This window comes from Nicotiana tomentosiformis, chromosome 4 (assembly GCF_000390325.3).
Source record: "Nicotiana tomentosiformis chromosome 4, ASM39032v3, whole genome shotgun sequence".
Classification (NCBI taxonomy): domain Eukaryota; kingdom Viridiplantae; phylum Streptophyta; class Magnoliopsida; order Solanales; family Solanaceae; genus Nicotiana; species Nicotiana tomentosiformis.
In genome coordinates, this window is record NC_090815.1 from 50,642,825 (window position 1) to 50,714,913 (window position 72,089).

At 39.5% G+C, this 72,089-nt stretch overlaps 2 protein-coding genes and 1 non-coding gene across 5 annotated transcripts; 2 read left to right on the plus strand and 1 right to left on the minus strand.

Moving 5' to 3' along the window:
• Positions 1-5,849: 5,849 nt before the first annotated feature.
• Positions 5,850-8,078, plus strand: LOC117281090 (pentatricopeptide repeat-containing protein At1g74600, chloroplastic). The gene has a single exon (XM_070199776.1). The coding sequence runs from the start codon at positions 5,939-5,941 to the stop codon at positions 7,934-7,936; it is 1,998 nt and encodes a 665-aa protein (XP_070055877.1). The 5' UTR covers positions 5,850-5,938; the 3' UTR covers positions 7,937-8,078.
• A 111-nt stretch (positions 8,079-8,189) lies between these two features.
• Positions 8,190-11,964, plus strand: LOC104114725 (probable polygalacturonase At1g80170). 3 transcript variants are annotated; one of them, XM_018777173.3, is made up of 10 exons: positions 8,190-8,304; positions 8,649-8,809; positions 9,117-9,245; positions 9,470-9,640; positions 9,750-9,770; positions 9,856-10,063; positions 10,476-10,557; positions 10,730-10,838; positions 11,143-11,259; positions 11,384-11,964. In XM_018777173.3, exons 1-10 carry the CDS (start codon positions 8,289-8,291, stop codon positions 11,684-11,686), a joined length of 1,317 nt encoding a protein of 438 aa, XP_018632689.1. In that variant the 5' UTR covers positions 8,190-8,288; the 3' UTR covers positions 11,687-11,964. The 3 variants fall into 3 exon arrangements, with proteins under 3 accessions (XP_018632689.1, XP_018632688.1, XP_070055878.1); XM_018777172.2 differs by lacking the exon at positions 8,190-8,304 and having other exon boundaries at positions 8,378-8,809; XM_070199777.1 differs by lacking the exons at positions 8,190-8,304; positions 9,750-9,770 and having other exon boundaries at positions 8,378-8,809.
• Positions 11,965-58,499: 46,535 nt separating this feature from the next.
• Positions 58,500-58,606, minus strand: LOC117277922 (small nucleolar RNA R71). The gene has a single exon (XR_004508246.1). It is a non-coding gene; the product is annotated as a small nucleolar RNA R71 (small nucleolar RNA).
• Positions 58,607-72,089: the final 13,483 nt, after the last annotated feature.

The window sequence follows — 72,089 nt, forward strand, 5'->3', positions numbered from 1 at the left end:
CGGGGTCCAAGAGAATTTGCTCTTTTTCTTCAGTGACGAGAAAAATCTGTGGCTTTTATCCGATGACCTGGAAATAAATTGTCCCAATGCGGCTATCCGCCCAGTCAGCCTTTGCACTGCCTTGACGTTGTCAACCATGGTGATATATTTTATGGCCTTTATCTTATCCGGGTTGATCTCTATTCCCCAATTAGAAACAAATGAAACCGAGGAACTTGCCCGAGCTAACTTCGAAGGCACACTTCTCCGGGTTCAGCTTCATGTTGTATTCTCTCAGTATGTCGAAGGTTTCTTGCAAATGTTTCAAATAGTCCTCTGCTCGCAGGGACTTAACTAACATATCGCCAATATAAACCTCCATTAATTTCCCTATATTGTTCCTCAATTATTCGGTTAACTAGGCGTTGATACGTGCCACTGAATTTTTTTTAATTCAAATAGCATCACGTCATAACAATAGGTTCCGAACTTAGTTATGAAAGAAGTTTTCTCTTGGTCACCCGAGTCCATCTGTATTTGGTTGTACCCGGAATAGGCATCGAGAAAGCTCAGCATCTTGTGCCCTGCCATCACATCGATCATTCAGTCGATGTTAGGCAAAGGAAATGATTCCTTTGGGCATGCCTTATTCAAATCCTTATAATCTATACACATTCTAAGTTTGTTTCCCCTTTTAGGTATGACGACTACGTTATCTAGCCAATCCGAGTATTTAACTTCCCGAATTGAACCAATTTTTAAGAGTTTAGATACCTTGTCTTTGATGAATGCGTGCTTGACTTCGGACTGTGGCCTCCTCTTCTGTTTGATCGGGTAGAAGTTCGGATCTAAGGTCACTTTGTTAGTTGTTATCTCATGTGGGATTCCTGTCATGTCTAAGTGGGACCAGGCAAAGCAATCGGCATTAGCTTTAAAAAAGTCAATGAGTTTTTTTCTGAGCATGGCGGTTAGCCCCATGCCCAGGTATACCTTTCTATCCGGTAGATGCTCGAACAATATTATTTGTTCCAGTTCCTCGATCGTTGTAGCATCAGCGTCATCGAGTACTACAAAGGATCTCGGGACCCCAAACTCATCTTCTTCATCATTTTGACGCTCCTCCCATTTTACCAGCTCGGTCGAGTCCGAGACCTGTGATTGCTATTTGGTGCCTTTCTATTCGATCAGTCCCTTGTTTTTTGATGTTATGACTGCGGGTGCTAGGTCACTTCTTCGATGGATAACATCTCCTTTGCGGCTGGTTGCTCCCCGTATACCGTTTTGATCCCATCTAGAGTTGGAAATTTCAACGCTAGGTGCAAGGTCGATGGTACCGCCCTCATGTTATGAACCCATAGTCTTTCGAACAAGGCGTTGTACCTCATATCCCCCTCGATACACATAGAAATTTATTTGTTGAGTGGTTCCGGCTGTGTTGACCGGTAGGGTGATTTCACACTTTATTGTCTCGCATGCCATGTTGAACCCGCTCAGTAGTCGAACTACTGGTACGATCTGATCTAACAACCCCAGTTGTTCCACGACTCTCCATCGGATGATGTTGGACGAGCTGCCTGGATCAATTAACATATGCTTAACTCTATATTTATTAATGAGTATAGATATTACTAGTGCATCGTTGTGGGGTTGAATAACGCCCTTTGCGTCCTCGTCACTAAACGAGATGGATCCTTCGGGAACATAATCTCGAGTACATTTTTCTCTTGTGATGGAAACTTTGGTGCGTTTTATCATTGGTCATTGCAGAACGTCTACTCCTTCGATAATATCATGTTAATCACATGTTGAGGTTCTTCCCGCTGGATTTGGTTGTTGGCATCCCTGTTCTTGAAATGGTTTTTGGCACGTTCACTTAGGAATTCCCAAAGGTTCCCATTGTTGAATAAACGAGCCACTTCATCCCTTAACTGCCGACAATCCTCGGTTTTGTGTCCGTGAGTATCGTAATATTTGTATATCAAATTGTGATCCCTTTGTGCCGGATTAGACTGAAGTGGCCTACGACACTTGGTCTCCTTGATGTGACTGATGGCTGACTCTATACTCGCTGCATCCACGTTGAAGTTATATTCTGATATCTCGGGGCATCCCTTACTCGGAGTGGTCTGTCGAAACCGTTTCTACTCACCAACCCTCAGTTTCTTGGAGCCTGCTATCATTCCTGGTCAGATAGCGATTGGGTCTGTTTCCTCTTCTATATGAGTTGTATGGCTGGTATCGGTCTCGGCGTAGCCTCGACTCCTGATCCACTATCTTTTAGATTTGTCGTTTGCTCTATTGGGATAAACCGACTCTGATGGAGCCCCTAGTTGGTCGTCCTTGACTCTGACTTTGACTGATACCTGTTGTGGACATCGGCCGAAGTAACCGCTGGGTACTCTACCAAATTTTATTTTTAATTATTGAGACGCAACCGTACTTTAGGGGTTGAGCCCCTAAATAAATGCTTGAACGGACCAATCGTCTGCAATCGGGGGTAGGTCCATTCGTTCCATTGGATTCTCGACACGAATTTCCTAAGCATCTCGTTGTCCCTTTGCTTGACTTTGAACATATCTGATTTCCTTGTCTCAACTTTAATAGCGCCGGCATGGGCTTTAACAAAAGCATTTGCAAGCATAGCAAATGAATCAATATAATTTGAAGGTAAGTTGTGATACCATATTATTGCTCCCTTGGATAAGGTTTCCCCGAATTTCTTCAGCAATACCGACTCGATCTCGTCATCCTCGAGGTCATTGCCTTTTATTGCGTCTGTGTAGGAGGTCACGTGCTTGTTTGGATATGTGGTCCCGTTATATTTGGGAATATCGGGCATTCGGAACCTTTTCAAAATTGTCTTTGGTGTCGTGCTCGGGGGGAAACGCTTCTGAATTAACTTTTTGGCATTTGGTCCCTTCAATATCGAAGGTGATCCCGGGATCTAATCGACCATCGACTTGTAAGTTTCTACTTTCTTGTCGTTTGCCTCTATATTCTTTTTTCTGGGTTTTCCACCCGTTTTGTCAGTGCTTCGAGCATTTTCATCACCTCGAAAGTTTCTCCGGGTCCGGACCCGTCGGGTTCGGTGAGAATCCGTTCTTCCCTCCGAGCATCTTCTCCAACCCATTCGGGTTCGGCCGCGTCGTGTGCATGATTTTGACTCTGCAGTTGTGCTATTGTAACTTGCCGAGCTTGCAACATCTCAAAAATCAAACGTAAGCTAACTCCATCACCTCCCCCTTCGGGTGCCTCGCGAGTCGATGGCCCGGGTGCCCCCTGAATGCTATTAACGGGATCAGTTAGTAGGTTGATGTTGATAGCAACCTGTGAATTGGTATCGACTAGGTCAGCGATCAAAACGCCATTAGGGCCGACATGGGGTACGCCGTTGCTCAGCACCACGTTGTTATTTTCACCGTGGTGGTTTGATTCGGCGTCAACACTTAAGTGAGCAGATTGAAAATTTAACATATTGAATAATTCTTAAATTAAACTTCAAAGAACAAGCGTAAAATAGAGTGTGTTAAAAAGATTCGTATTAAATCACCACTATTATCCTTAGTCCCACGGTGGACGCCAAACTGTTTACCCTTAAAATGGATAACAATTAAATTTGTACACGGTTTAAAGATTATATGGTTTAATTTAACACGAAGATTAAGGAACAGTAAATAACATAATTAAAAATAAATAAAATGATCAAACCAAGTGTGGTGAAGTAATTAAGCATGGCGTTAGACTCGAATGTTAAAGATCGGTTTCTATCGAGCCCTCAAAATGGAGCTCGGTTGCTACTAAATGGATGTACAGCTGAAGAACACTTGAACAATTGCTATAAGACAAAAGCAAACTTTATTGCTTTGATATGCGTGCCAACAATGACCTAAAAACTGAAAAGGTTCTCCCATTTATATAGTAGGGGAGTTTTAACCCTAATACAAGTCTAAATAAGGTAAAAATCCTTTCGTTCCTTTTCTCTCATGAAAACACAATCTACAGCCAATATCGAGCGTGATCCGCACCGTAATATCTGACTGATGGCAGATATTTCGGCTCTCTGTTTGTCTTCTTTAACTGTTTCTTCCTTTACCCTCGGTTTTTCGTATTGCTCGAGCGGGAATCTCTTCGGGTTTGTCCATGCTCGATTCCCGACATATCGTCTGGTTGCTCCTGATTCCGATCTGCGGGCACCCTCGGTCTTACTCGTGCTAGTAACGAGTAACGTTGTTACTCGCTTTTCAACAGGAAATCGAGGATAACTTTATCCCCGATTTTATCCGTACACAATATGTCCAAGCTAAATTTGAAAAAAGGAAAAAAAAAAAAGAAGAAGAAGAAGAAGTGTCACAGTCCAATAACATGCATTTTGGAAAAAGGAAAATTTAAAATAAAAAGAAGTAATTAATTTTCTTTAGTTTTTAATTTTTTTCTCATGGGACATCTGCATATTTTTGTTTGCAAGCGTGGTTTGCAAATGCTGTCTTATTTTACACATACACCTACCGGCCAATTCAAGGGCAGCCTATTATGATTATTAACCTCTAATTAACTATTATTCGATAAAGCTTTACTTCTCACTTCCTCAATGTTAATTCACGTGCATGAGTTCTCATGGTGATTATTCCAAAATTAAGAAGAGGTTTTTGTTCTGGACTTTATCTGGTTTATTCTTAGGTGCTTTTTTTTTAATTTATTTATTAAAAGTGAATAGCTGGTTAGTGTAATCAAGATCAAATCAGAAGTGGCCAGTAAGGACCAAAAAATTCGTGGAATAGAAATGATTTCTGTTTCTGCAATCAGAAATGTGTAAGTTTTAGTTCTCAATTTATCTAATTATAGTAAGCGAATAAATTCAATTTCATCCTTTATGTTCAATAAAATTGAATTCATTTCTACTCCGGCTTTTATAATTTGTGAAATTTTATAAGAATTTAATTGAAAGAAAATGTTGCGGTGTTTAAAAACGAATATTATTGGTAACCCACATGATAAAATCATTTTCTTAAAAAAACTCAAATTCGTAATTCTAATTTTCCACTTTACTCCATAAAATAGAACTTATTTAAGATATACAGAAGAAGACAAAATACGAAAACATTAGCAAATAGAAAATAATAGTACTGATCTTAATGTATTTGTTTACTTTATTTTTGTCTTTATTTAAAATTAGCCTATATTAAAATGTTATTTTGAAAGAGGAAAACTTGGCCATTTTATTGTTATATTTCTATTTTTAGATGGTATTAAATAAGTTAAAAGAGCCGAGTATATAGTTTCGCACATTATAAAAGTTATTCGATAATATTTTTCATAGAAAATCCAAGTCCAGTAAAATTAGGAAAAAAGTTGATTTCTTTTATTTGCGTCTGTTTGAAAGGACAGATAAAATTAAAAGGTATAAAAAGAAACAATAGTTGTTTCCTTTTACTTATTAGTGATTTGTTAGGATGTCTTCATACTAATGCTGAACACTTCTTCTTTTTGATGGTTTCATAAGGTAGCAACTTCAACTGTTATTTTTCTTTATTAGAGTTCTAATATTGTACATTAATTATGTGTATATTTATTAAACACGATTTTAAATTATTGATATAATAGAACAAGTATTGTAACTTATAACAATTTTATTTTGTCCTTGAATATCGAATATTTTTGGAAAAATTTAATTCTTCAATAATTGACAACAAATTCATCAAATAAAAAATAAAAATGAATTTATTTTGCACATAAAGTTGAAAAAAAAGAGAAAAGATTAAAGAAAAAATATACGTAATTTTTATATTGACTAAAAATACCGCCTAAAATGAAACATAAAAAGTAAATTTCTACATTGTTCTTGGGCCCGTGCTCAGCTCCCCACCACTAAATCTCTTTTTTATGGTCAATACAAAGCAATAACATTAGTACCTATTGTTATCTAGTTTTTTCCCGTCTTTACCCCTAGTATTCATAACCAATGCAGAGCAAACGTGTTATAGCGTCGTTTGCTATACGCAGATACGTAACTACTCTTTCTCACAAGTGCCAACAGAAAAGCCAACAACCCACTTTGCCCCTGGACTTTTGCTCCGTGAGCAACTATGATGTTTACTCACTGAACAGAACATTACGCGACCTTGTCAAGTATGGGTCTTTAACCTCTGCACTCCACCTGTTTGAAGAAATGCCTAAACGTGATGTGGTTACATGGAATATTATGATTTCTGGATATAGTCATTATGGGTTTCCAAGAAAATCAGTGTACTTGTATAATAAAATGGTTTCTCAAGGTATCAAGGAGAACTCGTCCACTTTGTCCTTTATATTGAGCATATGTGCTAACGCAGGTTTATACAAAGAAGGGGTTGAGATTCTCAGTAGAGTAGTTGTATTGGGATTTAGTATGAGCTTATATATTGCCAGTGCACTTGTTAATATGTATATACAAATGGGTCTTACAGATGTTGCTTTCAAAGTGTTTTATGACTTACCAAAACGAAACTTACCTGTGTGGAACTTGGTTTTACGTGGAATTTGTGAAGCGGGTCAGTCCAGTGAGTTCTTAAAATTGTATAGTGATATGAAGTTGGAAAATGTGGAGCCTAATGGGCTTACATTTTGTTATTTGATTAATGGTTGTTGTAAAGAGAGACTTCTTGACAAAGGCAGGGAGATACATTCCCATGTGATTAAGACGGGGTGGTTAGAATCAAATATCTTTTTAGCTAATGCATTGGTAGATTTTTACTCTGCTTGTGGCATTTTGGTTGATACCAATAAAGCATTTGAATGTATTCCGCCTCAGGATGTTATTTCATGGAATTCAGTGGTTTCTATTTATGCTGCCAAAGATTTGTTGCATGAAGCTGTTCAAGTCCTAGAAGAGATGAGATCGTGGGACAAACATCCATCTGCTATGTCTTTCGTGGCATTGTTGAATTTATCAAGTCGCAAAAAGGAACTGCTCTTTGGAAAACAAGTGCACAATTTTGTTATGAAATTGGGCTTTGATTATGGAAATGTCCTCATTCAGTCGGCTTTGATTGATATGTATGGGAAAAATGATGACATTGAAAATTCAGTTTCTGTATTCCAGAGCTCCCCTGAATTAAGTCTCGAATGTTGTAATTCAATGATGACATCTTTGCTGCATCTTGGTGTCCCCCAAGATGTGTTTGAGCTGTTCAGTTGGATGGTTTGTGAAAATATTACGTTTGATGAAGTGAGTCTGTCCTCAACAATAAAGGCATTATCATTCTATTCCTCTCCTAGCTTGGATAGCTGTGATTTGTTGCATTGCTGTGCAATAAAATCAGGTTTTGATTTTGATATTATGGTATTATGTTCTCTGATTGATGCATATTCAAGATCTGGACAGATTAGGTACTCTCAGAAGATTTTTGAAGCATTTCCTTCACCTAATATCATCGGTTTCACTTCAATAATTAATGCATATGCTCGGAAAGGAATGGGAAGTGAATGCCTTGGATTGTTTGAAGAAATTATCCAAAAGGGTCTAAAACCAGATGAAGTAACATTCTTATGTATACTGTTGGGCTGCAACCATTCAGGTCTAGTTGAAGAGGGGAAAAAGATTTTTGATTCAATGAGACTTCATGGGGTCTTTCCAGACAGGCGGCACTATTCATGTATGGTGGATCTTCTGGGCCGTGCAGGTCTAGTCATTGAGGCAGAAGAGTTGCTAAACCATGCATCATCGACAGGAGATTCTGTGATGTGGAGCTCACTTTTGCGAAGTTGCAGGATTCATCAAAATGAGCATGTTGGAAGAAGAGCAGCTAAAAAGTTAATGGATCTTGAGCCAGAGGATCCTTCTGTTTGGTTACAGGCCTCAATTTTTTATTCTGAAATTGGGGAGTTCGAGACTGCAATATATATTCGAGAGGTTGCAGTTGCGAGGAAGATGAGCAGAGATATTGGCTATAGTTTAATTCGGGTCCATGAGTGCCGTTAAATACACTTGAATAAAAAGTGTGTAAAAAGGACATATGGATGGCTAATTGGCAGTTTGATCTGCAGTACACTCTGGATAAGTTTTTTCTTAAAAAAATGTATATCTACCAGAATGGACACTTCCTCTGCCTCTATACTTTTGAAGCAAGGAGGCCGTGCTGCGTGTTAACCAACTCCACTACCAAATACAAGTTGAAGAATTTTATGTCTTATTTGGTCTCTCCAAGTACTAGACAACCTTTGTCTAGTTCTTCTTTTCCATTTCCAGATTTTCACATTTGATGACGAGATAAATCTACTGCATAGATAATTTGACTGCCTAAAGAGGCACTTTTGAAGGTTGGTGCTGCAACATGTATTGCTGTATGGGTGAGAAAGAATCTAGAGGAGCACTTTTACTGATGAATAATATATTGAACCATGGCTGAGGAGTAAAGCGAAGACCTCTAAAATGATATTCTTACACTTGAAGTGTGGGCATGTAGAAAATGCAACACCTTTATCTACTTTCAAGCCAAGCGATATAACCCCCCACTAAATCCTCTATTTTCAGCACTAATACATACATATAAATTAATACTCTATGATCTCCCTTGATTTATGTGAATCTAGAAATACAGAAGAAATACCAGAAGAAATCATGGCTAAGATACTCTTCTTGTTTTTTGTTTTGCTAACGGTGACTCATGGAATTGCATTAATCAATTTGTCAGATGAAGTCATCCTGTCAGAGCTTGAGGATTTGGATGCAGAAGAAGGTGATGAAGCAGAGTTTTTTGACCTCCCCAAATGGGAAACTCATCGTGGAAACAAGATTCTTGTAAATGTGGATAGCTTTGGAGCAGTTGGTGACGGGGCTTCAGATGACACCAAGGTAACACGTTTTAATGTTTTATAAACTGAAACGTTCACCACAACTATATGCAGATCGACTTCTATGCGTTTTGTTATTAAAATTTAGTCAATTAATGGATTAGAATGTGTTAGGAAAGTTGAAATATGATCATACTGTATTTACTTCGTTCATAATCAAGGTTGTCTTTCATACTGATTGTTTTCAGGTTTCTAGTCTTTACTGTTTAATTCTCCTCTTCTAGGGGGATGGGCAACTTGCATATTAATGCTGCATCCATGCAACTTGCAAGTTACCTTCTTCCACTTTGTCATATGTACTATCTCAGGCTTTTGTTGATGCGTGGAAACAAGCTTGTTCAACTCCAAAATCAGTCCTCTTGGTCCCTGCAGGACGCTTTTATCTAGTAAATCCAACAAGGTTCCGAGGGCCTTGTGCAGGCAGATTGAGAGTCCAGGTTACACTAATTGCATCTATTTCATGCGTTGTTTCAATTTATATCCTCCATTTTGCTAACATTACCCTAAGAAGAAACTTATGCATATAATACTTGGTTGAAATCAGTACTTAGTCGACTTAATCATAAAAAAAGAAATCATTACTTTTTCGTGTATAGAATCTATTAAGCAAGCTCAACGCGCCTTACGATGGTCATAAATTTGAAACGTGATTAAAAAACAGATTGAAGGAACTATAATAGCACCGGACGAGCCTAAAAACTGGGACCCAAAGAATCCACGAATTTGGCTTGGCTTCTTTAACTTGACTGGAGCTCTGTTCCAAGGAGGAGGAGTTATTGATGGATCAGGCAGCAAATGGTGGGCAGCTTCATGCAAGAAGAACAAGACTAATGTAACTGACACACATGCACTACTTATATGTTCTTTTGCGTTTTGACAGATACAGATGATAATCTTATTCTCTTTTGTTTTTTGTTTTTTGGGTTTTATCTCGATAACAGCCTTGCAAAGCAGCACCAACTGTAAGGAAGTGGAGAACCACGGGGATCTTACGTCTAACTCTTATCAGCATTGTGAAATCAACTTACACAGAAATTCTAATTGCAGGCATTAACTATATATGCGAGCTCAGGTATAAAGGTGAAGGGCCTAACAATCCAAAATGGCCAACAGATGAACTTTGCCATTTCTCGATCAGACTCTATACGAATAACTGGTGTTAAGGTTTCTGCTCCTGAAGACAGTCCTAATACTGATGGAATCCATATAACTGAATCAACAAATGTTGTACTCCAGAATTCCAGAATTGGAACAGGTCTCGACATCTCTCATATTATCTACATTCAGAACTCCTTATTCGACTGATGTTGACCTCATGAACGAAGTTTGCATTATTTTATGTTCTCATCTATGGGATAAGACACAGAGTAAAGAGCAGTCTCTCTTTTGAAAATAACATTTTGGTGCAATTGAATTGCTTCTTAAATGTGTCTTTCAAGCAAGGCACTTCATATCTACCTTAAATCTCGCCTTGAACTCTGTGCATCTGTCTCACTTTACTGTATGAAAAAGCTAACTTGCAAACATGTATTAGCCTTCCTCTCATGCTCTGTGTTTTCTCAAACTAACTCGCACGTGCACTGTTTTAATGAACATGCCTTTTTTGATATCATGAATATACTTTATGATCAAAGAATAAATACTGGTTACTTTACTATCTTATTCAGGTGATGATTGTGTCTCAATTGTCAATGCTAGTTCCAATATCAAAATGAAGGGAATTTACTGTGGACCTGGCCACGGAATCAGGTAGCACATTTTGCTAGTTATCGATGCCCTTATTTTAAAATTACCTTTAGAAGTTCTGCAGAAGGGAGCTAGGAGTTGGTAAATAAACTCGAGTTGTCTGAAAGAATAAGCGTAAATATCATTCTCACCTTGTCTTCTAAACTGATTCTGTTGCATGAATGATGACTGCCAGCATTGGGAGCCTTGGTAAGGACAACTCTGTTGGTATAGTAACTCAGGTTGTACTTGATAATGCATTTCTCAGAGGTACCACAAATGGTCTGCGGATCAAGACATGGCAGGTATCTCTTTTTTAGTGTTGTGTAGCACTTGAATTCATCCCTATAGAAGGCATTACACACATGATCGTTTGAAAATTAAGATTTTTAAGCTGACTTTACAACAGCTTTCCTTTTAATTAGCAAAAAACTATAGGCTCAGTGACCTTGTCATGCAAAAGATTGATTTATTTATACAAAATCCTGAGCCCCAACGAGGAAAGAGCTTGCCCAGTTCACATTGGCAATTATATTTTGTCTGCTAATATAGAAATAGTTTTTCTTTTCATCTTAGAATCAGAATGATAAAAATTTCTTGTTCTCTTAGGGTGGAGCAGGTTATGTCCGTGCAGTGCGCTTCCAAAATGTGAGGATGCAAGATGTTTCCAATCCTATCATCATTGACCAATTCTATTGCGACTCACCAAAGTCGTGCCAGAATCAGGTATTCTTCTCAATTGTCATGTTTTCAACTGATAATCTGTTAGTTTTCAAAGGAAAAAACTAATTTCTCTCCAATAGTTGGGAAAGTCAATGTAACAAAATGTCATTTGTTCTTGACATCATAGACATCTGCAGTTGAGATAAGTGAGATAGTTTACCGGAATGTTAGTGGTACTTCAAAGAGCCAAAAGGCAATCAAATTTGCATGTAGTGACAACGTGCCCTGCAGCCACATTGTTCTGAATAACATTAACTTAGAGACCAGAGATGGTACTGCTGAGGTCTACTGCAACTCTGCCACAGGGATTGGTTATGGTTATATTCATCCATCGGCGGAGTGCCTGAACTCATCTGACAAGAAAATTGAGAAAATGGAGGCCATGCTTGACGAATCAAAGGAAGAATACCTGATTCATACTGAGCTATGAATTGACTTCCACATGCCATTGCTCCAACATGATGATTATTGAAGCAGATAATCTTATTATACATCCTGTAGTTTAGTGCTTACTTACTGATTTGAGTAATCTCAGATTCTGAGATTCCTAACTAGGTAAGGTAACAGCTAAATGCTATTTTACAGGGATTCATTTAAAGATATTTATAAAAATGTTATATTGTATCCTTGAGTTTTCTCCCGTGATACATTCAATGTAATACACAGATTTTATGTTCAGTGTGCAAATATAATGAGAAGGTTCAAGAAGGCCAGTTTCTCATTTCTTTTTCTTCAGAACTCCAACTCCACTCTAGTTAGACGCGAAGGGACCCACCATCCCACCACATTCATTGTGACCACATATCACAAAGCATTTTCTTCTTCTCTAAACCTTTCATGTACTCCTTTTCTCAGAATTAATGAACAACTACGAATATTTTCATTTTCTTTATTCATTTGGATTTTTCTCCAATTTCGTTTCTGAAAATTGATCATGCCTTCCACCCATGGTTCATGAGTATCATACATTCTGTTAGCAATTACAATTTACTCGAAACACTGGCTGGATACTATTTCATCTAAAAGTTAAATTTGCATGAAGTTTCCTAAAATATTTCTATAAAAGATGGAGTAATTGTTGTGACTTGTAAAAGAGTAGAATAAATGATCATTATTTTATGTGGTACAAAACTTGTTTTAAAAGACAAACCAGCCATTCGTTCACCTAATGAGCATCAAAATGGCTACTTTTTTGGTGGATTTATTCTTTCGGTAAGCTAAGAAGTATCTTTAAGAAGACTCCCATACTCCAAATTAGTCCGAACAAGAAAAAAGACAGTAAAAAATAAAACGGAACGTTGGTTATGATTATCATTCATGTTGCAAAGAGCCATAGGCGGTCTTACACAAGTTGCTATGATAAAGTGACAGCCTTCATATTGCAGCAATCACATATTTGGTTTCTGGTACAATGTCCCTGTGGCCTTGTGGGCCAACACACAGACTGATGCGCTTTATTTTTTCTTGTGACTGAGTTGTGTTGCTCTAGTGAGTTGCTTTAGTGGTGACAAGAGTGAGTTGCTCTAGTGGTGAGCACCCTCCACTTCCAACCAAGAGGTTGTGAGTTCGAGTCACCCCAAGAGCAAGGTGGGGAGTTCTTGGAGGGAGGGAGTCGGGGGTCTATCGGAAACAGCCTCTCTACCTCAGGGTAGGGGTAAGGTCTGCGTACACACTACCCTCCCCAGACCCCACTAGTGGGATTATACTGGTTTGTTGTTGTTGTTGTTGTTGAGTTGTGTTGCTCCAAAACGCACGCATAAGTATACCCGGTCGACAAGTAATAAAATAATAAGCAGAGTATCGTTTTCACAAGGACTTTCGAATTAACTATCAATTAAATAAAAGTAAAACAATTATTCTATTCGAGCGATTTTCTAAAGTATGATTTTTAACTATAACTAATCTACAGTTGTAAACTAAGAGACTAAAGAAAATAAGGCGGAAGCTTGGAGACGAATTCAATGAGAGAAAATATTTCAGAGCTATGAGTTAGCTAACAATCCCGTTGAGTTTTCTACTTAAATTGTCCAATTAATTTATCTAGTTTATTGATTGAGATGGTTAATATTACCCATAGCATTCAATCGAAGTACTACTCCCCTATTCAAACTAACATAACGACTATATTTCTATGATGTTAGAATTAACAAGAACACATTAATAACTCTTGTATAGTAATCAAGCAATGCGATTAGGTATAGTTCTATCCTAACGGCAAAATTCGTTCCCGTGGTTCAGGTTCAAGATCTTGCTCTACTCAATCCTATGTGCAATCTAGAATTCTCACATTCGAATTCAATCATAGACCCGTAGATAGTATTCAATTAGTAATTAAGCAATCAAATAATTAATCACAAGATTGAATAAATAAACCAATACAATAAAGTAATAAGAACAATTCAAGCTTCAAACTACAATGCTCATGTAGCACCCCACAACTATAGAACTAATAAACTATGAGATTAAAGGAAGAGAAGAGAAGATAAATTAGTTAGAAGCCTCATTCAAGTGTGGTTTGCATTCCTTTTACGTGAATTCTCCTTCAAAATATATTAGATATCATCCAAATTAGGTTTAGAAGGCCTTTTGTACGAGTTGAGACCGTGTAAGACTGAAATAATCTTGCCCCGAACAAAATAGGAAAATCCCGCAATGCAGGGTCCAGGCCAGTGTCACAGCCCAACATTTCACCTTAAGGATCGTGATGGCACCTAGTCTCTGAGACTAGGTAAGCCTATCACACAATGACATCAGACAAAATATCACAACTTAATATTTAATAAAATTGAGAAAAAGGCCCAAAACATAGCCAATATGGTGGTACAATAATTACAATCCCAAAACCCGGTAATACTGAGTCATAAGCTCTATATAGAGTATACACGAAATCTCAACAATCCATCACTAATAAACAGTAGAAAAGAAATAGAATGGGGACTCCGAGATCTGCGAGTGGCACAACAGGTATACCTTGAAGTTTCCAAACAACTCGACTCTATTCTCTATCGACCAACACGATCTGAGGTGCCTGGATCTGCATAAAGAATGTGCATAAGCGTAGTATGAGTATACCATAGTCGGTACCCAGTAAGTATCAAGACTAACTTCAATGGAGTAGTGACGAGGTTCAAGTCAAGACACTCACTAGTCAACAAACCTGTAATATCAATGACTCGTAACATGAAGAATAACAAAAGTCAATAATTGTAATCTTGTCAGAACAAGTGATAATGATTTAATACAAGTAAAGGCTCAATTTCAACTACGAATCATCAAGTAGAATCGCACACATATGGCACCTCGTGCCTACATTATCACTCACCCTTGCACGGAAAAGACCTCGTGCCTCGACATAAGTCACACCCCCGCATGACAAAGACTTCGTGTCATAACATTACTTTCACATCTTTTTATTTCATTAGCACTAATGGCCATAATTATATGGTCATTCTTGGCACGTTGGCCATATTCAGTATTTCATGCTCACCTTATCAATTTCAAATATCATTATCATCATCAACAACAAATACAACTCAAATCAAGGTGTGTAGTACACATGTGAGCAATTTAGAGTCCAAGGCACATAGAGATATTTCACAAAATTAGGCATAATAGCCTTCATTTGAACTTGACTTAAAGTCGAAACATTATTAATGCATAGCCCGTATTTTAACACATCCTCAATTGGTAACATAACATGAATAAATCATTTAGAATGCTTGTTGAATATATATCTTTCAACCCAATCTTACTCGGAATGGCCAGTCTCATAATGAATTACTCGGGACTTACAAAATTTACATGAATATCGTGGGATTCAATTCTAAGAGAAGAGTTTAGCCAACATACCTCACTTGAGCTTCCTTACACTCTAAATGTTCCGAAATTCTTAGCAACTTCAATCTCTAGGATGAAGACCTAGTGAGCTTCCCTTCTTAATCTTCCAAAACTTGAGTAAGAATTAAAGAAAAATTATTGAAGAACACCTTCTCACTCTAGGGCACTCTCTCTCACTCTAGAATATCAGATTATGTCTCAAAAATGGCCCAAAGAGTGTATTTAACGAAATAGGGTCGGGTTTTAAAAATCCAAAAATGGAGCTCCGGAACAAGTTATGTGATCGCATAACCGATCACCATGAAATATTATTTTCTTTGCAAATGTTTACTGGGCTTTACACTTAAGTACTTCAAAATTTTTCGGGGTGTTATACTTACGCTACTAACAACTCAACCGAATATGAGATAACAACTTCACGTAAGTGAATCCATCTTGACAACCGAAACATCAAGTAATTACATAGGCATAGATTGGCATGTTAAAAATCACACAACAAATCATGTATAAATGCATGACAGACACAAATAAATCATAAGCACAAACAAAAATACCCCTTTCTCATCACCACAAAACATTATCAATAAACGCCCTCAGGCCATCACATGTCATCCCCACATATCCACCCTTATCTCACCGCGTGCGCAACAATAAAGTAAATGCCCGCCTTGTCTCACCACACATGTATTAACATCATCCCACCTTATCTTGCCACATGTGCAAACCCGATATAACCCGCCTTATCTTACCACGTGTGCAATATTAACAATAATAATAGCACAACAGATACCTCGTGCAAACACCCGAACAATCTGCCCAACAAGTCCACATATGCCACAATCATAACAACATAACATGCCAACAATCGTAACCACGACATAAATTCACAATCTGCCAATGCAGTGCACAAGGACAATTCAACAAGAAAATGCGAATGAGTGTTCAACATATAAGCATGAAAGCTAACTCAAAACAGTAAGAATCTTACAAATTCCCAACTTGGCCAATTTAGGAAATATGATACTAAAACATGATCTCTAGCATGGAACATAGGCTCAAGTAATTATCCAAAAAGAAAAGCACGTAGTACAAGAACCTCTCAATCAAAACAAGGCAATAAAAATAACCTCAGGTCAAATCCGGTCATAAGGCACACATACGCTTGTGTACACACTCGTCACCTCATGTACACATTGTTTACACATAACACAAATAAGAAATTATGCCAAATCCCAAGAGAAAATTTTCCCACACAAAGTTAGGCAAGATACTTACATCAATTAGGCAATTTAATACTCTAAAATGCTTTTCCCTTAAAATTCACTTCCGCTCGGCTCAAATCTATCCAAAAACTGACTTAATAATATCAAACAATGCAAGAGAAACCAATTTGGATTAATAAAGTTAAGATCTTTACATATTTTACAAAAAATCAACAAAAGGCAATACCGTGCCCGCCCGGTCAACTCAAGTCGAATGGTAGATCTCGACTACCCAAAATTCCACAAGTCCATATATGTGTTTGATTTTTAAATTCGAGTCCAACTCGACTCTTAAATCCTAACAAAGTAAAAAATCCCCAAAATTTCTCTTCAAATATCATGATTTAGATGTTAAAATTCATAAACAATCATGTTATATAATCAAAATTGAGTCAAAATCACTTACCCAATAGCTTTGTATAGAAATTCCGTCCTAAAATTGCCTCCCACCGATTCTAGAGTTTCAAAATATCATAAAATGAGACTAAGTCCGGAAATCCTACTATTTGTTAAGCTGCGAATGTCGCAAATGCGACCTGGGGTTCGCAAATGCGACCCCTCGCAAATGCGAGAAAGGCATCGGAAAAGCGACCCCTAAGCAGCCCTGAGAATGTTGCAAATACGACATAGAATTCGCATTTGCGAAGTCAGTCCCTATTGCAAAAGCGGTTAATTAGTCGCAAAAGCGACTTGCCCCCAGCCCCTCTTTGCATTTGCGAGGCTGGATTTGCAAATGCGAAGCCTTCCACCCCATTGTCCCCTTTGTAAATGTGATATGCTTTTCGCAATTGCGGTATTCGCAAATGCGAACTCGTGCTCGCATTTGCGATAACTGCAACACCAGCATACCAGCACATATGCTTTTCGCAATTGTCCCCTTTGTAAATGTGATATGCTTTTCGCAATTGCGGTATTCGCAAATGCGAACTCGTGCTCGCATTTGCGATAACTGCAGCACCAACATACCAGCACATATGAATCAAGTCCAAGCCATTCCGAAACACATCCGAAACTCACCCGATCCCCCCGGAGCTCCACACCGAACATCCACACAAATATAAAAATACCATATGAACTCGCTCGCAAGCTCAAAACACCAAGATAACATCCAAAACCACAAATCGGGCACCAAAACAGATGGAAAATACAATGAAACTCAAGAACCTCTAAAATCACAATCAAGCGTTCGATTCCTACCAAACTAACTAAGAATTACACCAAACTTTACACAGAAGTTCCAAATGGCAAAAACAGACCTATTCCAAGTCTTGAAACTAAAATTTGAACCCGATATCCATAAAGTCAACCTATGGTAAAACTTAGGAAATTTCTAAACTTTTAAATGGAATTTCTTTTCCAACTAAACTTCGAGCCTCTCGAACACCGAGACCAACCATACATGCAAGTAGTGATACATCATATGAAGTTACTCAATACCTCAAACCACCGAACATGATCCTCAAGCTCAGAATGACCGGTCGGGTCGTTATATTCTCCCCCTCTTAAATAAAGTTCATCCTCGAACATGCCAAGAGTAGCTCCAAAGCCATCAAATCACTGAATAAACTCGCCATACACATACCCACTGTGATCCCACATCACCCTAATCCACATAAGCTCGTCAACACCATCTCGGCTGAAGATTATTCCTTCAACCTCAACCGATACGCCTTAGGACTAACTCTCAACATCTAGGCCTTCTCATAAGACACAATTCTTACTTATACACACTGTATAGACCCCAACTAGCTGCAACAGATCACAATAAATGCACAAGGTATAGCCACACAATGCATCACTCATATGCCTATAGCAACATCTCCGACCACAATAGCTACCCATTACCAAACTCGGTACCGATAAATAACCTCATACAAACTAGAACCTTGTTCCAGACCTTCACAACATGACTAATTATGTAAGAAATATGTGAAAACTCATATCACTCACCCAACCAACAAGTCGCAGAGTTCTCTCGCCCGACTAGAACCAACGCCAAGCTCTTAGCTCATCAATGACATTCTTATCCCGACATACGTCATCTAAGTTCGATCGTACTAATTCCAGGTCCAATGATCTCATCTCATCCAATACAAGCTATACGACCGACAAGCCTCACCAAACACCACCTAGTCATATACGATGCAATCCGTACCCATCAAGTACAACTCCAATATAACTGAAGATAGAAAGAGAGACACATGAGAGAACTATCCAATAAGCCCAACAAGTACAATTACCTATCGGTACCATACTATGAATCCACTCCACAAGGGAGAAGCAAAACACACGAAATGACTACAAAAATCTCATCCTAAATAATCCCATCGCGGCACATAGCCCGGTCCAAATATACCAATCTACATAGAAGCACAAGGATCCCATCCTCAACTTAAAAATCACAAGTAGGATAAATATCCCATCAACTGAAAACCTTTCACTAACTCAATACTGTAGAACAAAATCATAACACGTAACAGACTTCCCATGATGCGCTCTACCCCAAAATAAGGACCGGTAGATCCTCCAGGTCCACGAAGCTTCTTAGCCTCCCTATCCTCCCTCTCTAGACTGCGGATACGATCCAACATCTTAGCGATCTCCACGACCTGATGAAATTGAGTGTCAGTCTCCAACTCTCGTGTCATCCTGAATCTGAGACCATAACATAGTCCCTCAATAAATTTGTAGATTCTCTCTCTAATACTGGAAACCAAAGTAGGTGCACGACGAGATAACTCAATAAACCTCATAGCATACTAGGACACAGTCATAGTCCCCTAGCACAACTAATCAAACTCGGTGCGCAATGCATCCTTGAGGGTTTGTGGCACAAACTCCCTCAAAAATAGATTAGTAAACTGAGCCTAAGTAAGTGGTGTTGTATGAGCTAGACTACTATCCTCATAAGTCTGCCACCATCTATATGCCTATCACGTCATTTAGAAAGTAGTAAGGTCGACCCCGCTCAACTTCACAATGCCTATAGTGCACAGAATTTAGTGACACTGATCTAGAAAACACTGTGCATCCTCAGAAGATGCGCCACTGAAAGTAGGAGAAAAATACTTCTTAAACCTCTCTGACCTCTTCTGTTCCTCCCCTAAGATACCGGCCTGACCTCAGGTTGAACCAAAATCTCAAGCTGCACCAGTATAATACCCGAAGCCTGATCAACATGAGCCCGCTGCTCTAAAGTATGTGTAGCGGGAGTCTGTACCCCTTCCCAGCCTGATAAGTAGCTGGTGCAACTGGAATTTGTCCCGCCCGAGCCAAGGTACCAAATATGCTCAGAAAATGTGCCAAAGTTTCCTAAGGTCCAGGGGTAGCAACAGGCACCTCGGGTGCCTTATCCCCAACTGGAGCTACTGGCGGCTCCTCAACAACTACTCTGATAGGTGCCTAGCTGCGACACGTGCCCCTCCTTGGCCTCTACCTCAGCCCCGGCCCCTGGCAACACTGGCCTTGGGGGCAACATCATCAATAATTGCAGCTCGTGTTCTCACCATCTGTGAGAGAATAGAAAGATAAAGGCTCAAACTCTGAAATAAATAAATCCACATGATAAGAAATGAAAGAAGTGGAATTTCCTAATAGTTCCGTAGCCTCTCGAAGATAAGTTCAGAAGTCTCCGTACTGATCCGCAATACTAAACTTGCTTATGACTCGTAGAACCTATGAACCTAGAGCTTTGATACCAACATGTCACGACCCAAAATCCCACCTTAAGGATCATGATGGCACCTAGTCTCTAAGACCAAGTATGCCTATCACATAATGAAATCAGACAGAATATAACAACTTAATATTTAATAAAATTGAGAAAAATCCCCAAAACATAGCTAGTATGGTTGTACAAAAATTACATTCCCAAAACCCAATAATACTGAGTCATAGTCTCTACATAGAGTATACATGAAGTCTCAACACTAAATCTCTATTTGGAAGACATAAACAGTAGAAAAGAAATAGAATGGGGACTCCAAGTTCTGCAAGCGGAACAACATGTAAACCTTGAAGTCTCCAACAACTAAACTCTACTCTCTATCGACCAGCGCGATCTGAGGTGTTTGTACTTGCACAAGGAATGTGCAGAAGTATAGTATGAGTATACCACAGTCGATACCCAATAAGTATCAAGACTAACCTCGGTGGAGTAGTGACGAGGTTTAAGTCAAGACACTCACTAGTCAACAAACCTATGCAAAATATCAAAGACTGGCAACAAGAAGAATAACAGATGGCAATAATTGTAATCTCATCAGAACAAGTGATATTAATTTAATAATGCAGTTTCAACAACGAGTCATCAAATATAGTCGCACACATATGGCACCTCGTGCCTACCACTACAAAAAATTAGGTATTCTGTGGCGACTTTCAGTAGCGACAACTTCAGTTGCCACTATTGGTATGGTTGCCTCTAAATCTCAAGCTATTGTAGCGACAAGAGTTGCCACTAAAACTATAAAGGATTTAGTTGCGACTGCACTCGCTACTAATTGTAGTCATACAAAGGCGACTTTCCTAAAATTTGTTTTGTGGAAAGGTATATTTATTAACTATTTGTAGCAACTATAGTCGACACAAATGTTTCTTTTTGTGGCGACCACAAGGAGTCGTCACCAAAAACATTTAGTAACGGTTGTACTTGCAGCAACCCTAAGGTCGCTACTATATGTCTTTAGCTGCGACTTTGTGGAATTGTGTAGCGACTTTTGTCGCCACTAATAGTCTGATTTCTTGTAGTGTACATTATCAATCACCCTCACACGCCAAAGAACTCATGCCACAACATATGTCACACCCCCACACGACAAAGACGTCATGCCAAAATATGAGCCACACTTGCACAACAAAGACCTCGTGCCACATAATAATCCGATTCCATATCAATTTCCAAATAACACGTGTAAGAGAACTTTTCAAGAATCAAATAAAGTAATGCACGATAACAACTTTCTTTTTATTTCGATCCCTTAAGCTACCCATAACCCAACCGAATATGAGATAACAACTCCACGTAAGTGAATCCATCTTGACAACCGAAACATTAACTAATAACATAAGAATAGATTGACATGTTAGAAATCACACAAAAAATCATGTATAAATGCATGATACACACAAAGAAGTCAAAGAACAAACAAGAATACCCATGTCTCATCATCACATAACATCATCAATAAATGCCCCATGCCCTCACATATCATCCCCACATAGCCACCCTGATCTCACCGCGTGCGCAATAATAAAGTAAATGCCTGCCTTTTCTCACCACATGCATATTAATAATCAACCCACCTTGTCTCGCCACATGTGCAAACCCGATATAACCCGCTCTTGTCTTGCCACATGTGCAATATCAACAATAACAATAGCACGATAGAACATCGTGCAAACGCCCGGACAATCTGCCCAACAAGTCCACATGTGCCACAATCATAACAACATAACATGCCAACAATTGTCACTACGACATAAATTCACAATCTGGCAACACAGTGCACAAGGACAATTCAATAAGGAAATGCATATGTATGTTCAATATATAAGCATGAAAGCTAACTCAAAACAATAACAATCTTACAAATGCCCAACTTGGCCAATTTAGGAAATATGATCCTAAAACTTGATCTTTAGCATGGAACATAGACTTAAGTAATTATCCAAAGTGAAAAGTAGGTAGTACAGGAACCTCCTAATCAAAACAAGGCAATAAAAATAACCTCGGGTCAAATCCGATCATAAAACACACATACATCCATGTACACACTCGTCACCTCGTGTACACGTTGTTTACACATAACACAAATAAGAAATTAAGCCAAATCCCAAGGGAAAATCCCTCCCCCCCACAAAGTTAGGTAGATACTTGACTCAATTAGGCAAATTCAATACTCTAAAAATTCTTTTTCCTTAAAATTCATCTCCGCTCAACTCAAATCTAGCCAAAAATCACTTAATAATATAAAACAATGCAAGAGAAACAAATTTTGATTAATAAAGTTAAGATCTTTACACATTTTCCAAAAAATCAACAAAAGTCAACTCAGGACTCGCCCGGTCGAAACCCAAGTCGAAGGGTAGATCTCAACTACCCATAATCTCACCAGTCCATATATGTGTATGGTTTTCAAACCCGAGTCCAAATCGACTCTTAAATCCCAAATTTTCATTTTTCAAAAAATAGTAAAAAATCCCAAAAATATCTCTTCAAATCTCATGATTTAGATGTGAAAATTCATAAACAATCATGTTAAATAAACAAAATTGAGTCAAAATCACTTACCCAATAGCTTTGTATGGAAATCCCCTCCTAAAATCGCCTTCCACCAAGTCTAGGGCTCCAAAATGTAATAAAATGAGACTAAGTCTTGAAATCCCACTATTTGTTCAGATGCGGATGTAGCAAATGCGACCTAGGGTTCGCAAAAACGACCCCTCGCAAATGCGAGAAAGGCATCACAAGAGCGACCCCTAAGCATCCCTGAGAATGTCATAAATACGACACAGACTTCATATTTGCGAAGTTAGTCCCTATTGCAAAAGCGGCCAATTAGTCGCAAAAGCGACCTGCCCCCAGCCCCGCCCTCTTTGCATTTGCGAGGTTGGCTTCGCAAATGCGAAGCCTGCCACCCCATTGTCCCCTACTCAAATACAATATGCATTTCGCAAATGCGGTTTTCGCAAATTCGAACTGGTGCTCGCATTTGCGATAACTGCAGCACTAGCACACCAACAGAAATGAATCAAGTCCAAACCATTTCAAAACACATACGAAACTCACCCGAGCCCCCGTGGCTCCATACCAAACATTCACACAAATCTAAAAATATCATACGAACTCACTCGCAAGCTCAAAATACCAAGATAACATCCGGAACTACAAATCGGACACCAAAACACATGAAAAATAAATGAAACTCAAGAACTTCTAAAATCACAACGAAGCGTCCGATTCCTACCAACCTAACTCGGAATTACACCAAACTTTACACACAAGTTCCAAATGGAAAAACTGACCTATTCCAAGTCCGAGAACTAAACTTCAAACCCGATAGCCCTAAAGTCAACCTAAGGTTAATCTTAGGAAATTTCTAAACTTCCAAATATACTCTGATCCTCTCGAACACCAAAGCCAACCATACACGCAAATTGTGATACATCATATGAATCTATTGAAGACCTCAAACTATAGAACGAGATACTAAAGCTCAGAACGACCGGTCGGATCATTACAATCGGCGTCTGGCACTGGATCTAGTGATTCTGTGCTCATGCCTTCAATTTTTGTCCAAGTAACCCTTAATCTTTTCAATGCTTCATAATTGTTTGTTGTAGCAAGCTCAAGTCAAGGTAATATCTAACTTTTTTTTATCTACATGCAGGTTTGTAATCTTCCAACCAAACTTTAGTGTTGTTCACGTTTTAGTTGTCAATCTTTAGTACTATAGTGGACATGACACACCTCGTTTTATACAAAATTCAAATCAAACATATACAATACAAAATAAAATAAAAAATGGTAAAAAAACAAAGTAAATAATATCAAAATATATAAAAAAAACCCAACATCACCACCCCACGCTTAAACCTTTGATCGTCCTCTATCAATCTAAACTTTACTACTTCAACCACACAACTCAAGATACCACATCATAAGGGAGCGTATAACTATTAAGCACACTATACCTATGACTATGGTTGATACCAACAATTAAGCATGGGCGTACACCTTTCACACACACTTCCCAAATTTTATATGTCAAAAGATAAACAAATTCAAGGCTTCAAACAACCTGCCCATAACCACTTCACCTCATAGAATGACTCATTGCCACTAAGCACTTTTAGTTAGCACACACCCTAATAAGAAAAGTTTAATAAATCCACCTATCCACCATGCGATAATATGCCCTCACCTTAAAATAAGAGAAGATATAGTCCACACACTAAAATCAAGAGATCAAATGTAATTTAAGGACTCACACACAAGAACAAGAATTCTCTCACTCTCACAAAGACATTCATGTACATCCCAAGGTTATACCATAGGCTTCCCCTTAGTGTAGGACTCAACTAATCTAAGCCCACTAAATCTAGGATTAATTAGGATTTATGGGTTATAATGTAGGTTAAGGGACGAGTAGGATATTGTAACGATCTGACCGGTTGTTTTGAGCTCTAGCGCATTGTTTGGTGGTTTGAGGCCTTGAGCAGCTTCACTTCATGTATTACGACTTGTACGTGTGGTCGTAATTGGATTTTGGGAAGTTCGTAGTTGATTCGGAAGGAAAATTCTAATTTCGGAACTTTAAGTTGCAAGAATGGACTAAGATTTGACTATTGAGTAAACGACCTCAGAATTGGGATTTGAAGGTCCCAATAGGTTTGTATGATGATTTCAGACTTGGGCGTATGTTCGGGTTGAGTATCGGGTGGCCTGAAAACATTTCGGAGCTTATTATTGAAGGTTGAAATTTTGAAGGTTTAAGAATTTCTTAAGTTTGGTTTGAAGTAGGCTTTGGTGTTATTGATGTCCGTTTGGGGTTTCGAGCCTTGAAATAGATTCGTATCATGATTTGTGACTTGTTCGTAACATTTGGATGAGGTCCCGAGGGCCTCGGGTTTGAAACAAATTGGGATTCGGATTTGAGGAGATGTTGTTGCTGCTGAATACTGGTGTAATCGCACCTACGGAAGGAGTGGCCGCATGTGCGGTCACACAGATGCGTAGGGGGTCGTCACAGGTGCGATTTTCATGCATAAGATCTAGGGGCAAAGGTGCGAGGGAAATTCTGCACCTGCGAAGTCGCAGATGCAGAGAAGGGGTCGCAGAAGCGGTGCTGGGTGAGAGGCTGTGGTTGCGCAAGTGTGGGCTGTTGGTCGCAGGAGCGAGAAGGGGCCTTGGACTAAAGGAGTGTAGAAGCGCAATGGTGGCTCGCACCTGCGTGTGCGCAGAAGCGAACCTTCTGCGGCAGGTGCGATGGAGCAGCTGGGCAGTGCAATTCGCAGAAGCGAGTTTTGTCTCACAAAAGAGAGATCACAAGTGTGATAAATTCATCTGCAGGTGCGAAAGTCGCTGGGCAGTGGGATATTTTTAATCCGAGACTTAGGCCATTTCTCTCACATTTTTATTTGGTTGGGCGATTTGTGGAGCTATTGGAGGGGAGAATTTCATCACCTATTGGGAGGTAAGTTATTCCTACCTATTGTAAGTTAAATACATGGATTCTATATGGATATAAACATGGAATTTTGTAGAAATTCGGGATTTTGGTGAAAAACCTAGAATTTGGTATTTTTGGACTTTTACCACGAAATTGGGCATGGAATTAAGAATAAATTATATAATTGAGTTCGTGGTGTTATGGGTAATGTTAATCTTCAAGAAATTTCGGAGTCCAGGCACCTGGGCCCGAGGGTTTGACTTTGTTGACTTTTCGAGCGGAGTGAGAATCATTATAAATTATTAAATTGTAAGCATTGGAGTATATTTTGATTGATTTACATGTTGTTTGACTAGTTTCGGGACGTTTGGCTTTGAGTTGAGGTGTTAGAGAGGCGTTGGAGCCGGTTATGGAAATTCGGAGCGAGGTAAGTCTCCTGTCTAACTTTGTGAGGGGGAAACTACCCCCTAGGTGATGTAATTGTTATGTGCTATTAGTTGTGGGTACCACGTACGCATGAGGTGATGAGAGTCCGTACGTATCTAAAGCATGTTTATGTCCTGGTAGACTTAGCACTTTACCATGCAATATTTAAAATATTTGAATTCATTCTGCTGTCTTAATTAATTGAAATTATAATTGAACTTGATTTAGAAATATATACACATATATTAGGCCGAGCCTTATTACATTGGGTTGTTGGCTAGTTATTTGAGAAACGGTAAAGGTTATACTCACCTTGTGTTCATATACTGTATCGTAAGCTCGTGTCTCGTAATTTGATAACTCCTTTCCTTTCTTTTGGAGTGGGCCGAATGCGTCAGCAGGATTATATACCACACTCTCATGGGAGCGGGCTGTTCTCCTCGGTAGTATAATAGATGCATCTATGGTTCGTGCTGCTCGACCCTCGGCAGTGTACACGTTATGATGGGATCGAGCTGATCACCTCGGCAGTATCATATTCTTTCTTAGATCTGGTCATACGACCTCGGCATAATCATGCGTTATATCGCTAGCAGTCTGAATATTCACGAGGTTCTTCCTTCCACTGATGACTTGCATCTTATATGGTACTCCCTTATCTGTTTGATATTGGCACTTGATATTTCTGAGCTATTGAGATAGAATACGAGATTGAGAAATTGATATCGTTAAAAGAAATTTTGGAAAATTGTGTTAGTTACAGTTTTACCTCACTACTACTATTGTGCTTCTTATCTGCTTATGAGTTATCTTATTGATTTATTGGACCACTAGTAAGTGTCGATGTCGACCCCTCGTCACTACTTCTCCGGGGTTAGGCTAGATACTTACTGGGTACGCGTTGATTTACATACTCATGCTGCACTTCTGCACTAAATGTGCAGGATCTGACAGGTTCATTTGATAATCATCTTGGCGCGTAGGCGCAGCTATTTAAGAGACTTCATTCGAGCTATATTCCAGGCTACACATCGCATTCCATAAAGTCTTCATCGTACTATTTATTTTATTTTGTCTTATTTACATTCTAGATAAATATTGTATAATTATTTTATTCCTTAGTAAAATGCTCATGCACTTGTGACACCGGATTTTGGGAGTGCCTACTGGGTGTTCATTATTGTACTTCGCGTAATTATTATCATTTCACCTTGTAATTTATACATTATACGAAAATTAGAAAATGAAATCACGGGTTTTCTACGAGTACTAGATTTTACACTACTTATTCAATGGGATTCATGATTTAGAAAGTAATAAAATGAGTAACTAAGTTGATTAATCACCGTTGGCTTGCCTGACAGCGGCGTTAGGCGCCATCACGGCTTACAGTAGATTTTGGGTCGTGACAGTTTGATATCAGAGCCAGGTTCACTTGGGTCTCTCGAGTAATAAGCAAGTCTAGTAGAGTTTTGTGGATAGTACGGAGACGTCTGTACTTATCTTCGAGAGGCTATAGGGTTGTTAGGAGCACTCCCCTTCTTGATTCCTCTTCGTGCAGTTTGATTCCATTGGAGCCTATGCCTTCATTTCCCTCCTACTCAATGTTATGTGACGTGGAGTGCTTGTTATCAATTGGGCATCGAAGGGTTGTAGTGTACTGCACACGTGGCGCATGATGTTTCTCCTTGCGTATTCAGGTAGGCTATTACCGTCATCTTGCGGAAGGGTGTTCTGTCGTTCAGCCCAGTATCTGTGTTTCCTATGGTTTCGAGGCTATGCACAGATTATTATGATGTTCATGCATAGTTATCGCACAGTGTTGGTGTAATGGTAGGGTGCTTGTTTATGTGTCGAGGCAGTGAATGACTCGAAAAGAGGATTTCTCTATTCATGGTTTAGAGGTTCGACATTTAATTCCAGCGGAGGAAAGGCAATCGGACTATGGGTGTTCAAGCCTTGTTTGATGGAGTAACGAGACTTGATATTTTTGAGTGTGATGGAATTCTCAATTGTGATGTGGTGTCGTCGTCCTTGTTGAGCGCGTTAAGGCTCGCCGGTGTTAGGGTCTTCTTAATTTGCCTTCGGGGTAGGGTGTTGTGAAATGGTGCCTGAGGAGCGGTTGTTAGAAATGGCGGTGTGTAGCGGTTTCAGAATCGAATCGGTGTTTCTAATGTTGATGGCTCGAGAAAGACGCTCTTCTAGGAGGCTTAGAGTTTGTAGCAATTTATTAGTTCAGGTGCTACAGAGAAGGATTTTGATTTGGGGCAACATTTGGGTAGTGAAGGATGAGGAAGGGCATGGAGGGAGGTGTTTCGCGGTGGTTGAATTACTAGTAGGTCAAGTATGAAGAGTAGAGGTCGAGAAGTTGCTTAAAGGAGGTGGTTTAACCGAAGTGGGATTGGAAGAGTAATATATGGATTCTGTGGTAGGAAAGCCACTTGCCTTGAGGAAAGTTTAGAGCGATTTGGGAATCATGGTGGATAATGACTAAGCCTATGTATTTCATTTGGGATGGTGGCTGCTGGACGGAGGAAGCTTGATTATGGCAGATGGGAGTTTGCTGGAAATGAAGAGGTGTGAAACGTGACTTCGAGTTTGAAATGTATTGTCGAACTTTCAGTTGATGTCTATGGGGAATGAAAAGACTTTTACAGTCGGTGGACGAGCATGGGCTCATAAGGGTTTACTGATTTCGTAGTAGTGGTACCCATTGAAGCGTCGTTGGGAGATGTCGGAATGGAATCCCACGGGCGGATAATCTCATGTGGGCAGGTTAGCGGTTGCGTGATTTTGGTGAAGTTTATATGAAGAGTTCTACTTACTACTCGGCATGAGGTCAAATATGCGATTCTGGCTGATAATTCAGAATGTTCATGAAAAGTTTAACAAGAGACTTCGAGAAATTTGGCGGGTTAACGGTGCGAGATCACGGTGATTGAGAAGGAGGAATCCTTGTGGGTTCTAAATTATGTGATGGTAGCTTAAAGCTAAGTGGGGGATCCCACTGTCTACGATTGTGTCGCGTGGTTATCTGCTTGTGTGGTTTCTAGTTATCGATGCATTGATGGATCAATTACGACTAAGAAAAAGAAAACATCAGGGGTAATTTGAGCAAAGAACTTGTCAATGTGTGCTATATTTTGCCTTATCGGTTCATGTTCAGGTTTGGGAAGACTCAGAGTTTATGCTTCTTGTGGATATGATGTACAAGGAAAAGAATTCAGCCGATTGCTTCTTTGAGAGGGTGTTCTTATTCTAACAGAACGTTGGAGTTTGGTTATATTTGGGACCAGGACAGAGGGGTGACTCTCAATAGTGGTTCTAATGGGTTCAAGTATGTAAGCACGGTGTCTAAGGATTTTGGGTCCGTTGCGTGGTTAAAGATCGAGTTCTTGCAGTGGGTATTGAGACAATGTGATCTCGTGATTTGGGTCATTCAGGATGAGTATTGATCGAGTTTCCTTATGTTTTTGAATGGAGCTATTATTATTTCTAAGGCAGGTCAAGAGTAAATTGGAGGAAGTTGGGTCGGTTGGTAACAGTTTGAATCAACGTGATTGAGGTAATGATCAGTTCCTTCGGCGTGTTAATGTTGTACAGGTGATTTGTGGTAGTACGTGCAGGCTTGACATCCGCCGTAATTTGATTGATTTGGAGGTATTTGATTATAATGGCTTGTTATGTGTAGATGGATCCCGGAAGAGTTATGGTGATTTAGACCACAACTTGAGGTTTGTATTTTCTGCGGTTATGGGAATTCGGTTGCGTGTTGCCATCGTTCCTCTGAATGTGTTGAGTGAAAGGGTTCTAAAGGATGAAGTGGTTATTCTATTGGTGATTCAGGAGTTATGATGAAATTTTTGTACTGTCGCGTAGTGGCATGATAGGTGCAGTGAGCGGCATGGAAACTGGAAGTTTAGGATCAAGGTTGCGGTTTGGTGTTGATGAGAATGTCACGAGCTCAGAGGAGCGGGGGAGGATTTCAGATGTTCAGAGTAAGCTGGTATTTTCTTTAGTGTCACCTGAGAATGGTGTCCTGTGTAAGAGGCTTTGTGTACTAATTTGCGGATTCTTGATTTGCCTTAAAGAATTAGTACGGTTAATGGTATGGAGGTGCAGGCTTTGCTACCTAGTGCGGAAGGTTGTGGGAGCGTATCCCATGGGGGGGGGGGGTTGTATAAGTATGACCTGTTAGTCACTTGATGGTTAAGGATTGAAACCAAGTATAGAGATTTTTGGTACTATCATTAATGCGCTCTATTCCTTGGGTTGTGAACTGTGGGAGTTTGTTCGGGATTGGGATGACTGCTCGTGTATGTCATGAACAGGGCCATTATGGATCCTTGAGAGGTTGTGGGCCCAGTATGGGATGATCGAAATCGGCTTGGGGTTCGTTGATGGGTCTAATGTGAATGTGTGCTCTACATCAGGTCGGATGCGTTCATTCATCATAGCATTTCTTATGGAGGAGTCTTCGAGGGTTGGATGTTATTCCCGTCGTCAGTTATTCCATGTAATACTCTATTGTGCCATGTGGGTTGTGAGACATCTTGATTATTTGCACGTGTTTTGGTCCTGTATAGCTTGTGGTGTTATATACACAGGATGGATCTTGAGATGCAGGTCATTTATCGCACCTTAGTTGTGCTTGAGATTTGTAGCGTATGGCATATCCGTCTCCCCAGGGTTGTATTTTTGCACTTGGCGTGCTTGTAGTCGATATTCGGGCATTTCGTAGGTATAAGCATTATGGCTTGATGGTTAATTCCTTATTTATTGTTATGTGTGGATCGGGTGGTACCCCGCCATAGGTATGTTGCTTGGATCGGGTTGCACGCCGCAACGATGTCATATTTGGATCAGGTTGCACGCCGTAACGGTATCATGTGTGGATCAGTTTGCACGCCGCAACAACGAGGTGTTGAGTACGATTCCCTATTCAAGTTGTATCTTGTTGGCACATTGATGGCGTCATATAAGATTTGAGACAGTGTTGAGGTCGCTTATTGCCCGAGCAGCCTGTACTGGGTGAGACGAGATTATTGGACCTGAGATCAGTGCGATCTGAGTTAAGTAGGGTATATTAAAGAGAAAATATTATGATTCAGTTCGGAATGAGGTAGTGGTGCTTGTCAGGTGAAGAGACCCTATGATTTATTTTTTTGGCAGGTGGTTATGAGTTTCTACACATCTCTTTCGTCGTGGCGCTATTGCGGGAGTTGGAACAGGGCTTACATGTGTTATGATGCGTATTGCAGACATCAAATTTGTGAAATTGCAGCTATTGTGGTCGGAGGATGTTATTACGGGCATGTGAATCATGTGGTGGATGGTGTGAATTCATCAAAGGTGTATGATCATGTTTTGACATAGTGTGTGGTGATTGATACAGTGTTCGTATATTTGAATCAGGACTTGTTGAAGGATTCAGAGGTTAGAATTTAGTTTTAAGGCTTATTGACTAAATAAAAAGGGAGGATCTTCAGTCTGGCTCGAGCTAATGTTCTCAACTGGGTTGTGGTGGCACGGTTAGGTGCACAAGGTGTTGTACAGTGATTTTGGGGTAGCCCCGGAGCAGTTCTTAGCACGTTCGAGGACAAACATATGTTTAAGTGGGGGAGAATGTAACGACCCGACCAATAATTTTGAGCTCTAGCACATCGTTCGGCGGTTTGAGGCCTTGAGTAGCTTTACTTCATGTATTATGACTTTAACGTGTGGTCAAAATTGGATTTTGGGAAGTTCGGAGTTGATTCGGAAAAAAATATTCTAATTTCGGAACTTTAAGTTGGAAGAATGGACTAAGGTTTGACTTTTGAGTAAACGACCTCGGAATCACAATTTGAAGGTCCCAATAGGTTTGTATGATGATTTCAGACTTGGGCGTATGTTTGGGTTTTATTATCGGGTGGTCCGGAAGCATTTCAGAGCTTATTATTGAAGGTTTGCATTTTGAAGGTTAAAGAATTCCCTAAGTTTGGTTTGAAGTAGGCTTTGGTGTTATCGTTGTCCGTTTGGGGTTCTGAGCCTTGAAATAGGTTCGTATCGTGATTTGTGACTTGTGCGTAAGGTTTGGCGTAATTACTGAATGTTTAAGTGTAATTGGATTTTGGGAAGTTCGGAGTTGATTCGGAAAAAAATATTCTAATTTCGGAACTTTAAGTTGGAAGAATGGACTAAGGTTTGACTTTTGAGTAAACGACCTCGGAATCAAAATTTGAAGGTCCCAATAGGTTTGTATGATGATTTCAGACTTGGGCGTATGTTTGGGTTTTATTATCGGGTGGTCCGGAAGCATTTCAGAGCTTATTATTGAAGGTTTGCATTTTGAAGGTTAAAGAATTCCCTAAGTTTGGTTTGAAGTAGGCTTTGGTGTTATCGTTGTCCGTTTGGGGTTCTGAGCCTTGAAATAGGTTCGTATCGTGATTTGTGACTTGTGCGTAAGGTTTGGCGTAATTACTGAATGTTTAAGTGTAATTACTGAAATATTGATTATATTTCATGATTCCATACTCGTTTATATCATGAATCCGTGAATTTATGGAATAAAAATCAGATTTTTCTAAATTCTTCCAAAAACAAAAAATTTAGATTTGAAGGTCCATTTGACATCGGAATTGGATAATTTTTGTATGGTTGAACTCGTAGCGGAACGAGCGTTTGGATTTCGCGAGTTTTTCCGGGATTTGAGATGTGGGTCCCACTGTCGAATATTTTAATGAATTTCAGATTTTTATCCGAAAAATTTGTAAATTCATATGGAATTAATTCATATGATTAGTATTGAATATATCGAATTGTTTGTGAATAGATTTGAAACTTTTGGGGACAAATTTAAAAGAAAAAGTTGTGGTTGAGTAATTGATTGGAATTTGCAAAGCGAGGTAAGTGTCATGGTTAACCTTGACTTGAGGGAATAGAATCCAATGTGAAACCTATTCTAACGGGTAAAAAAGACGAATGATATTTCGATAGGGGCTTCGTTGTCACGACCCAATTTCACTTATAAGGTTTGACTTTTGAGTAAACAACCTCGGAATCACAATTTGAAGGTCCCAATAGGTTTGTATGATGATTTCAGACTTGGGCGTATGTTTGGGTTTTATTATCGGGTGGTCCGGAAGCATTTCAGAGCTTATTATTGAAGGTTTGCATTTTGAAGGTTAAAGAATTCCCTAAGTTTGGTTTGAAGTAGGCTTTGGTGTTATCGTTGTCCGTTTGGGGTTCTGAGCCTTGAAATAGGTTCGTATCGTGATTTGTGACTTGTGCGTAAGGTTTGGCGTAATTACTGAATGTTTAAGTGTAATTCGGATGCGTTCGGCATAGTTTGAAGGTTGGAAAGTTGGAAGAAAGGTTTTTTGCCGTCGATTCGTAATTTTGATGTTGTTTGACGTGATTTGAGGCTTCGACTAAGTCCGTATTGCGTTTTGGGATGTGTTGGTACGTTTGGATGGGGTCCCGGGGGCCTCGGGTTTGAAACAGATTGGGATTCGGATTTGAGGAGATGTTGTTGCTGCGGAAGACTGGTGTAATCACACCTACGGAAGGAGTGGCCGCAGGTGCATATGGGGTCGTCGCAGGTGCGATTTTCGTGAAGAAGATCGGGGGGAACAGGTGCGAGGGAAATTCCACACCTGCGATGTCGCAGATGCAGAGAAGGGGTCGCAGAAGCGGTGCTGGGTGAGAGGCTGTGATTGCGCAGGTGCGAGGGAATTTTTGCACCTGCGAGCTCACAAGGCGGGCTGTTGGTCGCAGGAGCGGGAAGCGGCCTTGAGCTGAAGGAGCGCAGAAGCTCAATGGTGGCTCGCACCTGTGTGCGCGTAGAAGCGAACCTTCTGCCGCAGGTGCGATGGAGCAGCTGGGCACTTCACTTCGCAGAAGCGAGCTTTGTCTCGCAAAAGAGAGATCGCAGGTGTGACAAATTTGTCCGCACGTACGAAAGTTGCTGGGAAGTGGGGTGTTTTTAATCCGAGACTTAGGCCATTTCTCTCACATTTTCATTTGGTTGGGCGATTTTTTGAGCTATTGGAGGGGAGAATTTCATCACCTATTGTGAGGTAATTTATTCCCATCTATTGTAAGTAAAATACATGGATTCTATATGGATTTAAACATGAAAGTTTGTAGAAATTTAGGATTTTTGTGGAAAACCTAGAATTTGGTATTTTTGGACTTTTACCACGAAATTGGACATGGAATTAGGAATAAATTATATAATTGAGTTTGTGGTGTTATAGGTAATGTTAATCTTCAAGAATATTCGGAGTCTGGGCACCTGAACCCGAGGGTTTGACTTTGTTGACTTTTCAAGCGGAGTGAGAATCATTATAAATTGTTAAATTGTAAGCATTGGAGTATATTTTGATTGATTTACACGTTGCTTGACTAGTTTCGGGACGTTTGGCTTTGAGTTGAGGTGTTAGAGAGGCGTTGGAGCCGGTTATGGAACTTCAGAGCGAGGTAAGTTTCCTGTCTTACTTTGTGAGGGGGAACCTACACCCTAGGTGATGTAATTGTTATGTGCTATTAGTTGTGGGTGCCACGTACGCACGAGGTGATGAGAGTCCGTACGTATCTAAAGCATGTTTATGTCCGGCTAGACTTAGGACTTTACCATGTAATATTTGAAATATTTGAACTCATTCTATTAGCTTAATTAATTGAAAATATAATTGGACTTGATTTAGAAATATATACCCATATATTAGGCCGAGCCTTATTACCTTGAGTTGTTGGCAAGTTATTTGAGAAATGGTAAAGGTTATACTCACCTTGTGTTCATATACTGTATCGTAAGCTCGTGTCTCGTAATTCGATAATTTCTTTCCTTTCTTGTAGAGCGGGCCGAACGCCTCAGCAGGATTATATATCACACTCTCATGGGAGCGGGTTGTTTGCCTCGGCAGTATAATAGATGCATCTATGGTTCGTGCCGTTCGACCCTCGGCAGTGTACACATTATGATGGGATCGAGCTGATCGCCTTGGCAGTATCATATTCTTTCTGAGATCTAGCCGTACGACCTCGGCATAATCGTGCGTTATATCGCTAGCAGTTTGAATATTCACGAGGTTTTTCCTTCCACTGATGCCTTGCATCTTATATGGTACTCCCTTGTCCGTTTGATATTGGCACTTGATATTTCTGAGCTGTTGAGATAGAATACGAGATTGAGAAACTGATATCGTTAAAAGAAATTTTGGAAGATTGTGCTAGTTACAGTTTTACCTCACTACTACTGTTGTGCTTCTTATTTGCTTATGAGTTATCATGTTAACTTATTGGACCGCTAGTAAGTGTCGATGTCGACCCCTCGTTACTACTTTTCTAGGGTTAGGCTAGATACTTACTGGGTACGCGTTGATTTACGTACTCATGCTACACTTCTGCACCAAATGTGCAGGATCTGACAGGTTTATTATGATCATCTTGGCGCGTAGGCATAGCTGTTGAGGAGATTTCATGTGAGCTGCATTCCAGGCTACGCATCGCAGTCCATAAAGTCTTCATCTTACTATTTATTTTATCCTGTCATAGTTACAGTTTAGACATATGTTGTATTATTAATGTACTCCTTAGTAAAATGCTCATGTACTTGTGACACCAGATTTTGGGGGTACCTACTGGGTGTTCTACGAGTACTAGATTTTACACTACTTATTCAACGGGATTCATGATTTTGAAAGTTATAAAATGAGTAACTAAGTTGATTAATCAACGTTGGCTTGCCTGACGGCGGCGTTAGGCGCCATCACGACCTATAGTGGATTTTGGGTCGTGACAGATACATTTGGGTAAGAGTGACTAACCTTCCTAAGCACTTTAATACAATAAAATACTCAATTCGAGTGCAACTTATCATAAATCAATATTCATATCCAGAGCAACTCCTATTTCTTTAAGGACTTCAATATTGGTAACTCACAAGTGATGAGTATATATACTCGAAAGATGTTGTTTTCGATTCACCATTTTCTTTTTCTGTTTGTTTTCTCTATTTTTTATTTTTTCTGTTTCGTGTTTTGAACTTTTCTTTTCCCCAAACACACTCCCTATTGTTTACAATTTTTGCTAGTAATTCGTAATTCACAAGTAAACCTTTCTCCTTTTCATGGTTTCACTCAAAAGCTACCCCATTTTCTCCTTACCCTTCTAGAGCTCAATTTTGCAAATTAAGTGCCTTCAGAGGTAAAAAGTTCAACAAATTTAATTAAGAATAAAAGGGGATTAGGCTTGTAATGCTGGTGCCAAAAAAAGGTATATAGGCTCAAAGGGGCTAACTAAGAAAATTTTCAACAATGATAGGCAATTAAGGCTCAATGAGCTAATAAAAGAAATTCCTAAATCATCTTCTTAACTCAACAAGACTTATTTATTTATCTTTGTCACACACACGGGGCAAGTCTAGACTAAATCAGGATAGCACAAAATAAAACTTTAAATCTCACACACACGCTGCACGTGACCCATTCAGGACATCTTTATTCCAACTCTCAAGTCAAAGCAAGTAGCACATAACCAAGAAATATTAAGCAATAAGCATTAGATAAACAAACAAGTCAAGAAGCTGAGAGAAAGGCGCCACATAACAAGTTTTTCAATTTTTCTAAGGCATCAATATGTTCAAAATATGCAAAAAAGTGAGTCACATGCCTCAGCCTAAATATGCTAGCATCAAACACGCCAAAAGTCATCTAAGAGCAATTCTTTCGTCCTATTCTAATCTTAACAAAACCAAAATATTCGGTTCAAACTACATCCTTTGAAAAGGAATCGAGCAAAAATATAATCAAAGAGGATTATTATTTACCTAACCACTAACTAAAAAAAAAAAATCTTTTGGTATTTTTAAATTGGATATTAATCCTTCAAGAAAGTTGTCCAAAAAATCCATCGTCGAGAAAAGTCAAAAGTTTTTTTTATAGAAACCACTACACTACGGAAAAGTACTATAAATAAGCTAAGATATCACAAAAAATCACCCAGACAATCTTCTTACCACATACTTAAAATTATACATTGCCCTCAATGCATACATTAAATAACAAGAAGGTAAAATAAACTCCCTGATAGGCCTAGAGGCCGAAGCATTAGCAGCTCGGGGAATGCTCAGACTTTTCCCAGATATGGTCCTTTGTGTGGGCGACCCACACTTAGTTCCAATCACCTGCTCACTTTTGCACTCTTCCTACTGGCTTTGATTCCATGTTGCTACTCTAAAAAATACAAAAATAACACTACCAAAAATAACACAACAAAAAGAAAAACAAACAAAAAAATAATAATAGAGATGAATTGCATCCCAACAAGCGCCTTATTTATAGTCGTGGTACGACTTACACCAACTTTGTTACTTTTTTCTCCACCTCGAAGATATAAATTGTATCTCCAATTTTTATTCAAGCTTACGGTTATGGTCCCGAGGTAGTGGTAAGAATACAAAAAAAAAGTAAACAATATTGCATCTTGCACTTCTTGGCCTTTAAGTGAGGGAAGTCATTTTGTCTCTTTGGCATGAAACATTTCAGAATATATGCACTTAGTTCGTCATTGCTAGACTCATCCATAGGTTCATATGGATCGATTTCCATGTCCTCATCCCAGCACAATTTTGGAACATGATTATAATGAGATCTAATGCGCTCCAACTCTAAAATCGCTTCACTTTTGACATCTTCACTTTGACACACACTAGAGTCTTCGAAAATCATATTGTCTGCTTCCTTACTACACTCCATTGTAATTTTCTTAACTTCGGTATCTCCAATTACTATATGGTTGAATGATTGACGCTCCACGTTTAGTTCCTCAATCTGGATTATAAGTTCCTTTTCAGCTTCACATAATTCATCACTAATTTGTTGGGCGTTAGACACATCAATCTTTGCACTCAATTGAGCCTCAAAGTTGTGAATTGCTATGCCAAATTTGTTGATATTTTACCCAAGCTCACATCTTCCTTTTATAAAGAACCCCATCCCATTTATAATTTCCTCACATTGAGCCTGATGTATCTCCATTGTTCGAGCTTGTTCTATTAGCCAAGATTGGCTCAAAACCTCCACTTTTTCAAAATTTTCCTCTTGCTGGAACTCACTTTGTTCAGCCTCTTCTTCATCATTGGCCTTCATTATCATGATTGATGCACTAATATGTTTTATAGCCGCTTGAATTTGATTTTATTGCTCGGGTACTTACCTCACCATGTCCATAATAGGCGTATCGCGTTCCATATCCTTCAGTTTGTTTATCGCGACCCAAATTCCATAATAAGTCGTGATGGCGCCCAACGATGTTGTTAGGCAAGCCAACCCGTGAACCTCCACTTAGTTATTCATCTTAATTCTTAAAAATCAGGAATTTCATTAAATAAATGAAATTAAAAGCAACTCCCATAGAAATCATGTGCTTTTCTATACCCAATTTCCATGTATAAATAAATCATAAAGTAAAGTGATAATAATAATATTAAATACATCTATGAACATCGACTAGAAATTTTCAAAACCCAGTGTCACAAGTGCATGAGCATCTAGTAGACAATGCAACACTACTACAACATCTGTCTAGAATATAAAATAGACAGGATAAAATAAATAGATATGATGGAGATTCCGTGTGCTGCAGATCGTAACATGGAATGCAACTCACCATAAAATCCCCTCAGCAGTTGCGCCTATGTGCCAAGATGACCACCTAAATGTACATGTCTCAGTACCTGTACAATTAGTGCAGAAGTACAACATGAGTACGTAAATCAACGCGTACCCAATAAGTATCTAACCTAACCTCGACGAAGTAGTGACGAGGGGTCGAATAAATATCGACACTTACTAGTGGTCCTATAAATCAGATACAATAAAAATGAACAGATACGAGACATGACAGATAAAACAGTGGGAACATATATAAGTACATAGTGCAATCCTAGACTGAAAAGTAAATACGAAGTCCTCAAAACTGGGTACTTTCTCAAATGGAATACGTAATGGTCAACACCAAATCAACGGTCACATCTCAAGTCAGTAAAAAATAAGTATGCTGACTCCTTATCAAGTATTTTGCACGATTCTGCCAAGGCGAGCAGCATGATCCCATAAGGGTAAAGGCATGAATTCCTGCCATGGTGTACGACCCGATCCCATAATAGTTGTGTACATACACTACCGAGGTCGTACGGCCCGATCCATGGATACATCTCATATATACTGCCGAGGCGAATGGCCCGATCCCATAATGATACTGTTGAGGTGATCAGCCTAATCCCATAGGAATAGTGAAGACTTGACGGGTCACTGGCCCCACTCATGAATATACATGTGAGTTGTGAAATTCGAGAAACTTCGGGACAAATACGTACAATACGGGAGAAATTCGTAAAAGGAAATGTAATCTCTACTGCTAATCAAGTAGCTCACCATATAACACAAATCGTAAGTCCGATTCTTTACGCAAGTCTAGTCTCAGGCAAAAACATAAATTAAAGCAATTAAAAGGCAAGAATAACTCTAATATTTCAATTAAGGCATGTCGTGAGTCTAAATCTACCCAGACCATATAAGGAATTCTAGCATACGCACGGACACTCATCACATAATACATGCATAGCCCCCACTACATGATGCACATAGCACATATAACACCTACGGGGTAATTTTTCCCTCAAAAGGTTAAACATGAGACTTACCTCGCTCTGAAATCCGATAACCGGCTCCAACGCCTCTCTAACTTCTCAAACCGATTCCAAGCAATCCGAAACTAATCAAACAACATGCAAATCAATTAAGATATACTCCAATATTCATAATTTAACAATTTATAATAAATCCCAATTCTGCTCGAAAAGTTAACAAGGTCAACCTCCGGGCCCACATGCCCGAATTCAGAAAGTTTTAGAAGATAAATATTATTCATAATACCACGAACTCAAATATATAATTTATTCCTAATTTAATATCCAATTTCATGGTCAAAATCCAAGATTACCATTTCTAGGGTTTTCTTCAAAATTCCCATAATTTTCATAACTTTTCATGATTAAATCCATATTTAAACCATGTATTTAACTCACAATGGGTAGGAATCACTTACCCCATGATAGATGATGAAAATGGCACTCCAAAATCGGCTCCAAATCAGCTCTCATGTAATAATTGAGATAAAATGAACCAAAACCCTATTTTGAAAACTTATATACTGCCCAGGCGAACGCGGCATGCCCCTCGCGTTCGCGAAGCAGAACTAACTCTAGCTCCAAAACACTTCTTTGCGAATGCGATGCTTCACCAGGCTGCCTCATTACGAACGCGTCCACGCCTTCGCAAACGCGAAGGCCAAGTCTCCAGGCCCAGCTTCCTCTTCGCGAACGCGAACCCCTTGTCACAAACGCGATTCACCTCTACCCCACACCTTCGCGAACGCGAAGCCACTATCGAAAATGTGATGAACAAACAATCCTCCAGCTCAAATCCTTCTTCGCGAACACGGTCTTCCCTACCTGTCTGTGAAGAACAAAACCAGAACCAACAACAGTAAATCATCCAAAGTTGATCCGAAACCATCCCGAAACACACTCGAGGTCCTCGGGACCCCATCAAATCATGCCAACCAGTTCGAATACCTTATTAAAACTTATTCAAAGCCTCAAAATGCCACGAATAACATCCAAACCACGAATCGACGATCGAAATACTTCTTTTAACTTTCAAGCATTGAAACTTTGCAGAACGTGTTCGAATGGCACTTAAACATTCAGGAATGAAGCCAAAGTTTATGTACAAGTCACAAATCATAATACGAACCTATTCCAAGGCTTGGAACCCCAAACGAACATTGATAACACCAAAGTCCACTTCATATCAAACTTAGAAAATTCCAAAATATTCAAAATGCCAACTTTTCACAATAAGCGCCGAAATGCTTCCGGTCCACCGCCCAAGTCAAAAAACATCATACGAACCTATTGAAACCTTCAAATCCCGATTCCGGGATCGTTTACTCAATAGTCGAACCTTGGTCAACTCTTCCAACTTTAAGCTTCCGAATTGAGAAGTATTCTTCCAAATCAACTCCGAACTCTTCGAAAATCGAAACCAACCACACGTGCAAGTCATAATACATAGGGTGAAGCTACGCAAAGCCTCAAACTGACGAACAACGTGCTATAGCTCAAAATAACCGGTCGGGTCGTTACATTCTTAAACACTTAAGCATATGTTCGTCCTCTAACGTGCCAAGAATCGTTCCAGTGTTGCCCAAAATCACTGTGCACCTACCCGTGCCACCACAACCCATATGAGCACATTAGCTCAAGCCGGACTGATGATCCTTCTTGCTACTTTAGCCCACAAGCCTTAGAACCAAATTCCAACATTCAAAATTCTCTAGAAGGTCCGATTCTAACATACGTACATCGTATCAATCTCAACACGCTGTACCAAAACTTGATCATGCACCCATGCTGAAATCCACAATGCACCACATAATTCGTATGCCCATAATAACATCCTCTAACCATAACAACTGCAAATTCACAAACTCGATGCCCGTAATATACCTCATAACACATATACGCCCTATTCCAATCCTAGCAATACTACAATGATGAAAGAGATGTGTAAAAACTCATAACCACCTGCAAAATCAATAACTCATAGAGTCTCCCAGCTTGACAAGAACCATTGCCTCATTATGAATTGATTATGACATTTTCCTTACAATATACATTATATAAATCTGATTGCACTGATTTCAGGCCCACCAACCTCATCTCACCCAGTACGAGCTGCTCATGTAATAAGCCACCTCAAACACCGTCTAAAATCTCATACGACGCCATCAGTGCGCCAATAAGTCACAACTCGACTATGACCAATAAGGAAAAATGAACTCTGGTAAAGAACTACCCAGCCCGCATGACATTCAAATCAACCAGACAAACGCTATGAACCCATATCAAGGGTAAGAAAATAAAACTCGCAAAATATGTATAAGGAACCGTACTCAACATTTCACTACTGCAGCGTGCAACCCGATCTAAGTATCATACCCGTGGCGGGGTGCCACCTGATCCACTCATAACAATTAATAAGAAAATACCCATCGAGCCAAGATGCTCATACCCACGGAATGCATGAATATAAACCACAAGCACGCCAAGTGCATAAACAAAACCCTGGGAAGACAGATTGTGCCATGCGTGTCGAGCGTAAAACACACTCTTAAATATGCTCGCTAGTCAAATTTAGCATAATATAATATCGTATCCACATGGATTGGAGTTAAACTGTATTTTTGTAGTTTATAGCTTGATTGCTATCATAGATGATCAACAATTGTGATTGATGTGATTAAAACTAAAATTAACTAAGAGTCTAAACTATTGGCTAATGACAATTGCAACAAGAGTAAGCAAAGAATATATCAATGGGAGAAAATAAGGGTTGATTGGATAGGTGCAAGATACTTGTCTGGGATCTAACTATAGATAATTCACTTCTAATGTTCAAGTGAGTCTCTCGAATTCACTCAATTATTAGTTCAAACGTTCAGCAAAAACTCCTCTCTCGATTAAGTTTTAACCTCCCAAGATGAACCAATTTAAGCATGTGAAGATATGCAAGAATTCGTAGTGGAGTGGTTTGTAAGAGAACCTTTTTCGATTATTCTCCTAACTAGGTCTAAACAAAAATTCAACTAGCCTCTTTCGATTACTAAGAAGAATCAATCAATTCAACCAACAAGATAATGCAAAAACATCACAAGTTACGCCTCTTTTGATTACATAAACATGTGAATATATATGCAATAATTAAAATACCCAAAACTATTCAATACATAAAAACTAGACTTAATATCAACAAACAATTCTCAATACACCAAATCCATTAATCCCTAAAGAGAACTACTCCATAGATATGGAGAAATTCATCACAAATAAAGTTAAGTTAATGGAAAACATAAAACAATCCAAACCCTTGTCTTGAGTAAGGATTGAAGGATGAAATCCTTGTGCTCTTGCTTCTCCCACTTCTCCTTAGCCTCCTTAGGTCTAAAGTATGTTAAAAGTCCTCAAAATACCATTTTCCATGTATATATACCAAGTAGGGTCGGGCCCAAACAAACACACCTTCTCCTTCACGAAATAGGACTCTTCCCGGAAAGGACGTGCGCGGACGCGCACCTGGAGATGTGCTCGCACACTTGGTCGTGCATTTTGCACAGTACACTGCCTCAGATGCGCACACAGTGCGTGCTCGCGCACCTGGGTGACGCCCGGGTCGATTCTTCATCTCTCTCTTTGAATGCACTAGTGTCCGTTGATCCCCGAACTCGATCCCAACTAAGACCTTGGGCTTTTACTCAGACTTCAAAGCTCCAAAATAGCCTGAATTCACCCCATAACATCTACATAGCTCAGAATCACTGCTACAAGGCATAAAATATATAATTAGTGCAAAACACTAGCGATCAAAACTCAACTCAATTAAAGTGCAGTAAATTAGAGTGTGACAAGCAACTAAAATACACAATTATAGCCTACCATCAACACTCCACACTTAAACCATTGCTCGTCCTCGAGCAATCAAACTACACTTTATAAAGACATAACCTTTTTAAACAATTCTCGTAACTCATCATACCAAGAATATTTAAGATAGACTAAGCACAATAGTGTAACATTTTCACCTCTAGGTTTGACTCACAAGTTCCACGCATTATTTATAACTCACTCACTTACTCTAACACATAGGTCAACGACATTACCTTTCCTTCATGAATCACGTGCCCTCACAACAAAAGAGAGTAGTTCCACACACAATCAAATTTATGCACAATTGGGAACTTCAAAGAGAAAGAATTCACTCACTCTCAGAAATATCATTCATATGCCACAAACGATGAACCATAGGCTTGCCCATAGTGTACTACTCTATTAATTTGAGCTCATTCAGTCAAGGATCAAGTAGGACTTTAATTGGTTGTAATGTAGGCTGCGGGACGGGTAGGATACATGTAGATATAAAAGTGACTACACCTCCCTAAGAACTTTAATACATACATCTCATTGTTAAAACCCCACACTTATGTCAAATCAATACTCCACCTTCACATCAATTTACATTAACTCCCAACTTCTTTAAACACAAATACATCAAGAGTTACCACTTATCAATGAATAATTTTCACAACAAAACACTATGTATATTTTTTTCTTTTTCAATTTAAGTGGCTACTACTTTTTCAAAATAGTGCACCTTTCTCCTTATTTCATTAGCTCCACTCAAACCCAATCACCCCACACTTCAACTTTTACAAAGTTCATACAATTTCAAGTGCTTACGAGAGGTAAACGGTTCAAATGGATGATCAATTCAAACAAATGGATAAGTCTTGTAATGTAGGTGCCAAAGAAACATAATTACATGCTCAAAGGGGTTAACTAAGATACATAACAATTAGGTGGGTAAACACATATCATCGTCTTAACAAAGAAATGCCTATATCACTTCCAAGACTGAATAAAACTACTATTTCGCTTTGCAAATACACGGGGCAAGTTCTAGACATCAAATGCAATGCACAGAATACACGAAAACTACACACACATGGCTCATAACTCACTCAAGATTGGATTCTCAAGATACTCTAGTCAAAGCAGTCAAGCAAAGTTAAGATTATACAATTTAAGGTACTTATGCAAGAGTCAAAAACTGAGCCTAAATGTCACAACTAAAGCACTCACTATTCTCAAGGCATGATAGAGTCACGGGATATTGCTTCCAATTCAAATCATAGCACAAGGTTTCTTATTTCTAACAAAAATAAAAACTAACTACACCCGGCTCAAACAAAACCCTTGAAAAAGAACCGCGGCACAAAGAAAAACCAAGGGGGAATTAATACATTACCTAACAAGAGAAAATATTTTTGTCTTTTTCTTTCGACTTTAATCCCTCAAGCAACCCGTCGAATGATATCCATCGTCGGGAAAAATCGAAAATTTTAAAATATTTATGGTTTTTTAAATTTTTTATTTTATTTTATTTTTTCTCTAACTACTACAACTAACAAAGGTAAAACTAAAACTACTATACATACAACATACAAATATCCTCCACCCCACACTTTAAGTTGTGGCATGTCCCCATGACACACAATTAAAAAGCATAAGGTAGAGGAAACTTCCCTGAATCTCTAGTCGGGGTCTGAGTCAAAGTCGGGCTCCATTTTTTATGCCCGAACTAGTGCACACATCCACGCGGATAACTTTTTCTCAGCCTTCTTGGGTACACCCCACACTTATCTTTCTCAATCACTGGGACCTTCTCTTTTGAGCTTTTCACTCTCCACTCTACACTTGCACCTGGCTTCTCCTTTCTCACCCCTATCTCCACATTCAACTCGAAAGTCACCGTCTCCTCACCCACTCTAAGCATGAGCTTTCGATCATGTATGTCTAATATTGCTCTGCCCGTCGCTACGAATGGTCTTCCTAAAATATGGGGGACCTTTTTATTCTCCTCCATCTTCAACACTATGAAATATACCAGAAATACAAACTTATCTACCCGAACTAAGATATCTTCCACTATCCCCTCGGGTATTATAGTTGTTTTGTCTGCCAGCTGCAAAGATATTGGCGCAAACCTTATCTCTCCAAGCTCATTCTCTAATTTCCTATAAATAGATAAAGGCATTAAATTAATTGAGGCACCATAATCACATAAATATTTATCAAAGTTAAGAGTGCCTAACGAGCAAGGTATAGTAAAACTCCCTGGATCTTCACACTTTTGTGGGAGTTTGTTTTGCAAGATTACACTGCAATTCTCTGTGAGCTTGACTACTGATGTCACCTTGATCTTCCTTTTCTTTGTAAGGATCTCCTTCAAGAATTTCGCATAAGCTGGCATTTGTGAGAGCACTTCTGTGAACGACAAGTTTACATTAACCTGTCTCAGCATATCTAGAAATCTCTCAAACTGCTTGTCCAACTTTTCTCTATATAACTTTTGCGGAAAGGGTAGAGCAGGCATATGCTTGCTCTCATTAGATTCCTCCCTTCTTGATGTTTCCTCCTTCTTCTTTTTTCTCAGCTCCTTTATTACCTTTCTTCTTTCTTATCAGCTTCATTTTTTAGCTGCTCCTCAACTTCTTTTTCAGGTACCCCCTCTTTTTGGACTGGAGTGGGATCTTTCAATACTTGCCCTCTTCTCAAGGTCGACGACACTTACTATTTATTTTGGGTTTCTTTCAGTATTAGCTGGTAGAGTACCCGGGATTCTCTCAGACAATACAATTGCAATTTGTCCCACTTGCTTCTCCAAATTTTGCAAACTAGTGTCAAGTTCTTTGATAGTTGAACCATGAGCATCTAATCTCTCATCTGTCTTGACAATGAAGGACTTCATTAGATCTTCAAACCCAGGCTGAGTGGAATGTTGAGGCTGGAACTGCGGCCTCGGCTGATTCACAAAACCAAGAGCTCCTTGTCCTTGAAATCTGGGATTGTTTTGTTGTTATGCATTTGCAGTACCCCCCAGGTAAACTCCATGAAAAACTGGGGTCCTTCTGACCCATTACATTGAAGTTATAATTCCCAACAATGTTAACTTCCTCGATTGAGGCCTGACACTCATGAGTAGGGTGCCCTCTTCCACATATATCACACGCTGCATGGGGCTTACTGTGTATCGAAGCTAAGGTCAGCATCCTTATTTCTTTGGCCATGGCATCAAGCTATACCTACACCGATGTGTTTGCGTCAACTTGGTGAACACCAGTTAATCTTCTTCTTTCACCAATTTCAGAGGGCCACTGATTTGCGTCTTTAGATAACTCATTCAAAATGGTGACTATCTCCTCTGGAGTCTTTTTCATCAACGGGCCTCCAACTGCATTGCTCAATGTTCTACGTGAGGCTGGTGTCAATCCATCCCAAAAATCCCCGAGTTTCATCCAGAGATAAATTCCGCTATGTTGACACTTTCTCACTATCTCCTTAAACCTCTCCCAAGTTTCAAACACAGTTTCTGTCTTGTTTTGGCAGAAGTTATGGATTTCTCTTCTAAACTTGCCCATCTTAGTTGATGAGAAATATTTGTCAAGAAATATTCTGGTCATCTCATCCCATGTTCTAATTGATCCATTATTAGGCAAGCTGCGAAGCTAATGCTTTGCATCGTCTTTGAGAGTGAAGGGGAATACCCTTAAGTAAATTGCATCTTGTGACACACCATTGTATTGAAAGGTGTTCATATTCTCTTCAAAGTCCATTAGATGATTGTTTGGATCTTCGTTCATCTTTCCTCTGAAGACACAACTGTTTTGACGAGTTTGGAGCAACCCTTGCTTCAACTCAAAATTGTTAGCTGCAACTGGATGTGGTCTCACACTTGATAATCCTTGGTTGTAGACTGGTCTAGCATAATCTTCAAGTGGTCTCCCAGCACCGGGAGCTATGTTTCCGAATTGGTCTGTAACCAAAGGTAGATTCTGAGCAATTCTCCGAGCCCTTTCCTCTTCATAGACAAGTTGTGCATTTCGAAGAGCTGTCTCCTCAGCATCTCGTGCAGCTTTTTCTCTTTGCTGGGCTGCCTCTCTTGCAGCCAAATCAACATTTTCATCATCTCCTGCCATAATTTCTTTGGTTGAGGATTGCCCAACCTTCTTATTATTCTCGGGGAGATCTCTTTCCTTCCTTAGCTGTCGCAATTGTTTCTCAATTTCTAGTTTGTATGGTAGCAATTCTCTCCCAGAAGATTGAGTCATGCACAAATCTAACATGTAGCTTGCACACAATCAAGTAACACCAAACATAAAAAGAGAAAAATAAGATAAAAAGAAAACTTCCTGAATTAGCACTACAAACTATTTCAAACACTATTAGTTGCAGATCCCCCGCAACGGCGCCAAAATTGACGAGCACAAGACACACACTTAAATATGCTCGCTAGTCGAATATAGTATAATATAATATCGTATCCACAAGGATTGGAGTTAAACATAATTTTCGTAGTTTATAGCTTGATTGCTATCCAAGATGGTCAATAATTGAGATTGATGTGATTAAAACTAAAATTAACTAAGAGTCTAAACTATTAGCTAATGACAATTTCAACAAGAGTAAGCAAAGAATATATCAATGGAGAAAATAGGGGTTGATTGGATAGGTTCAAGATACTTGTCTGGGATCTAACTCTAGACAATTCACTTCTAATGTTCAAGTGAGCCTCTCGAATTCACTCAATTATTAGTTCAAAATTTCAGCAAAAACTCCTCTCTCGATTAAGTTTTAACCTCCCAAGATGAGCCAATTTAAGCACGTGAAGATATGTAAGAATTCGTAGTGGAGTGGTTTGTAAGAGAACCTCTTTCGATTATTTTCCTAACTAGGGCTAAACAATAATTCAACTAGCCTCTTTCGATTACATAAACATGTGAATATATATGCAACAATTAAAACACCCAAAATGATTCAATACATAAAAACTAGAGTTAATATCCACAAACAATTCTCAATACACCAAATCCATCAATCCCTAAAGAGAACTATTCCATAGATATGGAGAAATTCATCAAAAAAGTTAAGTTAAAGGAAAACATAAAACAATCCAAACCCTTGTCTTGAGTGAGGATTGAAGGATGAAATCGTTGTGCTCTTGCTTCTCCCAATTCTCCTTAGCCTCCGTAGGTCTAAATTATGTCAAAAGTCCTCAAAATACCATGTTTTCATGTATATATACCAAGTAGGGTCGTGCCCAAACAAACACACCTTCTCCTTCACGAAATAGGACTCTTCCCGGACAAGACGTGTGCGGCCGCACACCTGGAGATGTGCTCGCGCACTTGGTCGCGCATTTTGCACAGTACACTGCCTCACATGCGCGCCCAGTGCACACTCACGCACCTGGGTGACGCCCGGGTCGATTCTTCGTCTCTCTCTTTGAATGCACTAGTGTCCGTTGATCCCCAAACTCGATCCCAACTAAGACTTGGGCTTTTACTCAGGCTTCAAAGCTCCAAAATTGCGTGAATTCACCCCATAACATCTATATAGCTCAGAATCACTCCTACAAGGCATAAAATATATAATTAGTGCAAAACACTTGCGATTAAAACTCAACTCAATTAAAGTGCAGTAAATTAGAGTGCAATAAGCAACTAAAACACACAATTATAGCCTACCATCAATGCGCTACCAAATTCCAAGCATAACTAAGGTGCAATAAACAACCTGTATCTCGAGAGCCATCTCACTCATATAACACCACAAGCTACATAGGATCACAACACACATGTGAATAATCAAGCCTTCTCACAACCCACATGGCATAAAAGAGTAGCATCTGGAATAGACAAAGGCAAGAATATCATCCACCATGCTCGAAGACTCATCCATAAGAAATGCTATGCCGAGTAAACATATCTGATCTGGTATAGAATAAACATTCATATTAGGCCTACCCACGCACCTCAAAGTCGATTCCGATCATCCCCAAATAGGTCTATAACCTCCCAAAGATCCACAATAACCCTATATGTGACACATACGATACAATTCTCAAATCATGAACAAACTTCCACAGTCCGCAACTAAGGAATAAAGCGTCTCTCAGACATAAACTCTCCAATTAGCGAAAGTATCAGAATCTTCATACCTGATTTCAATCTCTACCATATAAATGACTGACACGTCACACTAATACGATCATCCCACTAGAGATACTCCCACGACCTTCTGCACTAGTAGCAAAACCTGCACATCCATGGCTACAAACCACACTATTTCTACAATGCAAATCAGGAATCCGCAATTCAATACACAATGCCTCTTCCACATAACACCATTCTCAGGTGACACTAAAATAGTGCCACCATACTCTGGACTTCTGAATTTTCTCCCTTGCTCTTCCAAGCTCGTGACATTCCTATCAAAACTGGACCGCAACCTTGATCCTTAAATTCCAATTTCCACACCGCTCACTGCACCTATTATGCTATTACACGAGAGTGAAAGAATCTCATCATAAATACTAAACCACTAGTTGAATAGCCACTCCATCGTCCAGAAACCCTTTCCCTAAAGTCATTTCAGACGAAGAATCTCAACATACGACCAACTCCCCATAACCGCAAAAGATACATAACTCAAGTCATGGCTAAGATCGTCATAACCCTTCGGGACCCATTTGCACATAACCAAACCATCAAAATTGAATCCCATCAAACCGCCAAGGGAGACTACCAAGACTGCAAGTATCACGAAACACCTGTACTACCCTATCGCACCGAAGGAACCGATCATTTCCTTTACCATACTGATCCAAATCACTGCTAAACTGACTCAACTACTCAGTTTTCTCTTAACTTACCTTCAAAATCAGTACCTCTCTTTTCCAACACACAATGGACCTCAATCAACACTTATCCCGAGTGACCCCAAAACCCAATCCTCAGCCACAAAGCGAACCCGAAAATCCTTAAGCACCACACCTTAAATCCTGAATCCATTAGAACCATTATTGGAAGTCACCCACTCTCATCTAGTCCCGAATATATATAACAAGATAACTAGTGCTCCTTTAGCACACAAATACTTTAAAGAGAAACCGAATGAATCCCTTCTCGTGCACATCACATTCTCAAAGAAATATCAAATCTGAGTCATTCTACAACCTTCACATAAACCGATAAGGCAAAAATATAGCACGCGCCCATCAAATTCCCTGCTCGAATTACCGCATGATGTTCTCTTTCTCCGTCATAACTAATCCACCAACATACCGATAACCAAAAACTGCAAGGAAACATCATCACGCGACCCAATCATCGATGATAGGCTCCCCCACTTGGCTTTAAGCCACAATCAAAAAATCCAAGGACCCACAATGACTTCTCCTCCTAGCTACCATGATCACACACCGTTACTCAGCCAAATTCCTCCTCACAATCTCTCGTTGCACTAATCATAACACATCTCGAATTACCAGCCACAATCGCACACTCCACCTCCTGACAGCCGCACCATCTTCGTCAAGCGATCCAAGCCTACATTGAAGTACATGCTCCCCATGGGATAGAAGGTAGAACTCTTCATAGGAACTTTATAAGAAATCATCCACCCTTAACCTTCTAACAGGAGATAGCCCACATGTGTAACCCCTATATCGACATCCTCCGACAACGTTGCCATGGTTATAACCACTATGAAATTGGTTAATCCTCATGAGTCCATGCTCGTCCACCAGCTGTAAGATAAGATTCTATTCATCCCATTAGCATTAAATGAAGGTCCAACAGTTCGTTTGAAACTCGAAGCCATATAGCATCCCAAAACAATTATCAAGCATTCATGTTCCTCTACATTCCAAGCAAACTCTTTTGTCACATTCGAACTTCCTGAGTACAGATGCCACCACCCCAAACGAAATACATAGACTTAGTCATTTTTCCACCATGACCCAAATCGCCCTAAACTTTCTCAAAGCATGTGCCTATCCTACCACAGAATCCATACGATACACTGCCACTCCCACTCCGATCAAACCATCTTCCTAAGCAAACTGTTTGGTCTCTACTGTTCATACTTGACCTGCTAATAATTCAACCACTGCAATACATATCTAATAATGTCACATCTTCCGCCACCAATAATGCCGCCCTACATCACGATCCACCTCCGTAGCACCGGAACAAATAGAACTCCATCAACTCTAAGCCTCCTCAAGGATCATCTCTCTCACACCATCAACACTGGTAGCACCGATTCGACACCAAAATCGCAACACTCTCATCTCCAATAACCGCTTCTTAGATACCATTTCACAACACCGTGCCCAAAAGGAAAACAAATAAAGACCATCATACTGACGAGTCTTAATGCGTCCAAATAAGGACAACGACACTACAACATAGACAAAAATTCCACCAAGTTCGGAGATATCAAATCTCGCTACTCCGTCAGCCAAGGCCTGAAAACCCATAGCCCAATTACCTCTCCCGCACTAGAATTAAATACCAAATCCTCCAATCACGAACTGAATAATCCTCTTACTGAAGCACTCACTACAGTAACACATAAGTAAACACCATGCCATTCACACCAATCTTGCGCGATTACAACGCATGAACATCACAATACATTGTGCGTTGCCTCAAAACCGTAGGCAATACTAATACCGGGTAGAAATTACAGAACACCCTCCCACAAGGCAACGATAATAGTCCGCCCGAATATGCAGGGAAAAACATCTTGCACTACATCTCCAGCACCACAACAACTCCTCGATGCCCATTGATAACAAGTGCTCAACATCGTATAACAATGAGTAAGAAGGAAAGGAAGACATAAGCTTCAATGAAATCAAATCACATGATGAGGAATCAAGAAGGAAAGTTACCGTAACAGCCTTGTAGCCTCTCGAAGATAAGTACAGACGTCTCCGTACCGATCCCCAAGACTCCACTAGACTTGCTCATAACTCTTGAGACCTAAGTGAACCTAGCGCTCTAATACCAAACTGTCAAGACCTAATCTCGATAATAGGTCATGATGACGCCCAACGATGCTGCTAGGCAAGTCAACCCATGAACCTCCACTTAGTTATCCATTTTAGTTCTTAAAAATCAGGAATTTCATTAAATAAATGGAATTAAAACTAGCACCCATAGAAATCATGTTATTTTATATACCCAATTTCCGAGTATAAATAAATCATAAAGTAAAGTGATAATAATAATATTAAATTGAACTAAGAACATCCACTAGAAACTCCCTAAAATCCAGTGTCACAAGTGCATAAGAATCTACTAGACAATACAACACTTGTACAACATCTATCTAGAATATAAAATAGACAAGATAAAATAAATAGATATGATAGAGACTCTATGTGCTACGGATCATAACATGGAGTGCAGCTCACCATAAAGTCCCCTCAGCATCTGCGCCTATGCACCAAGACGACCACCAAATGTACATGTCTCAGTACCTGCACAATTAGTGCAAAAGTGTAGCATGAGTAAGTAAATCAACGCGTACCTAGTAAGTATATTACCTAACCCCGAAGAAGTAGTGACGAGGGGTCAACATCAACACTTACTAGTGATAAAATAAATCAGATATAATAAAAATGAATAGATACGAGACATGACATATAAAATAGTGGGAACAGATATAAGTACATAGTGCAATCCTCGACTCAAAAGTAAACACGAAGTCCTCAAATACCGGGTACTTTCTCAAATGGAATACGTAATGGTCAACATCAAATCAACTGTCACATCTAAAGTCAGGTAAATCTCATAAGTACGCTGACTCCTTATCATGCATTTTGCACGATTCTGCCGAGGCGAGCGGCCCGATCCCATAAGAGTAAAGGCACGAGATTCCTACCGTGGCGCACGACCCGATCCCATAACTGTCGTGTACATATGCCACCGAGGTAATACGGCCCGATCCATGGATGCATCTCAAATATAATGATGAGGCGAACGATCCGATCCCTTAATGATATTGCTGAGGAGATCAGCCTGATCCCATAGGAATAGTGAAGACTTGACGGGTCAGTGGACCCACTTACAAATATACATGTGAGTTGTGAAATTCGAGAAACTTCTGGTAAAAGGAAGTGTAATCTCTACTGCTAATCAAGTAGCTCACCATATAACACAAATTGTAAGTCCGATACTTTACGCAAGTCTAATTTCAGGAAAAAACATAAATTAATTAAATTATACAGGCAAGAATAACTCAAATATTGTAATTAAGGCATGTCGTGAGTCTAAATCTACCCGGACCTAATTAGGAATTCTAACATACATAAAGACACTCGTCACCTCATACGTGTGTAACCCCACAACATGTAGCACATAACAAATATAACACCTACGGGGTAATTCTCCTCTCACAAGGTTAGACATGAGACGTACCTTACTCAGAAATCCGATAACCAACTCCAATCAAACAACATGCAAACCAATCAAGATATACTCCAATATTCGTAATTTAATAATTTATAATAATTCCCAACTCTGCTAAAAAATTCAACAAGGTCAACCCCAGGCTTGGATTCCGAAAATGTTTGAAGATAAACATTACCCATATACCACGAACTCAAATATATAATATTTTACTAATTTCATGTCAAATTTTTTGATCAAAATCAAAGATTACCATTTCTAGGGTTTTCTTCAAAAATCCCACAATTTTCTCATATTTCATGTCTAAATCCATATGTAAGCCATGTATTTAACTCACATTGCGTAGGAATCACTTACCCCATGAGAGATGATGAAAATGGCACTCCATAATCGCCCCATGGATGAATTGAGATAAAATGAACCAAAACCTGATTTTGCAAACCTATACACTATCCATGAGACCCTTTATAGCGAACGCGGCGTGGCCCTCGCGTTCGTGAAGCACAACTAGCTCCAGCTCCAGCTCCAATACTTTTCTTCACGAACACAAGAAAAGACTCGCGAATGCGATATTTCTCCAGGCTGCCTCGCGGGCTTAGTCTCCAGGCCCAGCTTCCTCTTCACGAACGTGAACCCCTTTTTGCGAATGCGATTCACTTCTTCCGCACATCTTCGCGAACGCGAAGCCACTACCACGAACGCGATGAACAAACAATCCTCCAGCTCAAATCCTTGTTCGCGAATACGATCTTCCCTACGCCTTCGCGATGAACAAAACCAGAACCAACAACCAGCAAATCATCCAAACTTGATTTGAAACCAACTTGAAACACACCCGAGGCCCCCGAGACCCCGTCCAATCATGCCAACCAATCCCAATACCTTATTAAAACTTATCCAAAGGCTCGAAATGCCACGAATAACATCTAAACCATGAATCAATGATCAATATCCTTCTTTTAACTTTGAAGTATTGAAACTTCCCCGAGCACGTTCAAATCGCGCTTAAACATTCGGGAATGATGCCAAATTTTATGTACAAGATAAAAAATCATAATACGCACCTATTCTTAGGTTCAGAACCCCAGACGGATATTGATAACACCAAAGTCCACTTCATATCAAACTTAGGAAGTTCTAAAACCTTCAAATTACCAACTTTCCACAATAAGCGCCGAAACGCTCCCGGTCTACCCGAAACTCGATTTGAATATATGCCCAAGTTAAAAATGATCATACGAACCTATTGGAACTTTCAAATCCCGATTCTAGGGTCGTTTACTCTAAAGTCAAACCTTGGTCAATTCTTCCAACTTAAGGCTTCCGAATTGAGAATTATTCTTCCCAATCAACTCAAAACTCCTTGAAAATCGAAACCAACCACACGTGCAAGTCATAATACATAAGGTGAAGCTACTCAAATCGCTGAATGACGTACTGGATCTCAAAATGACCGGTCGAATCGTTACATTATTGCTCCTATCATGCTCACAAATATTATTACAAATAACATAAGAAGGGCTCAGAGAAGGATAAAAATAGTAAGGACAATAATTCCAAGTCCCCGACCAATTTTCCACAAGTGTGGTCCTCCACAATATGGATAGAGATCACCAAAATAAGAATAACCAACATTCAACCAATTTTTGTTTCAAGATGCCATGTAAAAAATAAAATATTAAACGAAACTAAAACTAAAAACTTGAATAGACAAAAAGTAAAAATCTAATCTAGAAGAATAGTTAATTTCTACGTCCCCAACAATGGCGCCAAAAACTTGTCGCTCCAAAACGCATAGGCAAGTATACGCGGTCTTCAAGTAATAAAGTGATAAATAAAATATCGTTCCCATGAGTACTTGTGATTAACTATCAACTAAATCAAACTAAAACAGTTAATCTATTCAAGCGATTTTCTAAAGTATGATTATTAACTATAACTCTAGAGCTGTAAACTAAGAGATTAAATAAAACAAGGCGGCAAGCTTAGAGACAATGAGAGAAATTATTGCAGAGCTATGAGTAGCTAATAATACCTTTGAGTTTTCTTATTAAACTGTCCAATTAGTTTATCTAGTTTATTGATTGACAAGGTTAATATTACTCGTAGCATTCGATCGAAGTACTACTCGCCTATTCAAGCTATCCTAGAGCCTATATTATATGATGTTAGGATTAACAAGAACACATTAATAATTCCTATATAGTAACCAAACAACGCGATTAGGTATAGTTCGATCCTAACCGCAAAATTCGCTCCCGTAGTTCAGGTTCAAGATCTTGCTCTATTGAATCCTATATGTAATCTAGAATTCTCACCTTCTGTTCAATCCTAGACTCATAGATAGTATTCAATTGGTGATCAAGCAATCAAATAATTAAGCACCGATAGTAGGCTATAATTGCGTATTTTAGTCGCTTATTGCACTCTAATTCACTGCACTTTACTAGTTTTGAGATTTAATTGATAGTGTTCTGCACTTATTGTGTGTTTTATGCCTTGTAAGAGTAATTCTGAGCTATGTACATGTTATAGAATGAATTCTAGTGATTTTGAGCTTTGATGTCTGAGCAAAAGCCTAAGGGATTAAGTCGGGATCGTGTACGGGGGTCGAGGACCAAGTCTGGACGTCAAAACGCAATATTCGAGCCGCACTCCGATCAATTTGCACTAGTTTGGCACGTGGGGCGCCGCGGCTGCCCATTTATCTACTGCCTGTTAGAACCAACTATCTGGATTTCCCTACTAATGCCCCGCATAGCGCGTAGCCCCATGCGGCACGCCTATGCAATCTTTATAGAGTGAAAATCCTATTTCGGCTAGAAGAAGGTGATTTCGTCTGGGCCCGACCCTACTTGGTATAAATACATGGAAAAATATTATTTTCTGGAATTTTGACACATATTGGACCTAAAGAGGCTAAGGAGGAGTTGAAAGAACACGAGCACGAGGATTTCATCATTCCTTCCTCACCCAAGACCCGAGTTTGGATTGAATCTATGTTTTCCTATACTTTAATTTTATTTGTGATGAATTTCTACATATCTATGGAGTAAGTTCCTTTAGGGTTTGAAGGATTTGGTGTTTTAATGATTTTTTTTGGATTATAACTCAAGTTTTATGTATTAAAGCATTTTTGGATGATTTAACTGTTGCATCTATATTCACTTGTTCATGTAATCGAGAGAGGCATAACTTGTGATATCTTTGCATTATATTGTTGGTTGAGTTCTTTAATTCTTCTAAATAATCGAAAGAGGCTAGCTGAATCATTGATTAAACCTAGTTAGGAGGATAATCGAAAGAGATTCTCCTTAAGACCAATCCACTACGAATTCTTGCATATCTTCACGTGCTTAAATTAGTTTATCTTGTGAGGTTGAGACTTAATCGAGAGAGGAGTTTCTACTAAACGTTTGACCTATTAATTGAGTGAATTCGAGAGACTCACTTAAACATTAGAAGTGAATTATCTAGAGTTAGATTCCGAACAATTATCTTGTACCTATCCTATAAAAACCCTATCTTCTCTCATTGATAACCTTCTTTGCTTATTCCTTGTTTCGATAGTCATTAGTCAATACCTTTAGATTCTTAGTTAATTTTAGTTAGAAATCATATAATTCTCAATTATGATAATCTTGGATAGCAATCAAGCTAGAAACTACGAAAATACTATTTAATCCCAATCCCTGTGGATACGATATTATACTATACTATCTTTGACTAGCAAGCATAATTTAAGTGTGTTTTTCGAGCTCGTTAAATTTTGCCGCCGTTGCTGGGGATTGGCAATCAATAGTGTTTGAAATAGTTTATAGTGCTAATTAAAGAATTTTTCTTTTTCTTTTTATTTTCTTTTTCCCTTTTTACGGTTGGTGTTCTTTGACTGTTCACAGGCTATAGATTTAGATTGGTGCATGACTCAAACTTCTACGAAAGAAGTGCTACCATACGAGCGAGAGGTAGAAAAACAACTGCGGCCGTTGAAGAAGGAAAGAAATCTCACCGAGACTTTAGAGAAGGTTAGGCAATCCTCAACCAAAGAAACGATTGCTAGAAATAGTGATGATAATATGGATTTGGCTGCGAGCGAAGCAGCCCAGTGAAGAGAGCAAGCTGCATGGGATGCTGAGGAAGAAACTATAGAGATGCGAAGATTATCTATGAAGAAGAGAGGGGTCGGAGAATTGCTCAAAATCAACCCTTGGGTGCAGACAAGTTCGGAAATATAGCTCCCATGCCTGGGAGACCACTTGGCGATTATGCTAGACCGGTCTACAATCAAGGTTTATCAAGTGTTAGACCATCTCCGATTGCAGCAAACAATTTTGAATTGAAGCAAGGGTTGCTTCAAACTCTTCAGAATTGCTGTGTCTTCAGAGGGAAGCCAAACAAAGATCCAGCCACACATCTAATGGACTTCGAGAAGATTATGAACACCTTTCAATATAATGGTATGTCACAAGATGTAGTGTACTTAAGGGCATTCCCCTTCATACTCAAAGATGATGCGAAACAGTGGCTTCGAAGCTTGCCCACGGGATCAATTAGAACATGGGAGGAGATGACGAGAAAATTCCTTGATAAATATTTCTCCTCAGCTAAATCGGGCAAGTTTAGAAAAAAAATCTATAACTTCTGCCAGATAGATACGGAAACTGTTTTTGAAGCATGGGAGAGGTTCAAGGAGATCGTTAGAAAGTGTCAACATAGCGGAATTGAACTCTGGATGCACCTCCGGGACTTTTGGAATGGATTGACACCGGCCTCATATAGAACATTGAGCAATGCAGCTGGAGGCCCGTTGATGAAGAAGACTCCAGAGGAGATAGTTACAATTCTTGATGAGTTATCTGAAGATGCTAATCAATGGACCTCTAAGGGTGCGGAAAGAAGAAGATCAGCTAGTGTTCACCAGGTTGACGTTAACACATCTGTGTGTAGGTATAGCTTGATGCTATGGACAAAGAAATAAGGAAGCTGACCTCAGCCTCGATACAAAGTGAGCCGCATGCAGCCTACGATATATGTGGAAGAGGACACCCTACTCATGAGTGTTAAGACTCAACTGAGGAAGTAAATGCTGTGGGGAACTACAATTTTAATGCAATGGGACAGAGGCACCTTGATGTTTCATGGAGTTCACCTGCAGGTACTGCAAATGCTTGGCAACAAAATAACTCTAGACCGCAGGGACAAGGAGCTCCAGTATACCAAAATTAGCAGAGGCAGCAATTTCACCCTCAACAGCCCATTCAGCCTGGTCTAGAGGATCTAATGAAGGCTTTCATTATCAAGACATATGAGAGGTTGGACGCTCATGGAGAAGCTATCAAAGAATTGGGCATTGGTATTCGAAAATTGGAGAGACAAGTGGGACATATTGCAACAATATTATCTGAGAGGGTTCAAGGCACTCTCCCCGCTGACACTGAAAGTGTCATGCCCCAAAACCGAGGAGCGTGACCGGCGCTCAACCGAGTGAACCCGACCGAGCAAGCCTGTTAGATTCCTTCTACCCAAACTCATTCATGAATAAAGAGAATATATGTTTTCCTTAATTAAACAATAAAGTGGTCACGTCTGCAATTACCAATTTCTTACCATAAGTTTCAACATTTTTAAAGTCTCAAATGGACAAGTAATACAACCACAACATAGCATAGTTTGTCTTTCCCAGCACCAATACACAACCCACACTATGTATACAGAGCCTCTATAGATAAATAAGAGTACAATGATAATGCCGGCAACAAGGCCCCGGCTATACCTCAAACAGAATACACAAAGTACAAAAGATTCATGACCCCGGAATGAAGTGGGGCCCACCAAGTCAGCTGGGAAGAAGATGCACTGTTACTGACCAATATCTCCTGCTGTGGAACCACCTACATCCATTGAAAGATACAGCACCCCCGGCAAAAGGGACGTTAGTACTGTCGAATAGCACTAGTATGTATAACTAAACACCCTCTCAATAGAATGACAAATAATACAAATAAGATTACATAATATCAATGAAAGCCTTAATTAACATCAAACCTCAATTTAAGATCAAGACAGTGCTCAAATTAATTTCCATATCTCACATTGGGAGATTTTTGGTATCGATATACCATTGTCCACAATACCAGTACCATTATTCACCATACCAATACCATTATTCACAATACCATTATTCACAAAACCAGTACCACCGCACTCTTAGCACGGAGTCCGATCATGACCCGATCAGCTAGGCTATCTCAGTAGAAACATCAACCATAATTTCTCTGAATATCAATACTACCGTCTTTAACACGGAGTCCGATCACGACCCGATCAGCTAGGCTATCTCAGTTGAAACATCAACCATAATTTCTCTCAATATCAATACCACCATCTTTAACACGGAGTCCGATCACGACCCGATCGGCTAGGCTATCCATTAGGGACATCGACAACAATCACAATTTCAATTATAATTTCCAGCGCAATCACCACCATGTGTACGGCATGGTGTCCGATCACGACCCGATCGGCTAGACTGTCATATTTGAGAAATTAACCTTTTTATATCAATCATCACATCTCATAATACTTTCACATCTTTTCACTTCATTGGCACTAGTGGCCATAATTATCAGATCATTCTTGGCACGTTGGCCATATTCAGTATTTCATGCTCACATTATCAATTTCAAATATCATCCTCATCATCAAAAACAAAGACAATTCCAATCAAAGTGTGTTGTACACATGTGAGCAATTTAGAGTCTAATGCACATAGAGATATTTCACAAAATTTGGCATAATAGCCTTCATTTGAACTTGACTTAAAGTCGAAACATTATTAATGCACAACCCATATTTTAACACATCCTCAATTGGTAACATAACATGAATAGAGCATTTGGGATGCTTGTTGAACATATATCTTTCAACCCGATCTTACTCGGAATAGCCAATTTCATAATGAATCACTCGGGACATACATAATTTACATGAATATCGTAGGATTCAATTCTAAGAGTAGAGTTTATCTAACATACCTCACTTGAGCTTTCATACACTCTAAATGTTCCGTAATTCTTAGCAACTTCAATCTATTGTAGAAATATAACAAATTGAATCAAAATTAGGAAGATGATCATGGTTCGATCTCATTTGAGCATTTTATCAAACACTAAGTGTGTATTAAGGCTCCAAGGCCCTTTTATGGAGAATTCCATCATCCCACAACCCAATCTTTACCATTTTTAGCTCAACAATCTTCCTACACCCTTTGAACACATGCATGTAAAATAAACAACTATCATGCCCAAAAATTATCTCGCTAGTTACCCATTTTCAGAAAATTTCAAAATTAGGGTTTAGGGTGTAGAATATTACCTCTAGGATGAAGACCTAGTGAGTTTCCCTTCTTATTCTTCCAAAACATGAGCAAGAATTGAAGAAAGATTATTGAAGCACACCTTCTCACTCTAGGGCACTCTCTCTCACTCTAAAATATCAGATTATGTCTCAAAAATGGCCCAAAGAATGTATTTAACGAAATAGGGTCGGGTTTTAAAAACCCAAAAATGGAGCTTCGGAACAAGGTATGCGATCGCATAACCTATATGCGGACCGCATATCAGTCGCATAATTGGTTACAAAATAGCCAAAAGAACTGTCTGTGTATGCGGTCACTATGTGGTCGCATAATGCACCGCATAACAATTATGCGGTTGCATAGTCGACCGCATAGTTGCTTCCAACTAACCCAATTAACTGCCTTACTCTGCGGCCATTATGCGGTCCGCAGAGTGGTTCTGCGGTCGCATAATGGATCGCAAAAATGCACTTTTCCACCAAAAATTTTCCTTTACTTTCCGGTGCATTGTTCAACCCAAAAAGTCCGAGCCACGGCGAGCTTGCGAGTCCGGCACCATGAAATATTATTTTCTTTTCAAACTTTACCGGGCTTTATACTTAAGTACTTCGAAATTTTCCGGGGTGTTACAGAAAGAATCCCAAAGAAACAGTAAATTTTGTAACTTTGAGAAGTGGGCAAGTGTTGAAAGATCCCACCCCGATCCAAAAGGATGTGATACTTGAAAAATAAAGTGGGGAGCATCTGAAGAATTTTGTTGATAAAAAGAAGAAAGGCCCGATGAAAACTAAGAAGAAGAAGAAGGAAGAAAAATTGAGAAGGGAGGAACATGATGAGAGCGAGCATATGCTTGCTTTACCTTTCCCTCAAAATATATGTAGAGAAAAGCTGGACAAGCAGTTTGCGAGATTTCCGGATGTGCTGAAACAGGTTCATGTAAACTTACCATTCACAGAAGTGCTCTCATAAATGTCATCTTATGCTAAATGCTTGAAGGAGATCCCGACGAAGAATGGGAAATTCGAGAAGACCTCAATGGTCAAGCTCATAGAGCATTGCATCACAATATTGCAAAATAAACACCCACAAAAGTGTAGAGATCCAGGGAGTTTTACTATACCTTGCTCTTTAGGCTCTATTAATTTTGATAAGTCTCTATGTGATTCTGGTGCCTCAATTAATCTAATGCCTTTGTCTATTTACAGGAAACTTGAGAAGGAGATTGGAGAGATAAGGTCGGTGCCAATATCGTTGCAGCTGGTAGACCAAATGACTTTGATACCCGAGGGGATAGTGGAAGATGTGTTAGTTCGGGTGGATAAGTTCGTATTTCCTATAGATTTTATAGTGGTAAAAATAGAGGAAACCAAGGAGGTACCCCTCATTCTAGGAAGACCATTCTTAGCGACAGGTAGAGCTATATTGGATATACACGAGAGGAAACTCATGCTTATAGTGGGTGAGGAAATGATGACTTTTGATATGAATGTAGCAAAGGGGGCACAAAATGAAAAACTAGCTGCGAGTGTTGAGTGGAAAGTGAAGGGCTCGAAAGAAAAGGCTGCACTAAGTGAGAAATATAAGTGTGGGGTATACCCCAAAAAGGCTGAGAAGAAGCTGTCTGCATGGATGTCCGCATTAGTTCAAAGGCGAGGAATGGAGCCCGACTTCGACTCAGACCCCGATTAGATGTTCAGGGAAGTTTTCTTTACCTTATGCTTTTTAATTGTGTGTCATGGGACATACCACAACTTAAAGTGTGGGGTGGGGGATATGTTGTATGTATGTATGTATTTTAGTTTTAGTTTTTTGTTTTGTTAGTTTTGGTAGTTAGAGATAGAAAAGAATTGAAAACAAAATAAACATGTCACAAAAATTGAAATTTTTTCGATTTTTCCCGATGATGGATATCATCGACAGATTCTCTTGAGGGATTAAAGTCGAAGGAAAAAGACAAAAAGATTTTATTTTGTTAGGTAGTGTATTAATTCCCCTTTGGTTTTTCTTTGTGCCGCGGTTCTTTTCCAAGGGTTTTGTTTGAACCGGGTGTAGTTAGTTTTTATTTTTGTTAAGAGTAGGAAAACTTGTGCTATGGTTTAGATGGAAGGAAATATATCTTGAATTTATTATACCTTGAGAATAGTAAGTGCTTTAGTTATGACGCTTAGGCTCAGGTTTTGGCTCTTGCATAAGTACCTTAGATTGTATAATCTTTACGTTGCTTAACTGCTTTGACTAGAGTGTCTTGATAATCCAATCTTGAGTGAGTTATGTGCCATGTGGGTGTGAGGTTTTGTGTTGTTCTATGCATTGTATTTGATGTCTAGAACTTGCCCCGTGTATTTGCAAAGAGAAATAGTAATTTTATTCAGTCTTGAAAGTGATTTAGGCGTTTCTTTGTTGAGCCAATTATAAACTTTTACCCACCTAATTGTTATGTATCTTAGTTAGCCCCTCTGAGCCTGTAAGCCTGTTTCTTTGGCAACCACATTACAAGCCTTACCCATTTATTTGAATTGACCATCTATTTGAACCCTTTACCTCTTGTAATCACTTGATTTTGTTATGAACTTTGTAAAAGTTGAAGTGTGGGGTGGTTGGTTTGGCTTTTGAGTAGAACTAATGAAATAAGGAGAATGGTGCACTGTTTTTAAAAAGTAAGAGCCACTTGAATTGAAAAATAAAGAAAAAAGATAATTGTATGATTGTGAAAAATGTTCCTTGATAGTGGTGAGTCTTGATAGTGGCAACCACATTACAAGCCTTACCCATTTATTTGAATTGACCATCTATTTGAACCTTTTACCTCTCGTGAACACTTGATTTTGTTATGAACTTTGTAAAAGTTGAAGTGTGGGTTGATTTGTTTGGCTTTTGAGTGGAACTAATAAAATAAGGAGAAAGGTGCACTGTTTTAAAAAAGTAAAAGCCACTTGAATTGAAAAAGAAAGAAAAAAATAATTGTATGATTGTGAAAAATGTTCCTTGATAGTGGTGACTCTTGATGTAATTGTGCTTAAAGAAGTAGGGAGTTGACATATATTGATGTCAAGGTGGAGTTATGGTTTGGCATAAGTATGGGGTTTTGAATGGCTAATTGTATGTATTAAAAGTGCTTAGGGAGGTGTAGTCACTATTATATCTAAATGTATCCTACCCATCACGCATCCTACATTACAACCAATGAGCTCCATTAGTAAAGTAGTACATTACGAGCAACCCTATGGTACGTCTTATGTGGCATATGAATATTGTTTATGAGGGTGATTCAATTCTTTCTATCTTGAGTTCCTATTTGTTCTTAAATTATATTGTGTGTGGAACTACTCTTTATGGTTGTGTGAGGGCACTTGATTCATGAAGGAAAGTTAATGTCGTTGACCTCTATTTTAGACTAAGTGAGCGGGTTATAAATATTACATGGTGCTTTTGAGTCAAATCTTGAGGCTAGGATGTTACGGTATTGTATTTAATCTGTTTTAAATATTTTTGGTATGATGAGTTATGAGAGTTGTTGAAAAAGGCTGTGTCTATGTGAAGTGTAGTTTGATTGCTCGAGGACGAGAAATGGTTTAAGTGTGGGGTATTGATGGTAGGCTATAATTGTATATTTTAGTCGCTTATTGCACTCTAATTCACTGCACTTTACTCGCTTTGAGCTTTAATTGATAGTGTTTTGCACTTATTGTGTGTTGTATGCCTTGTAGGAGTGATTCCGAGCTATGTATATGTTATGGAATGAATTCGAGTGATTTGGAGCTTTGAAGTCCGAGTAAAAGCCTAAGATATTAAGCTGAGATCGTGTCCAGGGGTCGAGGACCAAGTCTGGATGTCAAAATGCAAGATTTGAGCCGTACTTTGATAAATTTGCACTAGTGCGGAGCGTGGCGCACCGCGGCTGCCCATTTCTCTGCTGCCTATCAGAACCAACTCTCAAGATTTCCCCACTAATTCCCCACATGGCGCGTCGCCCCATGCGGTGCGCCTGTGCAATCTTTACAGAGTAAAAATCCTATTTCGGCTAGGAGAAGGTGATTTCGTTTGGGCCCGACCCTACTTGGTATAAATACATGGAAAAATATTATTTTCTGGACTTTTGACACATATTGGACCTAAGGAGGCTAAGGAGGAGTTGGAAGAATACGAGCACGAGGATTTCATCATTCCTTCCTCACTCATGACCCGAGTTTGGATTGAATTTATGTTTTCCTATACTTTAATTTTATTTGTGATGAATTTCTCCATATCTAGGGTTTGATGGATTTGATGTTTTGATGATTGTTTGTTGATGATAACTCTAGTTTTATGTATTGAAGCATTTTTGGATGATTTAACTGTTGCATCTATATTCACTTGTTCATGTAATCGAGAGAGGCATAACTTGTGATATCTTTACATTATATTGTTGGTTGAGTTCTTTAATTCTTCTAAGTAATTGAAAGAGGCTAGTTGAATAATTGATTAAACCTAGTTAGGAGGATAATCGAAAGAGGTTCTCCTAAAGACCAATCCACTACGAATTCTTGAATATCTTCTTGTGTTTAAATTGGTTCATCTCTTGAGGTTGAGACTTAATCGATAGAGGAGTTTCTACTAAATGTTTGAACTAATAATTGAGTAAATTCGAGAGACTCACTTCAACATTATAAGTGAATTATCTAGAGTTAGATCTCAAACAATTATCTTGCACCTATCCTATCAAAATTCTATTTTCTCCCATTGATAACCTTCTTTGCTTATTCCTTGTTTCGATAGTCATTAGTCAATAGCTTTAAATTCTTATTTAATTTTAGTTATAAATCATATAATTCTAAATTGTGATCATCTTGGATAGCAATCAAGATAGAAACTACGAAAATGCTATTTAACCCCAATGCTTGTGGATACGATATTATACTATACTATCTTTGACTAGCGAGCATAATTTAAGTGTATGTTTCGAGCTCGTCATACAATAAATAAACCAATACAATAAAGTAATAAGAACAATTGAAGCTTCAAATTATAACGTTCATGTAGCACCCCACAACTCTAGAACTAATTAACTATGAGATTAAAGGAAGAGAGGAGAAAACAAAACTAGTTAGAAACCTCTTCAAGCATGGTTTGTGTTCCCTTGCGTGAATTCTCCTTCAAAGTATGTTAGATATCCTCCAAATTAGTTTTATAAGCCTTTTATAAGAGTTGGGACTGTGTAGGGCCAAAATAACCTTGTCCCAAACAAAATAAAAAATTTCCGTAATGTAGGGTCCAGGCCAGCGCCTGGCGCTAGACTGGTGCTTGCATCTTTTCTCATGCCCTCAATTTTTGTCCAAGTATCCCTCAACCTTTTCAATGCTTCGTGCTTGTTTGTTTTAGCAAGCTCAAGTCAAAGTAATATCTAACGAAACTTTAGTGCTGTTTATATTTTAATTGTCAACCTTCAGCAATATAGTGGATGTGACACACCTCGTTTTATTCCAACTCATTATTTTTTCTCCAAATTTATTCTCCTTATGTACCTATATCATTCATTAACATACAAATAAATGTAAAATTTAATAACTAATGTCACGTCCTTAGTCTTCAACTAAGCGCACGTGTGACACTTGACAACTTGCTTATGATCTTGCGCAACTCGCTCATGATCTTGTTATGCCATGTCAGCCTTACTACACTAAAGATCGCTAAGGAAATGTTAGAACACATGAGAATTTCCAAAGGAATCTTTTGTATTCTAGAGAACTTGATTGTTTTTCTTGATGAGTTATAATTGAATAGCCCCCTTTGTATACTAGTCTCCTAGGGGCTAGTAAGTAAATAATAATTATTATACAAGTCCCTTAATATTTACAAGTAAGTCCTTTCTCTAGAATTTTCTACATAGCTAGAATCTTCTAAGGACTTTCCTAGCAATGTCATAGGGTTCTAAGGTCTTCCATGAGAAATCTTCATATTTCTCTAGAACCTTCCCACATGTGCTAGTATATTTCATATGTAAGCTTTCCATATGGCAAAATATATGCTAAGTGGTACCTACGTAGCATGATGATGTGGCGGGCCATGACACTCTCCCCCACCCAATTTTATGCCGCCCTCGGCACAAAGCATCGACACGTACGCGCCAGAGATCTTTGTCCATTAGCCATGATGCCCTATGCAGCACTTCGCCTTCCCATGTCACATGGTACTAGTCACCTTTCTTCTTGCCCCATTTGTACTTTGGACGGCTAGTAATGATGGCCTCGATCCTTCGCCTATCGGATAACCTCTCCTTGCTCTTGGCTTGAATCTCCCCATGACTCAACCAAGTCTAGCAGCTTCTCAAGCTTCGGGTCCATGCTTCCACTCCCTATTTGGCTGCCCTCCATGGTCCCAGCCTTGCTAGAAAATTTGACCCCTCTACTTGGTGCATCGTCTAAGTCCGATAGCATGCCATCACTTTGTAACTCGCCATCCTCTTCAACTATGTCCGCCCAATGTTTCTTGCTACCACCATGCTCCGTTTGCATGGCGCCATGATAGGCTTTGGAATCCCCTACTTTAGGCTTAGATTCCAAGCGCATCCCCCCAATACAGGTGGTCGCTCCCGTGTCACCCTTATGTTCCTGAGCAAAGTTCCCGGTCAATTGCAAGCTTCCCCAACTCTGGGCATTCACTTGCCCGATGCGATCCTTTACAGAAGTAGCACCCTCCCTTAGGCACGTAGTCGCTACCATTTTCCATCCCCTTGTCGTTTCTCTTAGACCCCTGTCCGTTATGGGATGGCCCCTTGCCATTGTCCTTGTATACCTCGGCTATGTCGTTCCCGTTGTCCTTGTTATGATCTCCCCCACCCCTTTCAGCGTTGCCTTCTTTGGACTTGGAAATTTCCATCTTGAAGTCAACGAGCGACTCAGCTATTGCTATGGCCTCGTACACATTGGCTACTTGATGTCTTCTTAACTCTTGCTTTTCCCAATTTTGCAATCCATCCATGAAGTAGAAGAGGGAATCTTTCTCAGACAACGACGAGATTTGCAGTATTGAGGTAGTGAACCCACGCACATACTCCCGAATTGTGGCCGTCTGTCGGAGCTCTCTTAGATTCCACCTAGCATCGTACACCACATTCATCGGTAAAATTGCTTTTTCAATTCCTTCTTGAACTACTCCCATGTCTCAATCTTGCATATCCCCTTCTCCATGTCAGCACACTTTTGATGCCACCACAACGCGGCAATCTATGAGTGGTACAACACAACAATGTTGATCTTGGCCGCGCCATCTCTCACTTTGCCATGCTTGAAGTAGTTCTCCAAGTGGCAAAGGAAGTTCTCCAATTCTTGTGGATCATGAACACCTCAGAACACCGGCAGTTTGGGAGCCTCGATCTTTTCCTCCCTCATCACAACAATATTACTATCTGCCTCGGTCACGCCAACATCGACATGCTCTTCGAATGACTCTATATGTCACGACCCAAACAAACCCCTGTCGTGATGGCGCCTATCGTGGAACTAGGAAAGTTGACTCATTTCCAAAACAAACCGATATTTTCATTTCAAAGATAATTTCAATGCTATTTAACATAAAAATCTTTGCAAAGGATTTCAAATCAAAATAAAAGTGTAGAAAAGAAAAGCCCGATATCGGGGTGTCACTAGTCATGAGCATCTACAACAATCTGTCTAACAATATCAAGGCTAACTCAGCCTGGGAAATAGCTAAATACAACTAGAGGAAGATAAGAAGGAGAAAAGCAGGGGATGCGGTCGCCAAGCAGCTACCTTACTATCCCTGAGAAAATCTGCAACCAAAATAATCAACAACCGCTACCGTGTCCAGCTATACCTGGATCTGCACACAAAGTACAGGGAGTAATGTGAGTATGCCAACTCAGTAAGTAACAACAATAAATAAAGACTGAGCAGTAGTGACGAGCAATAAAACATATAACGTTCATATCGGGAAATCTCAGAAAAATACCACATGCTTTTAAAATCAGGATTTAAATCAAAACAACTCGTTTAAACCCAGTTCCAGTAAAAATAATTTAAAGATATTTTTCAACAGTTTTCAAACAGAGGAAAAATGTAAAAGTGAGCAAAATGATGAAATCATAAACACCCCCTCGGGCAAAACATCACTCATATATAGCCCATCGGGCATACCTCACAGTCACTCGTGCCACTCGGGCATACCTCACAATCAATCTTGCCACTCGGGCATACCTTACAATCACTTATGCCTCCCAGTCACTCAGCACTCGGCACTCACACTCAGTAGGTACCTGCGCTCACTGGGGGTGTGTACAGACTCCGCAGGGGCTCCTTCAGCCCAAGCGCTATAATCTACACGGACAACTCACGTGCTATAATAATAAAGTATGTTGCAGGCGGGCAGCCCCGATCCACACTCATCCTCACAATCATGCTCTCGGCCGATATCAAACATGCTACGGCGTGCAGCCCGATCCCATAAATATGCAACATGTTACGGCGTGCAGCCCGATCCCATAAATATCCTCACAAATCAGGCCCTCGGCCTCACTCAGTCATAAACCTCTCAAGCCACTCGGGCATTTCAGTAAAAACAGGGCATTCGGCCCAAAACAACATTTATATGCATCAAAATAGAGTCATAAAACTGAGTTATTCAGTAAACAAGTATAACCATGACTGAGTATAGATTTTTAATCGAAAACAATGAGAGGATAGTAAGAAAAGGCCCCTAAGGGTCCAAACAGCACTGGCACAGGGCCCAAACATGGCATTCAACCCAGTTTACAGAAACTCTTTCTAAAATATATAAGTATCATATAGTTTCAACAAAATATGCAACTTTACAGCTGCTACGGGATGGACCAAGTCACAAATCCCTAACGGTGCACGCCCACACGCCCGTCACCTAGCATGTGCGTCACCGCAAAATAGTAAAATGATACGAAATCCGGGGTTTCATACCCTCAGGACTAGATTTACACTCGTTACTTACCTCGAACCGGTCAAATCTCTACCCCGCAATGCTTTTGCCTCTGGACTCGGTCTCCAAATGCACCGAATCTATTCACAATCAGTACAATACCATCAATACGCACTAATGGAATGAATTCCACAAGAAAAGCTACAAAATTAGACCAAAATTAATGAATTCCTTCTTGAATCCGACAAAATCCGGGCCCACGTCTCAAAATCTGACAAAATTCACAAAGCTAGAAAGCTCATTCACTAACAAATCTAACCATACCAAATTCATCAAAATCCAACATCGTTTGGTCCTTCAAATCATTAAATTACTCTCCAAATATTCCAAGCCCTAACCCCTCATTTTCACTAATTACATGATTAAACAACGGGAAATCACCATATATACGAGTATTAGGGCTCAAGCAACATACCTCACTGATAGCCCTTGAATCACCCTTCAAACATCACTCCAAAAGCTCCAAAAACCGACTTGAAAAATGGTGGAAATGAACCAAATTCGCGAAGGGTTCTATTTAAGGTTTCTACCCAGGTTTTTTGCACGTGCGGGCTCTTTTTTGGTGCCTGCGGGACCGCACCTGTGGTTAAGGCACCGTATCCGTGAACTCCACTTAATTCCCCAGCTTCCGCACCTGCGCTACATGCCTCGCATATGCGGGCTCGCAGGTGCGGCCAAATCCTTCACGCCTGCGCTCCAGCCTTGGCCTCACATTTTTCCGCATCTGCGCAGCAAATTCTCGTACCTGCAAAAGTGCACCTGCGCGTTTCCTCCGCTTCTGCGAAGCCTGCCCAGCATCTCCCTTTCCTCATCTACGCCTCAAGTTTTGCACCTGCGGGTTCGCAGATGCGACCTCCAACTTGCACATGCGCAACCTGCCTAGACCAGCATTGCCCACACCTGTTAACTCCCCACGTGCACCAGCGGCCTTGCACCTGCGACTCTTGCTTCCTCAGGTGCGAAAATAGCAGTAGCGCTTCAGCTGCATTTTCCAACGTCGACAAATTTGTTAACCACCCGGAATCACCCCGACGCCCTCGGGACCTCAACCAAAAATACCAATAAGTCATATTTCAACAAACCAATTTAGTCGAACCTTCAAATAACTAAAAACAATATCAAATCATCAAATTACCCTCGGATTCAAGCCTAAGAACTTCTAAATTTCCAAATTCGGCAACTGATGCCGAAACCAACCAAACCACGTGCGAATGAACTCAAATTTTGCACACACATCACAAATGACACTACGAACCTACTCCAACTTACAAAATTCCATTCCGACCCCGATTTCAAATTTTCCACTGCCGACCGAAATTGCCAAATTTTCAATTTCGCCAATTCAAGCCAAAATCTACCACGGACCTCCAAATCATATTGTAAGGCCCCAGAAAAATTTTCTTACGATTTAATATTTTAAAGTATGCCAACGGTATTTGGGAATAACGTGTTAGAGTATTAAAGGAGACCCATGGTATAGAACCACATTGTTTCGAAATGAAAAGTATATGTTTAAGGTGTGTTGAAACATACTAAGGAGTTTTGTGAATTGAAAGAATTCGTGTGGAACAAGTAGGATACATTAAGTGGAAAGGATGTCCTAATTTTCACAAGATCCTACTTCAAACATATGCTGCTACCAAACTATAATGACTTATGAGGTTATCTACCTATCAAATTAAATCCCTTTGAGTCTAGTTTCTAACGCTTCAAACCGTTCGTCATTCGGACATTCCTACAAGAAGTTATGATCAAATACACAAAGGCTAGCCTGTAGCTGGCAAGGCCAGGTTAAGACCAGGCTTTAGCCTGGCGAGGCCAGGCTAAAGCGAGCTAAGGCCAGGCTTTATCCTGGCGAGGCAAGACCTGTCGCGCGGTCCGGAATATTTGGAGTATCCATTCTTC

Coding starts and splice junctions, on each gene's coding strand:
- LOC117281090 (XM_070199776.1), top strand. CDS start 5,939: ATGCAGAGCAAACGTGTTATAGCGTCGTTTGCTATACGCAGATACGTA.
- LOC104114725 (XM_018777172.2), top strand. CDS start 8,519: ATGATCTCCCTTGATTTATGTGAATCTAGAAATACAGAAGAAATACCA. Junction 8,810..9,116: donor GGGCTTCAGATGACACCAAG/GTAACACGTTTT, acceptor GTACTATCTCAG/GCTTTTGTTGATGCGTGGAA. Junction 9,641..9,749: donor GCAAGAAGAACAAGACTAAT/GTAACTGACACA, acceptor TCTCGATAACAG/CCTTGCAAAGCAGCACCAAC.